The sequence below is a fragment of the Heptranchias perlo genome, chromosome X, assembly GCF_035084215.1.
Source record: "Heptranchias perlo isolate sHepPer1 chromosome X, sHepPer1.hap1, whole genome shotgun sequence".
Classification (NCBI taxonomy): Eukaryota; Metazoa; Chordata; class Chondrichthyes; order Hexanchiformes; family Hexanchidae; genus Heptranchias; species Heptranchias perlo.
The window spans coordinates 20979184-21035245 of NC_090370.1; the positions used below are offsets into that span (position 1 = coordinate 20979184).

The 56062-nt window shown below is 45.7% G+C and overlaps 1 protein-coding gene and 3 non-coding genes across 4 annotated transcripts; all 4 read left to right on the forward strand.

Annotated features, from left to right (window-relative positions):
- The first annotated feature begins 10700 nt into the window (after positions 1 to 10700).
- Positions 10701 to 11075, forward strand: LOC137307017 (histone H2B 1/2-like). Its single transcript, XM_067976362.1, has one exon. The coding sequence runs from the start codon at positions 10701 to 10703 to the stop codon at positions 11073 to 11075; it is 375 nt and encodes a 124-aa protein (XP_067832463.1).
- An 11466-nt stretch (positions 11076 to 22541) lies between these two features.
- On the forward strand, positions 22542 to 22636 carry trnai-uau (transfer RNA isoleucine (anticodon UAU)). The gene is made up of 2 exons: positions 22542 to 22579; positions 22601 to 22636. It is a non-coding gene; the product is annotated as a tRNA-Ile (tRNA).
- Positions 22637 to 33661: 11025 nt separating this feature from the next.
- Positions 33662 to 33756, forward strand: trnai-uau (transfer RNA isoleucine (anticodon UAU)). Its single transcript has 2 exons — positions 33662 to 33699; positions 33721 to 33756. It is a non-coding gene; the product is annotated as a tRNA-Ile (tRNA).
- A 14977-nt stretch (positions 33757 to 48733) lies between these two features.
- Positions 48734 to 48823, forward strand: trnar-ucg (transfer RNA arginine (anticodon UCG)). Its single transcript is given in 2 exon segments — positions 48734 to 48770; positions 48788 to 48823. It is a non-coding gene; the product is annotated as a tRNA-Arg (tRNA).
- Positions 48824 to 56062: the final 7239 nt, after the last annotated feature.

Here is a 56062-nt window from a genome sequence, read left to right on the forward strand (position 1 = left end):
CAACTTTCTGCTCCCATCTATAATGCTTACTGTGCCACCTAACTTAGTTTCGTCAGCACACTGGGATATAAGGTTCTCTGCATAAGAACAGAACAAATAGGAGCAGGAGTAGGGCCGACGGCCCCTCGAGCCTGTTCCGCCATTCAATCAGACCATGGCTGATCTTCGACCTCAACTCCACTTTCCCGCCCGATCACCATATACCTTGATTCCCCTAAAATCCAAAAGTCGATCGATCACAGACTTCAATATACTCAACGGCTGAGCGTCCAAAGTCCTCTGGGTGAGAGAATTCCGAAGATTCACAACCCTTTGAGTGAAGATTTTTTTCCTCATATTGGTCCTAAATGGCCGACCCCTTATCTTGAGACTATGACCTCTAGTTCTTGACTCTCCAGCCAGGGGAATCAGCCTCTCAGCAACTACACTGTCAAGCCGTCGAAGCTTTTTATACATTGCAATGTGATCACCTCTCTTTCTTCTAAACTCCAGCGAATGTAGGCCAATTTTACACAATATCTCCTCACAGTAAAATTGCAGCAAATCCTCCTTACTCTTATATTCCAACACCCTTGCAATGAAGACGAATATTTTATTTGCCTTCCTCACTCTCATTAGACCCTTGGTAACTCACTATTTCCAGTATGTTTTTCCTCTATTCCTTCTGTTGGGAAAATAAATCATTGTTGAAAACATTTCACTCCAATTATACCAGTTTCTGTTTGGGGAACAAAATGCAGCTGAACTGCAAACTTAGAGTTTCTGAAGAAAGCGGATTAATGTGAACGTTGAATTGCGATGGCCGGGAATCGAACCCGGATCAACTGCTGGAAGGCAACTATAATCACCACCATACCACCATCGCCGAAAAAAGTTATCAATAAAATGGTTCCCAACCATCAGATCCTGAACATCCACTGCAGGCTGTTGCATTTTTTTCTTCAGTTGAACTGGTTTCTGACGGATCCTTTCTCGCTCTGTCGCAGTTCCCGTTACCGTCCAGTAGATGACGCCAAGCCCCAATCAATGGAAATTACACAACAGCCAGTAATTCTTCACCTGATATCGGACTGAAGAGATAGTCGATCCCTGCAATACTTGACCAGCTGGAAATACACATTGCCGCAACTCACATCAGCCATTGTGTAACATTAAGTAATTTCATTAAATCATTCTGGAGACCTGAGTACGAACTGGGCACAAATGGCAACTTAATATTCAAGTCGAAAAGATCTTTAGAAAGGACCGAGAAGTAGGGAAAGGAGGAGGAACAGCAATATTGCTAATGGAAAATATTACAGTAGTTGAAAGATAGAATATCAGTGAGCGTGAGGGGGCAATGTAAACACTCCGAGAGAGACTGATCAAAAGTGGCCCCATTGTACTCCTCCAGAAGGTATAAGAAGGGCGAGTTGGGGAGGATTTCTTCATTCTTTGTGAAAGTGTTTGTGAGATTGTGGAAATGTCTGAATGAGGAAAATCCGGTGGAAAAACTCGGGCCAAGGCCAAGTCTCGCTCATCCTGGGCAGGACTGCAGTTCCATGTGGGCCGTGTTCACAGGTCCTGTGAAAGGGGAACAATGCTGAATGTGAAGGTGCCGGAGCTCCGGTCTATCTGGCTGCTGTGCTCGAGCACCTGACGGCTGAAATCCTCGGGCTGGTTGGTGATGCGGCCCGCGACAACAAGATGACGCGCATCATCCCCAGACACCTGCAACTGGCCGTCCGCAACGACGAGGAGCTCAACAAGCTGCTGTGAGATGTGACCATCGCTCAGGATGGAGCGCTGCCTAATATCCAGGCCTGTTTCTGTGTCGTAATTTCGAAGTAACTCGATGTAAAGGCTCTTTTCAGAGCCACCCACTGTATCTGTGAAAGGGCTGGTTACTGTCTGAAGGGAGACGCTGATATCATGCTACCAGTGCTGCTTTGAGCTGCTTTTTTCTCGTTGTGGACGAGATGAGGTATTAATGGGACTGGAGTCGGGGCACCGACCACATTCCGAGACTTTAAACCGTAACTTATGGACCCCAGTCCACACATCACCAGATTTGTTGTACTTATTTAAACTACTTGCCATGCTGGGCTCGTAAAGCATCACCAGAACTGCTCGACTAAACTTTCCACATCAGTGGGATTCAGCGCTTCGCTCCGTTTCTGTTCTATTTTGTTGGATTATTCAAAAAACTCATCAAACTCACTGGGGAATCACTGAAATGCAACTCTGTACAGAAACAAATGACAGTGAACGGCCTGGTCCCCAGGAGATCAGAAATATTATTCGCCTTTCGCCTTGTTGACCAGTAAACCGTGTTTCGAGTCCACCTACCCGCGTTGGTTCCACATGGGAATCAAATAGAGAGGGCGGGAGGGGAGGAGACAGAGTGACGGACAGAGCAGAGAGCGGCCTCTAATCTTCCAGCTCCACCTCCAGCTTTCTCCACTCGCCAATTTCAAACCGTTTATTGATAATAGAACCGAAACACAGCGGTCCGCACAAACCCTTGAAGACTCTGGCTTCATATTCAAGGATTCCCAGGAACCCGGAGCTTTCAAATAAGCCCCGTTACAATTAACAGACAGTAATATTCCTGACTAAATACAGTCCCTTCGACAACAAGTCAAACCGTCTCCTTCCATTTAAGTCCCACACCCGATTCTATCTCCCCACATATACCCTCCCAGACGGGTTCAGCGTTTTACAAACACCTTATTCCAGCTGATTTGGAGAATCTCATATGTTGGGGTTTGAGTTATGACGCGGAGTTTCTCCGCCAGTGTTACCGTCTCACAGAGACTCTCGCCCTGAATCTGTGAAAAGAAAATGACCATGAACTGGGAGTGGAGCCGAACACATCCCCAGTTACAGTGAGGCTCGGACACCCCATTCTCTCTGTTTTTTATCAGACAGTATTCCACCTTCATGTCCAGCACTTGAGAGAGACACACACTTTCAGTCTTACACTTCCGATCAGTGTGTTCATATCACCCTCAATAACTGTATCCAACCTTCAAATACAGCACCAGAGAGTGAGAGAGAAAGGGAGACAGATACGTTGAGAGAGCGAGCGGAGAGGCACAGTGCCACAGTATCAGTTCCAGACTGACCTGTAAAGTTGCGTTTTATCCAGAAAATCCCGTTGGAGAGACAGAAGATGCATTCTTATCTCTCATGGATATACCAGAGACGGACACACTATTAATCCCACACTCAAGGACAGTACAGAGAGTGACAAAACAATGTGGGCCGAATTTAACCCTCTCTTGCCTGTTGTACTATATTCGGTTTTGCAGATCAGGTCCGTTCGTTATTACTCTCAGTGACCGAGAGTTTCACTCTGATTACATTAATCTGGGACTGTTGCTGTCTGATATTAATCCTACACAGTCCCAGCAAATACACCGACTCCCGCTTTCCTCCCATGTTCCTCCAGGATTGGTTTGAGAAATCCTCCCTCCAGTTTCGGGTTCACGCGTTACTTTATCAGTAAAGGGACCAAGAATAAACAGAACCCATTGGCTCATTTCACAGCCGTCCACGTTATCTCTGATTGACCCTTTACCATAAAATGATACCGAGAGAAACAGCAGGGATGGAAACATCCAGTTGAATAGTGAGAGATTGTAAAGTCAGTCTGGATTCCAGCGTTCGGCACTGCTGGAATCCCATCTGTTTTCCATTCTGGTGCCTGTTCCTGCACTGCCTGTGGACCCCATTCCCTCTGACCTTTCCCCCACTTCCTTTGCTCAGACTCTGAAAAATTCCAATTGGGGAAAGTTTCCATCGATTTTGGTATTGCGAATTAAACCAGATATCTGCGCATGCGCGATTCAGCCCCGCCCCCAGCGCTGCTTGCTGGTGAGCAGAAGAGCGCATGCGCGCTCTCCTCCCCCAGCTCGGCCTGTCGGCGCCATTCCCTCAGTGAGCGGAAGAAGATGGTTAAAAACAGCCGGGAATGGAGAGATCACGGCCCCCGGGGGAAGGGAGCAAAGAGCAGCCTCGTTACAGCAGCTCATCGCTTCGGGACCGTGTCCGCAGATGGGCTCAGAGATCGGCATTGAGTCCGGGAAGTTCAGGGGGAGTCCGGGGGCTGTTTGTAAGAGGCGGAGTGGATCAGGATCTCGTCCCGGAACATGGAGTGAGCGGGGGAAGGAAGAGGTCATTCTCGGGCTGTGTGTGTCCAGGGTGTGTCCAGGGTGAGGGAGACAGAATGGGAAGAGCAGGTTGTTTGAAATCATTGCTGCTTTCTCTCCCCAAACCAGTGGTGAAATGTTCCTGGTTTAATTCCAGTCTCACCCTGTTTATTGTTGTTGGACAGTGAACAGTGGAAACAGAGCCGGACAGTAAGGATATGGGGAGTGATACAAAGAGCATCTATTGCAGGCACCAGGTGACAAGTGTGAACACGTTTTAAACAGCGGCTGTTATGTTTCGGTTGAACGGTTAGTTCCATGGTGGAGGGTATTAGAAACCTGACCTGGACAAAGGTCCCCGCCCCATCGGGTCGTGCCATTCAGAGATCAGTGCAGGGGTTGTGTTGTGTCTGGATGTCACCAAATTGTTGTCAAACAGCCCAACACACCTGGTGTGCAGCAGCTGAGTGCTGCAGTACTGCAGTGGAGTCAGACACTGACACTGTTTGTATGTTTGTATCGCTGGTTTTCATTTGTGGTTATTACAATGATTATTAATTGTAAACAATTTTACAACACCAAGTTATAGTCCAACAAATTTATTTTAAATTCCACAAGCTTTCGGAGGCTTCCTCCTTCGTCAGGTGAACGGTGTGGAAATGAAATTTTCGAATCCTTCGCATTTTAAAATCACAGAACAATGCCTGGTGATTGCTGCCTGTTGCCAAGGCAATCACAGTGAGCAGACAGAAAGGTGTCATCTAAAAGGCCACCGAATATACAAACCCCCCCAAAAAAAAGAGAGAGAGAGAGAGAAGGAACACAGTCAATGACCCGTTATATTAAAAACAGATAACATTTGTTCGCTGGTGGGGTGACGTGTGGTGTGAAATGAACCCAAGATCCCGGTTGAGGCCGTCCTCATGGGTGCGGAACTTGGCTATCAATTTCTGCTCAACGATTTTGCGTTGTCGTGTGTCTCGAAGGCCGCCTCGGCCAACGTTGTCTACCTCATACGTTCCAGGAAACGATGCCCCAGAGCATGGTACATTGGCGAGACCATGCAGACACTGCGACAACGAATGAACGGACACCGCGCAACAATCGCCAAACAGGAGTGTTCTCTCCCTGTCGGGGAACACTTTAGCAGTCATGGACATTCATCCACCGACCTTCGGGTAAACATACTCCGAGGCGGCCTTCCAGACACACGACAACGCAAAATCGTTGAGCAGAAATTGACAGCCAAGTTCCGCACCCATGAGGACGGCCTCAACCGGGGTCTTGGGTTCATGTCACACTACACGTAACCCCACCAGCGAACAAATGTTATCTGTTTTTAATATAACGGGTCATTGACTGTGTTCCTTCTCTCTCTCTCTCTTTTTTTGGGGGGTTTGTATATTCGGTGGCCTTTTCAGGTGACACCTTTCTGTCTGCTCACTGTGATTGCCTTGGCAACGGGCAGTAATCACCAGGCATTGTTCTGTGATTTTAAAATGCGAAGGTTTCGAAAATTTCATTTCCACACCGTTCACCTGACGAAGGAGGAAGCCTCCGAAAGCTTGTGGAATTTAAAATAAATTTGTTGGACTATAAGTTGGTGTTGTAAAATTGTTTACAATTGTCAACCCCAGTCCATCACCGGCATCTCCACATAATGATTATTAACGGAGAGATTCAATTGATCACTTTTGTATTTTCCACTTCACCTGTTCTTGAGTTACAAGAGATACTTTTTCTTCCTACAGTCAAATCCTTGAAGGACCCAGAATCAGTGTGATGTTTACTCCACCCGAGGCACAAGGAGCAGTCAGTGCAGCCAGCTCCTTCTCACACACAGTAAGTACATTATCACTCACAGAGCACAGAGACACAGACAGGTCATCAGTCCCACAATCTCAGACAGCAGAAATAGTCAGTCGCACACTGACCCCAATCCAACACTCAAACAGAGCAGGAGAGACAGACGTAATTTCCATTTCACAACGACTCAGTACTGCTGACCGGCAGATAAATAATTCCCAGTCCAAAATCACACCCAGTATCAGATTGAAAGGCACTGTGTCAATCTCACATTAGTTCAGCCTTAGCTACAAATTAAACACCAGATAGAACTGACACATGGTACTGATTGATCGGTACAGAATGAATCAGAATAGTGTGCTCCAAGATTCAAATTAAATACCAGCCCACAACTCTCACACATTATGAGTTTAAAGATGCAGTATTCATGCCACTATTGTGCACTGAGATACAAATGAGATACCAGTTCAGATGTTACCCATTTTTGACTCACATCTATGTCCAAAAACTTCATAGTGTCAGAATGAAATGTACAGTTTCAATTCATTCACTGCAGACTGAGGTACACATTAGATACCAGTCCAAAATTCTCATACAGTGTAAGACTGAAAGAGAGAGTATCAACCCCATTATTGCAGACTGAGCAACACATCACATACCAGTCCAAAAATCTCAGTGTCAGGTTGAAATATACAGTATCAATTCCAGAAGTGCAGATTGAGTTCCACATTATATACCAGTCCAAAATTCGCATAAAGTATCGTACTGGAAGATACAGTATCAATCCCATTAGTGCAGATTGAGGTACACATCAGTTACCTGTCCAAAAATCACATTGTGTCAAATGAAAGGCACAGTGTCAATTCCTTTATTGCAGACAGAGGTTCATAATAGATAACTGTCCAAAAATCTGGTACAGTATTATAGTGAAAGATATAGTGTCGATGTGATTAGTACAGAATGACCTACACGTTACATACCAGTATAAAAATCTCACACAGTATTAGACTGGAAGATACAGTATCAATCCCATTAGTGCGGACTGAGGTACACATTAGATACCAGTCCAAAAGCCACATTCAGTGTCAAATTGAAAGATACAGTATCAATTCCATTAGTGTAGACTGAACTACACCTTACAAACCAGTCTAAATATATTGCACAGTATCAGACTGAAAGGTACAGTATGAATTCCATTAGTGCAGACTGAGCTACACATTATATATCGTCCAAAAATCTCATACATTATCATACTGAAACATACAGTATGAATCCTTTTAGTGTAGACTAAGCTAAACATCACAAAGCTGTCCAAAAATCCCTCGCTGTGTCTGACTGAAAGTTAGAGTGTCAATTCCATTGGTACAGACAGAACCACACATCACATATCAGTCCAAAATCACATACAGTGTCAGACTGAAACATACAGTATCAATTCCATTAGTACAGACTGAGCGACACTGAACACACCAATCCAAAAATCTCATTCAGTGTCAGACTGAAATGTACAGTGTCAATTCCATTAGTACAGACTGAGCGACACCGAACACACCAATCAAAAAATCTCATACAGTGTCAGACTGAAACGTACAGTATCAATTCCATTAGTACAGACTGAGCGACACCGAACACACCAATCAAAAAATCTCATTCAGTGTCAGACTGAAAGATACAATATCAATTCCATTAGCCCAGACTGAGTGACACAATAAATACCAGTCCAATAATTTCACAGTAAAAGGTTGAAGTGAACATTATCTTCACAGAGATTAAGATACAATCATACAACAAAACTCACACATGTTGTTTGATTAAAACAAAATCCAAAAGCGTATCCATATTTACACATTAATGCCGGACAAAAGATTTGCATACATTAGTGAATTAAAGACACAGTTTCAAGCACCATACTGCAACCTGAAATAAGAATACAGAACGAATCCAGACTTGCACTTTGCCCAGAGACTGAGTTACAGAATGAATCCCACACTGAGATAGAATACCAGAGATTGACAGATACCGAATGAATCCCACACTCACACACATTCCCAGAGATTGACAGAAACAGAATGAATCCCACACTCACAGATAGCACCAGAGATTGACAGATACAGAATGAATCCCACACACACACATTCCCAGAGATTGACAGAAACAGAATGAATCCCACACTCACAGATAGCACCAGAGATTGACAGATACAGAATGAATCCCACACTCACACACAGTATCAGAGACTGACAGATACAGAATGAATCCCACACTCACAGACTGTACTGGAGACTGAATGATACAGAATTAATATCACACTCACATACAGTATCAGAGACTGACAGACAGAGAATTAATCTCACACTCTCATACAATCTGACATCTACTGGCCATAAGTGAGAACTGTAACATAGTGGAACAAATTCACATTATCTGTCGTTGTTACAGATTCAGGACAATGTGCAATGTGAGGAAATAGTTTCTCTCTGTAACTTCTACTCTCGTATTTTTTCATAATTTTTCAGTGAAAAATTGGACAATTGATTCATTATAAAGTTTTTGTTTTGCTCATTCGAAAGTTGCCCCATTGTATTTCACTCTGCATTGCACAATATTTCTGTCTGATTTCTCAGGACACGATTTATATTAATCCAAATAAACCAAACTGAAACACAAATAAAAACTGAGCGCAAATCTGGAAGTTTGAATGGCGACCGTCAAAAGTGAAAGGGACAAAATATAGAAAAAATTAAAACCGAAAATGCTGGAAAGGCTCAGCAGGTCCGCCAGCATCTGTGGAGAAGGGAAGCTCGGGTTAACGGTTCACGACTATGACCCTTCTCTCGATCAGAAAGGTTAATCAGACATAATTTAAATACGGAACGGGAATCAGCAGACGGAAAACCTTCAGAAAATCAATTAATTTCACTGAATCCGAGCAATTGAGTACCGTATCCACCATTCAGATCAGGGCAAGTAATAATACAAAGGAACAGAGTTAAATTCAACGTTATGGGGGAAATAAATGAATTTTAGAAGTATTTTTACATGAATTAGACCCGTTTGTGTTTTGGAAACACGATCATTCTGAACATCGTCAAATTCAGTTCCAGTCTTGGTGTTTCTGAATTCAGCGTGCTGGGATTCAAATCTGTTGGAATTAACTGCTTGGAAGGCAGCTATACTCACCATTATAGTGCCTTATTTCACCAGGAGGGAGAAGTCGAGTGTTTCTGTGGAGTTTCGGACTGAATTGCTCCCTTTGGGTTTCTGGCACTTTAATCATAAACAATAAATAGTTCCCAAACATCAGCCCCTGAACAGACACAAGAAGCTGGTGGAATTTCTCATTCATAGATATTAAATAAGAGGATGGCAAAAGCGAATAGGAAGAGGTTCGGAAGAAGTCACCAAAATAATTCGGGAAGCAAACAGGAACCAGGAAATCAAATTATCAAGGAATATAAAAAGAAATAGTAAATTATTCCACTGACCCAAAAATATCAAAAGGAAAATCAGAATATCTTGAGTACCACGAAGGGATGCACAAGATAAACTCACAGATAACGTCAGCGAAATGGCAGAAATATTGAATTGTGACTTTGTCTCAGTATTTACCAGGGAGATTAACAGGGTGAATATATTAGAGGAAGAGGTCAATAAAGATATCAAGGCATTTAAGTTAGAAAGGGTGGTTAAACTCCTGGTCCAGATCGATTGCATCTGTGCATATTAAATGAAGCAAGGGTAGAGATAGCAGAGGCACTGTTACATATATAGGAAAAAATCATCACAAAAAGGAACAGTGCCAGAGGACTGGATGACAGCTGATGTGATTCTTATATTTTAAATCAGGTGATAGAACTAGTCCAGGGAACGATAGACCAGTTAACTAAAGGTCGGTGGTAGGATTGATCATGGAATCTTTTACTCAATGATGCAACAGAAAAACATCTCGAAACCGAAAATATAATAAAACAGTTTGACAGAAGGTTTGACAGTTTAAATTACATTTCAACATAACTTATTTGCTTTTCAATTCTCTTCCTCGAGAAATAAACCCCAGTGCTTTGTTCGCTTTTTATGGCCTTATCAACTTGTGTTGCTACTTTTAATGATTTGTCAATCTGTACCCCTAAATCCCTTGCTCTTTTACCCCATTTAGACTCTTATTTTCCAAGCAGTATATGGCCTCCTTATTCCCCCTAGCCAAATGCACCATCTCACACCTTTCTATATGGAAATTCAATGGCCATTTACACCGCCTTTCGGCAAGCTTATTAATTCTTCTTGTATCGGCTATACCCCCTAAATTAATTACAAGGATTTAACACAGCATTACAACTAATGTTTGATCTAACAAAATATACTTGCAACTCGTCTCCATTCCCAGTTTTTCTAAATCCCACTCGTGCAATATAATGTGAAGAATTAGTTTCTGTTCTGTCCCTCTCTCATCTGCAAACTTCACTGTCCCGGGGTTTGGGGACATCTACTGGCCGGAAGCAAAACTGCAACAGTTCGGAACAAATTGCTGAAACCGGACAATGTTCATGTGAGCGTGTTTGTGATTGGTGGCAGTTATTAAATCAGATTGGATGTCTGACGAAACCAATCAGAGAGTTACAGTTAATAATTATTAAGACCTCACTCCGAATGACCCAATCACAATCATTGCCTTCACCCATCCTTCATTAGCATGGGGCTGCCTATTTAATCCGAGCTCGGAGGGAATTTGTGTCATTTCTCAGTCTGAAATTGAGTTTGAAAATGCCTGAGGACAAGAAAGCAGCTCCCAAGAAGGGCGCCAAGAAAACCTTGAGTAAAGCACCAGCCAAAGGCGGCAAGAAGCGGAGAAAGTCGAGGAAGGAGAGTTACTCCATCTACATCTACAAAGTGATGAAGCAGGTTCACCCCGACACCGGCATCTCCTCCAAGGCCATGAGCATCATGAACTCCTTTGTGACCGATATTTTCGAGCGCATCGCAGGTGAGGCTTCCCGCCTGGCCCATTACAACAAGCGGGCGACTATCAGCTCCCGGTCGATCCAGACCGCCGTGCGCCTGCTGCTGCCCGGGGAACTGGCCAAGCACGCCGTGTCAGAAGGGACAAAGGCGGTGACCAAATACACCAGCTCTAAGTAAAACTCGACAATGAACTGAAAAAAAACAACGGCTCTTTTCAGAGCCACCCACAACCTCTCTGAAAGAGCTCCATTTCCTGTATATTTACGAAGGATCATTTTATTGCAGCAATATTATTATTCCAATCGAAAAGTGACTCGAACTACCCCGTTCAAATCCCTGGCCCCGAAAATGAACACGAGTTTGTGATCCGCTCCTTCCAATTTGTTTTGATCTTGAAGCATTACTATTCTGGCCTCTCATCCCCTTTATGGCCCCCTCAGCAATTCCGTTCTTTGAATGCAGTTTCTGAAATGTTTATGGACTGACGTGAAAATCCCCAGATTAACAGTAACCCCACCCCTTGCAGTAACAGCGGAATCGGGGCAGAATGAGAGCTCTGTCCTGGTCCCTCTTTTCACAGAAGCACTCCCGGCTCTGAGAAGGGACCAATCTGTAACATTTCACTTTTCTAAAGACTAAAGTCAAATGTGTCCTTTCACGGAATGCTGTGAATGGGGCTTTCGTCCCGTCCGGTGCAGTTTGAAAGCGATGGTCGAATGAGCCATAATTTGAAGCAGATTTTAAAACAGAGCGAGCGATTAGTGACGGGGAGCGCTGAATCAGACAAGATACAAAGAACGGGTTTAAAATATTTTGCTCAGGGCGACATTGATCGAAATCCGATCCTTCACTGCACTGAAATTGGCGGGCTTTTTGAAATTCATAAAATTCCTGGTCTGACCGTTGAGGCCGGTAAATCCCGCCCTCTTCTAATTTCCAGCTATCTGGCTGGTTAATGAAATAGGCAAATGAGGTGCAATAAGGTACAACCAATCAGATGATCTTTCAGTCTTTGAGACGGGTCAACACAGAAGTCATTCTTCATTCTTTGTCATGATGTGGAGATGCCGGTGATGGACTGGGGTTGACAATTGTAAACAATTTTACAACACCAAGTTATAGTCCAGCAATTTTATTTTAAATTCACAAGCTTTCGGAGGCTTCCCCCTTCGTCAGGTGAACGATGTCACATCGTTCACCTGACGAAGGGGGAAGCCTCCGAAAGCTTGTGAATTTAAAATAAAATTGCTGGACTATAACTTGGTGTTGTAAAATTGTTTACAATTCATTCTTTGTGAAAGTGTTTGTGAGATTGTGGAAATGTCTGGAAGAGGAAAAACCGGCGGTAAAACTCGGGCCAAGGCCAAGTCTCGATCATCCGGGCCGGACTGCAGTTCCCCGTTGGCCGTGTTCACAGGCTCCTGCGAAAGGGGAACTACGCTGAACGTGCGGGAGCCGGAGCCCCGGTCTATCTGGCCGCTGTGCTCGAGTATCTGACGGCTGAAATCCTCGAGCTGGCCGGCAACGCGGCCCGGGACAACAAGAAGACCCGCATCATCCCCAGACACCTGCAACTCGCCATCCGCAACGACGAGGAGCTCAACAAGCTCCTGGGAGGGGTGACCCTCGCTCAGGGCGGGGTGCTGCCTAATATCCAGGCCGTGCTTCTGCCGAAGAAAACCAGCAATGTGAGCACCAAGAGCAAGTAAAGCGGCCAAGATTTAATCTGATATCCCAAAGGCTCTTTTCAGAGCCACCCACTGTATCTTTGAAATTGCTGGTTACTGACTGAAGAGAGTCAGGAATCAATTTAATAAGGACTTATTATTCCGATTCTCGAACTAACAATAACTTATTAATTACAAATGATCCAGATCGGTCTGTTGAAGTACTCGCTTCCGGACAGCAGATGTCGCCAACCTCCAATAGATTGATATTTGCAGTTTGTGTGGTGAATGAGACAAAATATCAAAATTGTCATTAAACTGGGCGGGTGGGACACAGAAATACCAGGGACATTTGATCATCGGCATCAAGAGGCATTCTGTTGTGTTCCACCCAATATTATTTACAGTCTCATCCTCCGACAACACTTGCTCGGTCTGTATTATTTTACCCAGATTTGTGCAACAGAAGCTGACTGATGTGTTGATTATTGTGTCAGCGATTGCTGAATCAAGAATGTGAGTGAAATTTGCCCGTGTTATTGGATGTGATTGAGGGATTGATTCTGTCCCTGTATCAGTTACGAGTGGTAGTGAATGTAACACTAATGTTTTACACTGCTTCTGATTCTAGCGCTGATAGAGAGCAAGACACACTGCCTTTCGATCGATTAGTGCGAGTTACATTGAAACAGCCTCTGCCACTATATCTGCAGGGGGACAATAGACTGAAACGTTATTTAATCCGAGTCTGGTTCCTTACATCCAGCATGGGTTTCAGGTCCCGTCCGATTGCACCTGTCCTTCAGTGCTGGACTCAAATGTCCAGTAAATTGTTGGAGTGAGGCTTGAACTTTGAAACCCCTGACTCCGACATTCGAGTGTTTCCAACCGAGCCAAGCTGACACGACATTGGAAATGAGAACTTGTATCTCTCGTGCTTTCCACGAGTCCCTCTCTGTACATATGTCCCTGTAAGATTGACACTGGGGGTGTATGTACCTCATGTGAAAGAGTGGGGTCGGAATCAGAACTTTCTGCAGCTGTTTGCCAGAACTTTCTCTGTCCGAATGAGGCACTGGTGGTGATGAGAGTCAGTCTGGTGGAATTCACCTCCCTCCAGTCCTGCTTGTGTGTGTGAAAATGAAACTGTCTCCGTTTCAAATTCCTCATGTTGGTCAGTCTGGAATTGGCACTCCTCTCTGGTGCTGAATCTTCGTCCAAAATGAACAGCTGCTGTTTCTGCCATAAAACGTAGATCGGCTCATGTTCCCATCTCTCCGCTGTTATGATGGGCCAACAGTCTGTCAGGCCTTGCGTCTGATATCCGCTCCCTCCCCTTTATGCATTTCCCATTTAATCAAATTTCTGTGAACTGCACGGCCCTGCGATTTCAACCCCAGAGATCACAGCTCTTTCCTTTGCTGATTTGGTGGCTCTGAAAAGAGCCTTTGTTGCACTTGGTGCTGAAGGCGGGTCGGGTTCAAGCGCGCTCCCCGCGGATGCGGCGGGCCAGCTGGATGTCTTTGGGCATGATGGTGACTCGCTTGGCGTGGATAGCGCACAGGTTGGTGTCCTCAAACAGCCCCACCAGGTAAGCCTCGCTGGCCTCCTGCAGGGCCATGACGGCCGAGCTCTGGAAGCGCAACATCAACAAGTTCCATCCCACCATCAAGCTCACCATGGACTACTCCTCAGAATCAGTTTCTTTCTTGGACACACGAATCTCCATCAAAGACGGGCACCTCAGCATCTCACTCTACCGCAAGCCCACAGACAATCTCACAATGCTCCACTTTTCCAGCTTCCACCCTAACCACGTCAAAGAGGCCATCCCCTATGGACAGGCCCTGCGAATACACAGGGTCTGCTCAGACGAGGAGGAACGCGATGGACACCGACAGACGCTGAAAGACGCCCGAGTAAGAACGGGATATGACGCTCGACTCATCGATCGACAGTTCCGACGGGCCACAGCAAAAAATCGCATAGACCTCCTCAGGAGACCAACACGGGACGCAACCAACAGAGTACCCTTTGTCGTCCAGTACTTCCCCGGAGCGGAGAAACTACGCCATGTTCTCCGCAGCCTTCAACATGTCATCAATGAGGACAAACACCTCGCTAAGGCCATCCCCACACCTCCACTACTCGCCTTTAAACAGCCACCCAACCTCAAACAGACCATCGTTCGCAGCAAATTACCCAGCTTTCAAGAGAACAGCGTCCACGACACCACACAACCCTGCCACGGTAACCTCTGCAAGACATGACAGATCATCGACACAGATACCACCATCACACGAGAGGACACCACCCACCAGGTGCACGGTTCATACTCCTGTGACTCGGCCAACGTTGTCTACCTCATACGTTGCAGGAAAGGATGCCCCAGAGCATGGTACATTGGCGAGACCATGCATATTGGTAGATAATGTTTCAATTCGATTAGTGCAGACTGAGCCAAACATTACATAGCAGTCGAACAATTTCATACCATATCAGACTCAAAGATACAACATCAATTCCATTAGCATGCACTGAGCTACATGTTACACACCAGTCCAAAAATCTCATGCAGTATCAGACTGATAGATTAGTGCAGGGTGAGCTACATTTTACATTCCAGTCCAAAAATCTCATACAATGTCAGACTGAGATACAGAATTAATTCCATTATTATAGACTGAGCTACACATTATATACCAGTCCAATAATTTCACCGTGAACGGATTGAAAGGTACATTATCATTCACACGAGAGTTCAGAGATGAAGATGTAATACTACTCTGAAACTCACACACATTGTTTGATTTAAGAAAATCCAAAAGTGTATCCATATTAACAAATTAAATACTCGACGAAGAACTGTATATACTTTGAAGTGGAAAAGATACAGTTTCAAATAAGATACTGTAAACTGAAATAAGAATCCAGACTGAATGCAGACTTGCACATTATCTCAGAGACTGAATTACTGAATGAATCCCTCACTGAGATAAAGTAGCAGAGAATGGCAGATACTGAATGTATCCCCCCCACACACAGACAGTGCCGGAGACTGACAGATACAGAATAAACCCCACACACATGTACAGTACCAGAGAATGACAGGCACAGAATAAATCCCAAATTCAGATACCGTACCAGAGACTGACAGATACAGAATAAATCCCACACTCGCATACCATATCAGAGACTGACAAATGCAGAATGAACCCCAATCTCTGGTACAGTATCAGAGACTGACAGATACAGAATAAACCTCACACTCATGTACAGTACCAGAGACAGACAGATACAGAATGAATCCCACATGCACACACAGTATCAGAGACTGACAGATACAGAATAAGCCCCACACTTGCATACTGAACCCAAGATTGACAGATCTGGAGTAAAACCCACACTCATATACTGGACTAGAGACTGACAGGCACAGAATGTATCCCACACTCACACACAGTACCAGAGACAGACAGGTACAGAATAATTCCCGCACTCCAATACATCACCAGAGACAGACAGGTACAGAATAAACCCCACATTCATGCACAGTAACAGAGACTGACAATTATAGAGTTAATTCCACACTTGTTAACAGTACCAGAGACAGACAGATACAGAATAAGCCCCACTCTCATACACAGTACCGGGGACTGACAGAATACAGAATAAACCCCACTGTCATATACAGTACCAGGGACTGACAGAATACAGAATAAACCCCACTCTCATACACAGTACCAGGGACTGACAGAATACAGAATAAACCCCACTGTCATACACAGTACCAGGGACTGACAGAATACAGAATAAACCCCACTCTCATACACAGTACCAGGGACTGACAGAATACAGAATAAACCCCACTGTCATACACAGTACCAGGGACTGACAGAATACAGAATAATGCCCACTGTCATACACAGTACCAGAGACTGACCTCTACTGGATGGAATCGGGAACTGTATACGAGCCGAACAAATTCACTTTTTCTGTCGTGGTTGCAGAAACAGGACAATGTGCAATGTGAGGAAAGTTTCTGTCTGTAACTTCTACTCTCGTATTTTTGCACATTTTGATAGTGGAAAATGAGTACAATTGATTCATAATAAAGTTTTGTTTCACTCATTGAATAGTTGTGAATTTGCCCCATTATATTTCACTGCACATTGCGCAGTATTTCTCTCTGATTTCTCAGGTCGATTTACATTGCTCCTCTACCCCGTTTCGGATCTTATTTTCCAAGCAGTATGTGGCCAACTTGTTCCCCTGGCAAAATGCACCAGCTCACACCTTTCGATATTGAAATTCAGTGGTCATTTGCACAGCCGTTCTGCAAACTTATTTTTTGCAGTCTTCCTCAGTATTGACTTTCCCCCCGAAATCAATTATAAGAATTTAACACAGCATTACATCTAATGTTTGGTCTAACAAAATGTACTTGCAGCTCGTCTCCATTCCCAGTTTAACTAAAACCCACTCGTGCAATATAATGTGAAGAATTAGTTTCTGTTCTGTCCCTCTCTCATCTGCAAACTTCAATGTCCCGGGGTTTGGGGACATCTACTGGTCGGAAGCAGAACTGCAACAGTTCGGAACAAATTGCTGAAACCGGACAATGTGCAGTGTGAGTGCGTTTGTGATTGGTGGCAGGTACTAAATCTGATTGGATATCTGAAGAAACCAATCAGTGAAAGGAACAGGTTTGTCTTTCGGGATGTCTCACTGCTGTTCAACAGGGCCTTGGTGAGACCACATCTGGAGTATTGTGTGCAGTTTTGGTCTCCTTATCTGAGGAAGGATGTCCTTGCCATGGAGGGAGTGCAATGAAGGTTTACCAGACTGATTCCTGGGATGGCAGAACTGACGTATGAGGAGAGATTGGGTCGACTCGGCCAGTATTCACGAGAGTTAAAAGAATGAGAGGTGATCTCTTCAAAACATATAAAATTCTAACAGGTCTAGACAGACTAGATGCAGGGAGGATGTTCCTGATGGCTGGGGAGTCCAGAACCAGGGGTCACAGTCTCAGGATACGGGGTATCCAATTTAGAACCGAGATGAGGAGAAAATTCTTCACTCAGAGAGTGGTGAACCTGTGGAATTCTCTACCACAGAAGGCAGTGGAGGCCAAGTCATTAGATGTATTCAAGAAAGAGATAGATATATTTCTTAATGCTGAAGGGACCAAGTGATATCAGAGCCAGACCTTTCAGGAGCGAGATTAGAAAACATTTCTCCACACAAAGGGTGGTAGAAGTTTGGAACTCTCTTCCGCAAACAGCAATTGATACCAGCTCAATTGCTAAATTTAAATCTGAGACAGATAGCTTTTTGGCAACCAAAGGTATTGAGGGATATGGGCCAAAGTCGGGTACATGGAGTTAGATCACAGATCAGCCATGATCTTGTCAAATGGCAGAGCAGGCAGGAGGGGCTGAATGGCCGACTCTTGTTCCTATGTTCTTATATGTGGTATAAGCCGGAACAGGGCACTGAATTAGACGATCAGCCATGATCATTTTGAATGGCGGAGCAGGCCCGAAGGTCGGAATGGCCGACTCTTACTCCGATTTTCCATGTTTCGATGTAAGGTGGCTTCACTCCCATCCGTCAAATCACAATCATTGCCTTCACCCATCCCTCATTAGCATAGGGCTGTGTGGCTGCCTATTTAATCCGAGCTCGGAGCGGATTTGTGTCATTTCTGTGTCAGAAATTCAATTTGAAAATGCCTGAGGACAAGAAAACAGCTCCCAAGAAGGGCGCCAAGAAATCCTTCAGTAAAGCACCAGCCAAAGGCGGCAAGAAGTCGCAACTGACACAGGAACAGAATAATTCCCTCGCTCACATCCAATAACAGACAAATGTAATTCACTGATAAAATAATACAGAGCGAACAAGTAATATTGAATATGAATGTAAAAGGTATGATCAGTAAGTTCGCTGATGATACAAAAATTGGTAGGGTGGTAAATAGCGAGGAGGATAGCCTCAGTCTGCAGGACGATATAGATGGGTTGGTCAGATGGGCGGAACAGTGGCAAATGGAATTTAACCCGGAAAAGTGCGAGGTGATGCACTTTGGAGGGACTAACAAGGCAAGGGAATACACAATGAATGGGAGGACCCTAGGCAAGACAGAGGGTCAGAGGGATCTTGGTGTGCAAGTTCACAGATCCCTGAAGGCGGCGGAACAGGTCGATAAGGTGGTAAACAAGGCATATGGGACACTTGCCTTTATTAGCCGAGGCATAGAATATAAGAGCAAGGAGGTTATGATGGAGCTGAAAAAACACTGGTTAGGCCACAGCTGGAGTACTGTGTGCAGTTCTGGTCGCCACACTACAGGAAGGATGTGATCGCTTTGGAGAGGGTGCAGAGGAGATTCACCAGGATGTTACCAGGGCTGGAGCGCTTCAGCTATGATGAGAGACTGGGAAGATTGAGTTTGTTTTCCTTGGAGCAGAGGAGGCTGAGGGGGGACATGATTGAGGTGTACAAAATTATGAGGGGCACAGATAGGATGTATACTAAGGAGCTTTTTCCCTTCGTTGAGGGTTCTATAACAAGGGGGCATAGATTCAACGTAAAAGGCGGGAGGTTTAGAGGGGATTTGAGAAAGAACTTTTTTACCCAGAGGGTGGTTGGAGTCTGGAACTCACTGCCTGAAAGGGTTGTGGAGGCAGGAACCCTCACAACATTCAAGAAGCATTTGGATGCGCACCTGAAATGCCATAGCATACAAGGCTACGGACCAAATGCTGGAATATGGGATTAGATTAGACAGGGCTTGATGGCCGGCGCGGACACCAAGTCCATTTTTATTGTACAAAACTTACGTGGGGCCGTAACAAAAGTTCAATACAATAACGACACGGATGGGATTCGGACCCATACCGACAGAGCACAATGGATTCGCCGACCATTTCTGAATCCAAGCAGCAGAAATAATGTCACTTTTACACTGTGTCCTGGCCGTGCACACAGATCGACAATGTGGAGTCAATTTCTGAACGCAAAGTAATTTCGGGATTTCGGTTCCATCAGACTCTTCGAAACGGTCGGGTGTCAAACAGTTCGGGCGCACGTCGGACAAATTTTCACCCAGCGAGTAAAATGACCGCGGAAGGACTCGAACCTGCAATCTTCTGATAACCATTTGAGCTAATATCGAAATCAGAAGCTTTATTCATTACGCCACGCGGCCGATGACAAAGGGTGGCACCAAATGATCTTAAACGCTCGACACTCTCTTCCTTTCACTTTGTTGACGTTGTTCATTTCTTGTTTTCTCTCTTGCAGCAAGTTGGCTCTACTCTTTCCGAATTATCAGGAAATGACAACTGAACTTCGACAGGAACTCCGAGAAACCTACAATCAGAATAAACAAATCTTTGATCAAAATGTTCAGCCTCCAAAGCGAATCTCTTTCGCACTCAGTCTGCAAAATAGAGAGAGGTGAAATAAAATAAAAGACAAATCGGTGAACTGAAAATGGACACGGAGAACAACACCGAGCGGAGAATGTGAACAGAATTTACTATCCAAGCCCGACGGTCCGAGTGACCTCATCCTGTCCTGTAAAACAGGAACAATCCCCAACCCCCAATTCTGTGGGTGAGATTATTATTTAATGATTTTCTTTTTTTATTTTAAATATAAACGCGGGGTCCCGCACCACGGGGTAAAAGGGTCAGATCCAGATCTCGTGCTCTGTGTTAGAGTTAATATTGAGGAAGGTATTCTATCCGTGCAAGAATACAATCGCGGGTTTCTTTCTATATATTCGACACATTCCCTTGCTGTGTGTTTAATCAGGGCGGGGAATGTTTTGCTGGTTTCGTGATATTCATTTTTCAGGAAATTAGTAAATTCGTCTCGAAACATGCGTTTTCCAGTTTCTCTTTCGCTAAATGGAGTTGAGGTGCAGATCAGCGATGAGCTGTTGTGATTCCGCCGCGCCGGTTTAATAGGAATTCGACTTTTCAGTGAAGTGAACCGTCTCAATCCGGTTTATTTCTTTATTTATAACATTGTTTATTTTGAGTGACAGATTTATCGAAAATTCTGTGAGCGTTCAGTTGTCAGTTTGCTGCTCAGTTGGAATCTGAAGAAGATAAAAATAAGGAAAGAAAAACATTACAAAGGTCAAAACTCGAACTGATACAATCACGTTGTCTCCGTCTTTAAAGGTGATTAATTCTCCCCGGAGAACTGTTCAATGTTTATCCCTTCAGCCACATCACTACAACACATTATCTGCTCATTATCACATCGCTGTGTTTGGGATCTTGCTGGGCGCAAATTGGGTGCCTCGTTTCCTGCATGTCAGCAGTGACTACACTTCAAAAAGTGCTTCATTGACTGTAAAGCGTTTAGGGACGAATGAGGTGGTGAAGGGCGCTATCTAAATGCAAACTTTCTTCCTGTGGCCCCATGTGCCAGATACCATATTGGAATCCTTTCGATTGGTGTATGCAGGAAATTTTGGGGGAAAATTGGATAAAGGCCTTATTTCGGCGCAGGTAGCGTGATGCGCTGTTTCACCGCGCCCAGTGACCCTTCCGCAGGCAGGACGCAAGATTCGACTGTCCCGAAGACGCACCTGCATTCAGCGTTCCATTCCGGGCCTTGCACGTGGGATCAATGCAATATGCGCTTTCCACCACCAGGGGAGCTGAATCTCCGAAAGGTGGGATATTTCTCAGAAATCTATCAAAGGTCGCTGGTCCCTGTTATTTGCTGAAAATTACAGTCTGCTGTCTGCACGGAGTCTGAACTGAGATGAGGCATCACACACGTAAAACACAGATGCAAGTTCCATCCTTCTGTTCACACGCTGATGAGTTATGTTAAAACATTGAATAAAGGTTGTACGCAACCAAATCCCACACCCTCCAATCTGCACGCCAGTCCTCATCAATTTGTCGATCTCAGTTGGTACCAAGCCTGGAGAGTGCATGCACCAAGCTTCTCTGCTGATGCTGAGAGACCTTGGTGCAAGAGGTGGGCAGAAGGAGGGACATCCTATCTTTGCAGAGGTTGGGGGTTGGGGGTGGGCAAGAGGCCGTCCAGACATATATCCAAAAGGCAGCGGGAGGCAGCGGGGGACGAAGTCATTGCCAGGCGCACAGTAGCATGGACTTCGATGCAGTGCAGGAGGAAGTTCAATGCTTTGACATTAGTGGTCAAGGTGAGTGAGGTCAACTCTCAAATGACGTCACCTACCAATTGCACCACGCACGACATCCCCATCACCCAGATACCAACAAACTCTTTCCATCAGTACTCAACTCTTCAAACCAGAGACTTCCTCTCACCCTCACACGTTACCACTGTTGCAAGCCGCCCACCAACAACTCACAGGTCACACACACTGGCAGCTATCAGCCATCACACAGACACACGTCACGCTTTCTTGCAGGTGAAAGTGGCGCATATCAGGAGGCAGCAAGTGGCAGCGGCATTTAGCCCGTCGAGCCTGTTCCACCATTCAATGAGATCATGGTGGAGCTGTGACCGAGCTCCATATATCCGTCTTAGCCTCATATCCCTCCATAACATTGGTTCACAGAAATCTATTAATACGAGATTGAACAATCACAAGTGAGTTAGCATCAATTACCGTCTGAAGAAGAATGTTCCAAACGTCTCATTCTTTCCTTGCAGAAGCCGAGGTGACGTGTGTGCAACACACCTGGAAAAAAGAAAATGTCTCATGATGTTATGAAGATTGAAGCTGAATATCAATTTATCCCATTTCACATATTGTCATTAATGCAGAATGAAAATGCTCTTGGGCGGTAATCAAACCCCAGCTTTCTGTGTGGCAGGCAAGAATTCGACCACGAAAACATCAATGCCCGAGCGGCAGTTGGCTGCATGTGTCCACTTGGAAACCTGCCTGAAAGAACATACAATCTTACAGACCGAAATTGAGGTTGTTTGATGAGAAACAGACAACCATCCAGCTCTAGTGGCGCAATCGGTTAGCGCGCGGTACTTATATAACAGTATCAAGCTCGAGCAATGCCGAGGTTGTGAATTCGAGCCTCACCTGGAGCAGGTGAGCCTTTTGCATCTGAATCGTTCCACCGGAGTTCAAGGTCCAGCTGGTCTGTTCCAAAAACATCTCCTTCTTCGTGTTCTCATGTGGGCACTTTGGTTCCTCTGGTCGGCCGTATTGCAATAGCAGGTGTGAGTTTCGTTGTTAACAGGCGGGAGAAGGAGCGATTGGCGACAGCATGAAATGGCAAAGGAGGCGCCACGAGATCTGAAAATCTAAAAAACCGAACACACAATTCTTCTTTTCGTGAAACAGACATTCTTCTGTTTGAAGTGCCGTGTGGGAATATGGGGATCGGGCGGGAAAATAGAGTCGAGGTCGAAGATCAGCCATGAATGGCGAAACAGGCTCGAGGGGCCGTCAGGCCAACTCCGGCTCCTATTTATTATGTTCTTATGTAACAGCTGACACGCTCCCGGTTGCTTGGCTGTTTGTTTTGCAATATCCCTCCCCGCCTATCCGCTTGATCCAGTTTGTTGCTCCCACTTTCAAATTCAACTTGTTTCACTTCCTGATCATGTGATAAAAATAGCGGAGTGCAGAAGGTTCATAACCCGCAGGAAGATCAGCGGTGGAAGGAATGAAAGCAGCGATTTTGCTTCGACAACAATGACGAAACATTCACTTTTCCTTCATTTTTCTCTCTTTGAGTAAACTTTGGTGAAAGTGAAGCGAACTTCGGTGACTGTAAAATCACCAGGGGTTCTTGCTGCACAAGATGAAATTGTCGACATCGGCATCTGAGAGGCTGAAATGGTTAACATTGTTCCCGAGTTTCGGTAAGAGGCGGCACGGATTGATTTGTCGCGCTGAATGTCTCTGCATTCTACCGCCCACGTGGATGATGCTGGAAGTGTCTGCAAGGAGTGGGTGGAGATTAAAAAGTATCTAATTTACTCGAGCAAAGAAATCAGATCAGCCCAACTAAACTCCGTGTTAACCTTCCAATTGACAAGCTGCAGATAAATGCACCAATACAAATATTTCTAGGTAACGATGGAAGAGACTCACTTTGATGCAGTTTTTTTTTATCCCCCATGATACCAAACAACTCAACTATCACTTTACCCACCAACCAGCACCTTTTTTTTTCTTTTCTTTTTTTGTGTTTTTAGCCCCCCCTTTTATAAGAAGGTGGGGTGTAGGGTGTGCTTAAGTCCTAAAAATCAAATAAACCAAAACCAGGCATCAAATTAAAATTTTATTTTCCTCGTCCAGGATGCACTCCAGCCCCTGAGGTGCCCACCGGTCGCGGAAAGCCTCAAGCGTACCGGCAGACACCGCGTGCTCCATCTCCAGGGCCACCCGGGCGCGGAGCATTCCCCGGAAGAGAGGCAGACAGGCCGAGCGACCGCCCCCACGGGCCGCACGCAACCTGGACCTGTGGATGGCCACCTTGGACAGGCCCAGGAGCAGGCCCACGAGGACGTCCACCGACCTGCCCGCCCCCCTCCTCACCGGACGGCCAAAGATCAGGAGCGTGGGACTGAAGTGCAGCCAGAACCTGAGGAGCAGCCCCTCCAAATAATCAAACAGGGGCTGCAGTCTCCCACACCCCGTGAACAAATGAAACACGGACTCCAAGTCAACATATTGACACACATCGTCTCTCCCGCAGTTGTTCCTCCGCTGGAGGAGAAGAACTTGCCAACTGTTTTAAATTTAACAGCCTGAACAAGGATTTGAATTCTGGACTCTCAAAATCACGAATTTGCTTATCTGATGCTTAACGGACTGAGCTATCCATGTTCACGATTTTGTAATACTCCATCATAAAGATTCATGGTAAGTCTCTAAATTATCGCTTGTGGGCGTCGAACTCGAGTGAGGGTCCGTTTGACAAAATTCTCAGTCATGTCTGAAGGAAAATCTTTGTTTGTTTTGAATCTGATGTGAGAAACATGGAGAGGTAACTCGTGAGTTTACAACTCTTCCTGTTTGTGCCAAATGTCTTGTCATTCGTTTGCACCAATTGAAAAAAGCACTTTACCCAGTTGCTCAAAATCTAAACTTGCCCCACACGGGAGCTGGAAAAGGTCTCTCGACCTGTCAGCGGATCAACAACTGAAAGCGTAATAATTCCACCCGTTACTCAGTGACACCGGGCAACACATTAACCTTCCGAATTTTCCGAAACGGCACTTCAAACAGAAGAATGTCTGTTTCACGAAAAGAAGAATTGTGTGTTCGGTTCTTTAGATTCAAGGACATGGTGGCGCCTCCTTTGCCATTTCATGCTGTCGCCAATCGCTCCCTCTCCCGCCTATGAACAAATAAACTCACAACTGCTATTGCAATACGGCCGACCAGAGGAACAGAAGTGCCCACATGAGAACACGAAGAAGGAGATGCTTCATGGAACAGACCAGCCGTGTCTTGAACTCGGGTGGAAGTGTTCAGAAGCAAAAGATAAAACTGCACCACGTGAGAGTTGAACTCACAACCTCGGCGTTGACTCGGGCCTAATACTGTTAAATAAGTCCCGCGCAGCTTACCGATTGCGCCACGAGAGCTGCATCCGATTATTTTTCACATCAAACACCATCATTTTCGGCCTGTGAGATTGTATATTCTTTCTGACAGGTTTCCAAGTGGAAACATGCAGCCAACTGCCGTTCAGCCATTGGTGTTTTCGTGGTCAAATTCTTGCCTGTCACACAGGAAGCTGAGGTTTGATTACCGCCCAATGAAGGAGCATTTTCATTCCGCATTCATGACATCGCGTGAATTGGGATAAATTCACAATCAGCTTCAATCTGCAAACAATCTTGGGACATTTTCTTTTCTCCACGTGTGTTGCGTTGAGGAAACCTCAGTATTTTGTCCTCTGGAGCTGAAACTTGCTTTGGAATTCAGTTAATCCTGCCTTCTGTATCGCTGAAAAAATGTGAGAAGCAAATGAGTGAATTTTCACAGGAAGTTGCGACACAGCCGTGCTGGATTGGGATTTAAACCCGGGACCTCTCACACAAACAATCAGTGAAACCTCCGTCAGCGATAATTATAGCCCAAGATCAAACAGCCGCCACGAACAAGACCGTGCAACCAGTGTACAATTCGCAGCCACCCATAGCCGATCAGCCAGCCTTTCAGATCCCTTCTGTTCATCCAATCTCGTTTTCAATTCCGATGTTCAGCAGTGTCATGTTGAGCAGTAACTTTTTCAAGTCACCAATATTGGGCTCTCTTTACCACATTCGTTTTGAATGAACGACTTCTATTATCAAGTACAACTTTGCAGAATTTACTGCTCTAAAGCGACATTGTCATCTGTCTCGGCATCCACAGGTTATACACTGAACCATGAGTAGAACAAAATTGCTCCGTTTTCACTGTGAGGGGGAAGAGAGATAAATGTGGAGACATTCGCTCCGAATTCAGCTGGGTTGCACTTTTGCTTTTCCCACCGTCTCAGTCTTTCTTTCTTTACCCTTCTCTGTTGGTTTTGCAGGTTCGATCAGCCTTGGCCGTTCAAGGAAGCCTGAGAAGTCCACCAGAGGAAAATACAAAGAGTCAAGAGACTGAGACAGGGAGAGATAGAGAGATTAAAGTATAGGAAAAAAGAGAGTACATGTCAACTTTTGCGAATTAACAGAATTTAAGATGGAGCTGGGAACAATTCCTTCATGTATTTTGAAATCCTGCAAGAGATCATTAGATTCCCAACTGAAAGTGCCCGCGTTGCGGAAAATCTTTCCGAGAGTTGGAAAGACGATTATTTCGCTTGAACCCAAACACTGAACAAGCCTCGGAAAAGGCGCTTAAATTATAAATCTAAAGCCTCAACCATTCAGCCATTTCTACACGGTTGTGCATCAGAATGCATACGGTTATCACAGGCGATCTGGCAGACTGCAAATTCTTTCAGACAGGTTTCCAAAGCGATATATGTAACCTGCTGCCGTTTAAACATTGAGGGTTAAGTGGGAGAAATCTCGCTTTCTTTGCAATTCAGTAGGTTTCGTTTCCAAGCCATTGAGGAAACTTTTTGCATTAAGCACCCATGAGATTGCCTGAATTGGGATCAATTCAAACCCAGATTCAATCCACACACCATTTTGAGATGTTGTCTGTGCTGCCCGGATGTTGCGTCGATGAACACTTTGCATTCTGCCCTTTGGTTCTCAAACATGCTCTGAATATTAGTCAATTCTGCCATCGGGAACGCTGACACGATGTGAGAAACCAATTGGTGATTTTTGTCCAAAATTGTGACACAGAGGGGGCTCGTCTGGCAGTTGAACCAAATGCTGGTCTCTTCATTTGAGACTCTCCCATTTAAATCTCCATCTCCGTGTTGAGTCTGAATAAATCCGTCAGCTTGTGATTCTTTGCCAGAGAGCGGGAGATGTTGAGAAATGTGCTGAAGATTTCCGTGGATACATTAACAGTGCACATTCTCACATACATTAGAAAATGGATATATATTTCACACAAACTTTCAACAATTTTTCTTTGATGATCACAGCCTGCTGGAGGGAGGAGCGGATTGGGACATCCGGGTTTGTTGGAAAGACTGTGCTTGTGCGGGGAGCAAAGGGCCAAATGGCGGAAGGGACCTTTTTGTTCCCCGAGTCCATCACAGCCTCAGACTGACGAAAGGAAGGGGAGGTTCGTGAAAAAATGGGCGAAGAGTAGTTAATGAGTAGATTTTGTTGGTAGGAGGGGTCAGTTCCCAAGGTCACTTTTCAAAGTTCTGTCACTTCCTTTGCTGTTTCCAAACCGTTTGTTTATTTAATGTTTAAATCAGCAGGGCCTAAAATAAACTTGTCTCTTCTCTCCGTTTAAATTGGATGACCCGCCGTGTGTTTTTGTATTGTATGTTTCAGTTTAAAGCTCGGTTTTACCATAAATCGATGGACGTCAAAACCTGCGGTGGATGGAGGACGGGTTGATTTTCTTGAAGGGGCAAATCTCACTGGGCAGGAAAAAGGACCTCCAGCCGAATGCACAGAAATAACTCCGTAAGTGAATAAAAATGACAATGTTCTAAGTGCAATTTAAACCCACATCCACAGAAGAAATCGTGAAATAAACACTGCGTTTTAGATCGCTCGACGAACTGAGCCAATACTGGAGACAGCCTTCCTGACTGAAATCTGTGTGTGGGAGTTAGTCCTTTATCGATCCCCTTCCATGCGACGAGGCCCGGCAGGCGGCTGGCAGACACGGCTCGGAATGGGACTCGCTTCACTCAGGCATCAGCGCCTGGTTTAGAAACGTTCTGGCTGCTGCTGTTACTCGGCCTCCCAAACTCTGGGTGCTCTGTGGAGGTCAGTCCTGATTTATCTCTTCTGGATCCGGCTCCAACTCTTCACTGTTGACGGGAGCGCGTCTGGTTCCAAGTGAGACAGAACCGTGTGCAAATCACGACCCGAGTACATCGACTCGGGGACTGGCGATTGGTTTTATATTGGGTTATTGTTTAAGGTATGGGCTGTTCAAAGTTTGTGTAATTGTAATTATCATGATTATTTCCAGCTCCTCCTGCTCACTGGTGATCGGTGCTTCACCCTGTGATTTACCCTCAGTCTCACCATAAACATCCTCTCGAGAGGGTGCATCTGGGCTGCTGATGGAAACGGTGAATCGGGTGCAGCAATCGACGCTTCGGAGTTACAAAGCTCACTGTCATATCCTGACTTCTTTAAATGATGGGAGACCTCACAATTAACAACAGCTGACATTTACAAAGCGCCTTTAACATAATAAAATGTCCCAGGAGGCCATAATTTGAGGAGCACAGTGATCTCGGAAGGTTGTGGGGCTGGGGGTGGTTTCATCAATAGGGGGAGGCGAGGCCACGTAGGGATATGAACACAAGAATGAGGATTTTAACATCGCGGCATTGGCGAACTGGGAGGCAATGTACGTGAGCGAGCACGGGGGTGATGGACAGTTTCAAAGCGAAGCAACGTGTGCAGGATTGGAGGGACAGTGCGACTCTGGATAATTGGCCTGGGGCAGTGAGAACATCTCTTGAGCATTAAGATATTCAACAGCAAAAGAGGCAGGGAGGTGGGATCTTTGTGTCTATTTATCCTGGCATCTGCAAAATCCATCGTCTCTCAATGACCAACATCTTTCTCGCTGTTTTTGCTTCGAACATCTAATTCCCCGGCATCTGGAGGACCAGAGGAAGCTGGAGGAAAATAACAGACAGAAGCAGAAGGAGGTGGCAGGTGAAACTGGCAGAAAATGTGAGTGTCACTTGCTTCAAATGAGGCATGACAGGCCGGCGTTACCTTGCACCTTTCCAAGGAGATGCGTTGATCAGGTAGGTTTGTTTTGGAAATGGAAACAGTTACACCAGCAGCTTGTGATAGTATTTCCCCTCACTGTCCATTCCATGTTCATCCCTCCCCGCACTTGGTGATTTCATTCTCTGAACAAGTCTTTCGTGTTCTTCCAGTAAATGCCATTTTGTACGATCAGCTTGTCTGTGGCGAAAGTGACGTCAATTTCACAGGGACAAGTCGGAAAAGCAGCGTTGGTCGGCTTGCTTGCAGGAAAATTGCAGCAGGTTCCCTGGTGGTCTGGTGGTTCGGATTCGGATACAGGTCGGGTTGGTTTTCTGGAAGGTGCAAATCCACTCCCGACTCCTGGGTGCAGGGGTCACATTCTCTCATTTCCAGATTAAAACCCAAGGAAATTTTCACTCATTCCGGACTTCTTTAAATGCTTCTGGAGGGCTGAGCGACTGGGATACAATCTTCCAGGTATTTCCTGCCCATGTGCTCGGTGTATGTGGAGCTTTGAACGGGCCGTGGTTGCTTGTTTCCCATGGAGGGGCAGTAATGCGATGTCAGAGGCTGCATTCACTGCTTTGCGCCGGCAGCGGGTGATTGGAGAGAGCGGGACCGGACAGACGGCCTCAATGTTACTGCTTGTCACGGCCTCACTCACTCCGGGGGCTGAGGAACAGAGTAAAACTGATGGCTTTGTTGCCTCGGCTGTCACTGTTTCCATTTCAAAATACACCTACCTGATCAACGCATCTCCTTGGAAAGCTGCAAGGTAACGCCGGCCTGTCTTGCCTCATTTGAAACAAGTCACACTCACATTTTCGGGCAGTTTCACCTTCCACCTCCTTCCGCTTCTGTCTGTTATTTTCCTCCAGCTTCCTCTGCTCCTCCAGATGCCGGGGAATTAGATGTTCGAAGCAAATACAGCGACTGAAAATAAAACCTTACCAGGAAAGCAGGGAGAGGGGAAGAAAGATATTGGTCATTGAGAAACGATGGATTTTGCAGATGCCAGAATAATTAGACACACAGATCTCATCTCCCTGCCTCTTTCAGCTACTGAATATCTTAATGCTCAAGAGATGTTCTCACTGCCCCAGGCCAATTATCCCGAGTCGCATTGTCCCTCCAAGCCTGCACACGTTGCTTCGCTTTGAAACTGTCCACCACCCCTGCGCTTGCTCACCCACATTGATTCCCGGTCCGCCAATGTTCGATTTTAAAATTCTCATCCTTGTGTTCAGGTCCCTCCGTGGCTTCGCCTCTCCCTATCGCTGTCACCTCCCACAGTCCGACAACCTTCCGAGATCACTGCGTTCCTCAAATTATGGCCTGCTGTGAACTCCTGATATTAATCGCTCCACAATTGGCGGTCTTGCCTTCAGCTGCCTGTGCTCAAACTCCGGAATAACCGACTTAAACCCCTTCGCCTCTCTCTCCTCCTTTATGACGCTCATCACAACCGACCTTTTTTCACTAAGTTTTAGTTCACCTGTCCGAATATCTCCTTTTGTGGATCTGTGTCAAATTTTATCTGATTACGCTCCTGTGAAGCGCCTTGGGACATTTTATTATGTTAAAGGCGCGATATAAATGTAAGTTGTTGTTAATTGTAAGGTCTCCCACCATTTAAAGAATTCAGGAAACGTCAGTAAGCTTGGTAACTCCGAAGCGTCTATTGCTGCACCCGATTCCCCGTTTCCATCACCAGCCCAGATGCACGCTCTCGAGAGGATGTATACAGTGAGACTGAGGTTATATCACAGGGTGAAACACCGAGCACCAGTGAGCAGGAGGAGCTGGAAATAATTATGATAATTACTATTACACAAACATTGAACAGCCCATACCTTAAACAATAACCCAATATAAAGCCATTCGCCAGTCCCCGAGTCGATGTACTCGGGTCGTGATTTGCACACGGTTCTGACTCACTTGGTACCAGACGCGCTCCCGTCAACAGTGAAGAGTTGGAGCCGGATCCAGAAGAGAGAAATCAGGACTGACCTCCATGGAGCACCCAGAGTTTGGGAGGCCGAGTAACAGCAGCAGCCAGAGCGGTTTTTAAACCAGCTGCTGATGCCGGAGTGAAGCGAGTCCCATTCGGAGCCGTGTCTGCCAGCCGCCTGCCGGGTCTCTTCACACTGAAGGGGTCCGATTCAGGACTCACTCCCACACACAGACTTCAGTCAGGAAGGCTGTCTCCAGTATTGGTTCTGGTGGTCGAGGGATCGAAAGCGCAATGTTCCATTCACGATTTCTTCTGTAGATGTGGGTTTAAATTGCACTTAGAATATTGTCATTTTTCTTCACTCACGGAGTTATTTCTGTGCATTCGGCTGGAGGTCGCTTTTTCCTTCCCAGTGAGATTTGCCCCTTCAAGAAAATCAACCCGTCCTCCTCCCACCGCAGGTTCTGACGTCCATCGGTTTATGGTAAAACTGAGCTTTAAACAAAAATATAAAATGCAAAAACACACGGCGGGTCATTCAATATAAGCGGAGAGAAGAGACAAATTTACTTCAGGCTCTAGTGATTTAAACATTAAATAAACAAACGGTTTGTAAATCGCAAAGGAAGTGGCAGAACTGGGAAAAGTGACCTTGATAACTGACCCTCCGACCTTAAAAATCTGCTCAGTAACAACTTCTTCGCCCATTTTTTCACGAACCTCCCCTTCCTTTCGTCAGTCTGAGGCTGTGATGGACTCGGACCGAACAGGTCCCCTCGGCAATTGGGCCCTTTGCTCCCCGCACAAGCACAGTCTTTCCAACAAACCCGGATGTGGCAATGCGCTCCTCCCTCCAGCAGCGTGTGATCTACAAATAAAAAGGGTTGAAAGTCGATGTGAAAGTCCATTATCTAATGTATGTGAGAATGTGCACTATTAATAAATCGAGGGAAATCTTCAGCTGTTTTCTCAACATCTCCCGCTCTCTCGCAAAGAATCACAAGCTGACGGATTTATTCAGACTCAGCCCGTGGATGGAGATTTAAATGGGAGAGTCTCCAATGACAGACGAGCATCAGGTTCAAATGCCAGGCGATCTCCCTCTGTGTCACTATTTTAGTCAAAAATCACCAATTGGTTTCTCGCATCGTTTCAGCGTTGCCGATGGCAGAATTGATTCATATTCTGAGCATGTTTGAGAACCAAAGGACAGAATGCAAAGGGTTTGTCGACACAACATACGGGCAGAACAGAAAATGTCTCAGGATGGTGTGTAGACTGAATCTGAATATTAATTGATCCCAATTCAGGCAATCTCATGGGGTCACAATGCAAAAAGTTTCTGTAATGGCCGGGAATCGAATCCAACTGACTTGCAAAAGAAGCGAGATTTCTCCCGCTTAAACACCAATGCCTCAACGGCAACAAAATACATATGTTCTTTGGAAACCTGTCTGAAAGAATTTACAGTCTGCCAGATCGCCTGTGATAACCGTACGCATTCTAACGTACACTCGTGCAGCAATGGTTGAATGGTTAAGCAGTCGGACTTGTAATCTAATGGGGTTTTCCTCGGGATTTTCGCATTCTCCTTGCATTGCAGCTGTTTGAGTTCAAATTAAATGATCACTTTTCCAACTCGAGGAGAGATACTCCGCAACATGGACACTTTGAATTGAAAGCCCGATGGTCTCTTGCAAGATTTCAAAATACATGAAGGAATTGTTCCCAGCTCCATCTTTAATTCTGCTAATTCGCAAAAGTTGACATTTACTCTCTTTTTTCCTATCCTTTAATCTCTCTATCTCTCCCTGTCTCAGTCTCTTGACTCTGTATTTTCCCCTGATGGACTTTTCAGGCTTCCTTGAAAGGCCAAGGCTGATCGAACCTGCAAAACCAACAGAGAAGGGGAAAGAAAGAAAGACTGAGACGGTAGAAGAAGCAAAAGTGCATCCCAGCTGATGAATTCGAAGCTAATGTCTCCACATTTATCTCTCTTCTCCCTCACAGTGAAAAATTAGCAATTTTATTATACTTATGGTTCAGTGTAAAACCTGCGGATGCCGAGACAGATGACAATGTAGCTTCAGAGCAGTAAATTCTGCAAAGTTTAACTTGATAATACAAGTCGTTCATTCGAAACGAATGTGGGAAAGAGAGCCGAATATTGGTGACTTGAAATTGTTGGTGCTCAACTTGACATTGCTGAACATCGGAACAGAAAATGAGTTTGGAGGAACAGAAGTGGCCTGAAAGGCTGGCTGGTCGGCTGTGGGTGTTTGCGAATTGTGCACTGGTTGCACGAACCTATTTGTGGTGGCTGGTATGTCAAGGGGTATAATCCTCGCTGCGGGCGGTTTTGCTGATACTTTATGCGAGAGGTCCCGGGTTCAAATCCCAATCGAGCGGTGTTCTGGCGCCACTTTTGTTGAAAATTCACTCATTTGCTTCTCACATCGTTTCAGCGATGCAGAAGGCAGGATTGACTTAATTCCAGAGCCTGTTTCAGCTCTCGAGGACAGAATGACGAGGTTTCGTCAACGCAACACACGTGGAGAAAAGAAAATGTCTCAAGATGTTGTGCAGATTGAAGCTGAATATGAATTTATCCCAATTCACACGATTTCATGAATACCGAATGAAAATGCCCCTGCATTGGGCGGCAATCGAACCCCAGCTTCCTGTGAGGCAGGCGAGAATTCGACCAATGAAACACCAATGGCCGAACGGCAGTTTGCTGCATGTGTTCACTTGGAAACAGACTGGAAGAACAGACAGTCTCACAGGCCGCAAATGAGGCTGTTTGCTGCGCGCATTACTTATATGGGGCTCCAGTAGCGCAATCGGTTAGCGCGCGGTACTTATATAACAGTATCCGGCTTGAGCAATGCCGAGGTTGTGAGTTCGAGCCTCACCTGGAGCAGTTTTACTTTTTGCTTCTGAACATTTCCACCCGAGTTCAAGATTCAGCTGGTGTGTTCCATGAAGCATCTCCTTCTTCGTGTTCTCCTGTGGGCACTGAGGGTTCCCTGGCCGGCCGTATGACAATAGCAGGTGTGAGTTTATTTGTGAATAGGCGGGAGAGGGGCGATTGGCGTCAAAATGAAATGGCAAAGGAGGCGGCACGAGATCTTTAAATTTAATGAACCGAACACACAATTCTTCTTTTCGTGAAACAGACATTCTTCTGTTTGAAATGTCGTGTCGGAAAATTCGGAAGGTTAATGTGTTGCCCGGTGTCACTGAGTAACGGGTGGAATTATTCCGCTTTCAGTTGTTGATCCTCTGACAGGTCGGGAGACCATTTCCTGCTCCCGTGTGGGACAAGTTCAGCTTTTGAGGCACTGGGTCAAGTGTTTTTTAACAAAGGCAATTAGTGCGAACGGATGACAGGACATTTGGCACAAACAAGGAGAATTGTGAACTCACGAGTTTCCTCTCCATGTTTCTCACATCAGGTTCAACACAAGCAAGGATTCTCCTCAAAACGTTGATGAGAATTTTGCAAAACGGACCCCATTTCGACGTCCTCAAGGGAAAATTCAGAGACCAACCATGAATCTGCATGATGAAAGCGTAAACATCGGGCGGCCTGGAAAGCTCAGTCGGTGGAACATCAGACTTTTTAGCAAAGTAGTGATCTGAGGTTCCAGGGTGCAAGTTCCTGCTCAGGCGATCAATTTTAGAACAGCTGGCAAGTTCTGCCTTTCCAGCGCAATAATAACTGTGGGAGAGTCGATCCCTGCGATGTTTTGTCAATATGTTGACCATTGTTGAGCATTCTCAGAAAAGGGCTTTGTTCTTCTCTGATCATTATTTTACCAGAAACATTTGGACAGTAGAATATCAGTTGGAAAGACCACTGATTGCCCGTTTACACCACCCGTCCCTTAGAGTCATAGAGAGTCATAGAGTCATACAGCACGGATAGAGGCCCTTCGGCCCATCGTGTCCGCGCCGGCCATCAGCCCTCTCTACTCTAATCCCATATTCCAGCATTTGGTCCGTAGCCTTGTATGTGCAGAGATTGCTTTGTGTCAAAACTGCTTCAAAGTGAGTCTCTTCCATAGTGACCTGGAAATGTTTGGATTGGTGCAGTTATCTGCAGCTTGTTAATTGGATGATGAACAGTGAGATTAGTTGGGCTGATCCGATTGCTTTGCTCGAATAAATTAGGAACAGAGGAATATTGGAACAGGAGAAGGCCATTCAGCCCCTCGTGCCTGCTCCACCATTTGATAAGATCATGGCTGATCTGTGAACTAATTCCTCAGACCTGCCTTTGGCCCATATGCCTTAATATCTTTGTTTGCCAAAAAGCGATCTCTCTCAGATTTAAATTTAGCAATTGAGCGAGCATCAATTGGCTTTTGCAGAAGAGAGTTCCAAACTTTTACCACCCTTTGTGTGTCGAAATGATTTCTAATCTCATTCCGCAAAGGTCTGGCTCTAATTTTTAGACTGTGCCCCTTACTCCGAGAATCCCCAACCAGCGGAAATAGTTTCTCTCCATCCACCCGATATGTACCCCTTAATATCTTATAAACTTCGATCAGATCACCCCTTGACCTTCTAAACTCGAGAGAATACAACACCAATTTGTGTAATCTCTCCTCGTAACTTAATCCTTGAAGTCCGGGTATCATTTTAGTAATCCTACCCTGCACACCCTCCAAGGCCAATATGTCCTTCCGAAGGTGCGGTGCCCTGAGCTGCTCACATTACTCCAGGTGCGGTCGAACCACGGCTTTGTGCAGCTGCAGAATAATTTCTGTCCGCTTGCACTCTCGTCCTCCAGATATAAAGGCCAGCATTCCATTAGCCTTCTTGATTATTTTCTGCACCTGTTCATGACACTTCAATGATCTGTGGACCTGAGCCCCGAAGTCCCTTTGGACATCCACTGTTTTTAACGTTTTACCATTTAGAAAGTAAGCTGTTCTATCCTTTTTTGATACAAAGTTGATGACCTCACATTTGCCGATATTGAATTCCATTTTTGCCACAGTTTTGTCCATTCATTTAATCTATCAATATCCCTTTTTAATTTTATGTTTTCATCTATACTGCTTACAATGCCACCACTCTTTGTGTCATCGGCAAACGTAGATATGAGACTTTCCATGCCTTCATTTAAGTCGTTAATAAATATTGTGAATTGTTGAAGACCGAAGACAGATCCCTGCGGGACTCCACTAGTCATATCCTGCCAATGTGAGTACCTCCCCATTATCCCTACTCTCTGTCGCCTTTCGCTCAGCCAACTGCCTAACCAAGTCCGTATTTTTCCCTCGATTCCATGGGCTTCTATCCAAACTACCAGTCTCTTATGTGGTACTTAATCAAATGCCTTCTGGAAGTCCATATAAATAACATCCATTGACACTCCCCATCTGGTACTGGGGATTTGTCACTCTTTCGTGCTATTATTATTTTCTTCATTTCTGTTATTTTACTTATATTAATTTTATTGATTCCCTGTCCCCGATTCAATATTAGTTTTCTTGGGATTTCCAGGATGCTATCCTCTTTTTCGACTGTAAATACTGACGCAAAGTAATTAATCAACACGTCCGCATTTTCCCATTGTCAATGATCTTATCCTCACTTTCAGTTTTGAAGGGGCCAACACTGCTCCTGACCACCGTCTTTTTCCGAATATAACGATAAAAGTTCTTCGTATTGGTTTTGATATCCCTTGCAAGTTTCTTTTCATACTCTCTTTTTGTAGCTCTTACTATCTGTTTTGTGACCATTTGTTGATCCATGTATCTTTCCCATTCGCCAGGATCTGTGCCATTTTTTGCTTTTTTGTGTGCCCTTTCCTTATGTCTTATACTGTCCCTTACCTCTTCAGTTGTCCATGGCTGGTTTGTTTTGGCAAGTAGAGTTGTTGCCCCTCAGGGGTATAAACTGATTCTGTATCACGTTAAATGCTGCTTCAAACATTTCCAACTGATCATCAGTCGTTTTACACATTAATAGATTTGCCCAGTTTACTGTGGACAGTCTCTGTCTCATCACATTGAAGTCGGCCTTACCCAAGTCCAGAATCTTCGCAGCTGATTCACTTTTTTTCCCTTTCAAATATTACAGTGAACTCGATCATGTTATGGTCGCTTTTGGATAGATGTTCACGCACAGTCAAGCTTTTAACTAAATCTGGTTCATTTCTCATTGCAAAATCGAGAATGGCTTGCCCCCTTGTTGCCTCTTGGACATGCTGCTGTCGAAAACTATCCCGGACGCACTCATTAAATTCACTAGCTTTCTGGTGCAGTAATTTTTCATCGGCCGCGTGGCCTAATGGATAAGACCTCTCACTTCGCTATTATTCGAGTTGTTATCAGAACATTGCAGGTTCGAGTCCTGCCGCGGTTGTTTTACTCGCTGGGTGAAAATTTGTCCGACGTGCGCCGCAACTGTTTTGCACCCGACCGTTTCGAACAGTCTGATGGAACCGAAATCCCTAAATTACTTTCCTTTCAGAAATTGACTCCACATTTTCAACATTGTCGATCTGGGGACACGGGCAGGACATAGTGTAAAAGTGACATTATTTCTACTGTTTGGATTCAGAAATGGTCGGCGAATCCATTGTGCTCTGTCCGTACAGGTTCGAATCCCATCCGTGTCGTTATTGTATTGAACTTTTGTTCCGGCCCCACGTAAGTTTTGGACAATGAAAATGGGCTTGAAAGCTATTAATACCAATCCGACACCGGTGTTTTAAATCTGTATCGCTGGATTGTTCATATTTTGTTGAAATGGAGATGGAAAACTTGTCTTACCAAGTCAGGCTTTCCAAAATGTAAATGCTCTGAAGCAAAATTGCCGTTTGTGTGAGAATAGATACACCAGGTAGACTAAAGCTAATACACATTTCCTAATGTAAAACACACACACATTAAACTATTGTGCAGTATTTGTAGGAGGTCACCCACAGGAGCAGGTCAGGGCCTGGTGTATCACAGACATTACTCACCAACATTTTGTGGGAAGAGATGAGAAATGTAATAGGACAAGACCAGATAGTCTGGAGAAAGTAAGAGTGTGGGAGTACAGCAGGATAAATAGAGCCAGACATAAGATGTGCTGACAGGGGATAAGGAAGAGAAGATCATGACTGATACCCATTGTTCGCCATTCAGAGAACGATGAACAAAAGATAGATGTTTTTGCGCAGACATGTTGAGGGAGAAGGCGCAACAAAGTGGCTTGGCAAATGTATCAATACTATAACATTAGGAAACAACTCAAAACATGTGGGCGCCGTGGCTCAGTGGTTAAAACACCTGTCTTGTAAACATGACCATTCTATGGGGTCAAATCCCAACAATGCCATTCCCTAATGTCAAATTCCAGCGGTGCCTCCGGCAAAGTGCTCCTTATTAACATCTGGGTACTTGTGCCAAACCTTAGGCGGAGTCCTCCGACAGATGAGTCGAACAACAGCCGACCTCAACGATCACTGGGTAGTTCCTAGCCCACGGGCAGAACAGATGAACCAGCGATGGCGATAAAGTAATATACAGGTAGAAGAGAGTGGCTGTGGGAGTTCTCAACTTTGACTCTGGACCCAATGAGGGAAGGGGGACGAAATAAAGCTCTGTTCGGAAATTAGAGGGCTGGGGGCGTCAGAGGAGACGGGGGAAGTCTGTGTCGGGGGGAGGATGGACCGAGAGTCTGTGTTGGAGGGGAACGTCTGTGTCTGAGGTGAGTAGTTTACTGAGGGAAAAGGATCAATATCCTTAGAAATGGAGAGAGGGGTCACAAAGAGACAGTGTGAGTAAGAAGGATTTACATCAGAGGAGATACAGTTGGGAGGTGGATGAGCAACAGTAACACAGGGCTCTTGCGGAGAATGGTTTCGTGGGGCACTTTGGTTTCTGTGGCCGGCCGTATTGCAATAGAAGGTGTGTGTTGAGTTGTTAACAGATTTCAAAATATATGAAGGAATTGTTCCCAGCTCCATCTGAAATTCTGCTGATACGCAAAAGTCGAAATTTACGCTCATTTTCCTGTACATTAATCTTTCTATCTCTCCCTGTCTCAGTCTCTTGACTCTTTGTATTTTCCCCTGATGGACTTTTCAGGCTTCCTGGAGCGGCCAAGGCTGATCGAACCTGCAAAACCAACAGAGAAGGGTAAAGAAAAAAAGACTGAGACGGTGGGAAAAGCAAAAGTACATCCCAGATGATGAATTCGTAGCTAATGTCTCCACATTTATCTCTCTTCTCCCTCACAGTGAAAAATTAGCAATTTTATTCGACTCATGTTTCAGTGTATAACTGCGGATGCCGAGACAGATGACAATGTAGCTTTAGAGCAGTAAATTCTGCAAAGTTTTACCTGATAGTACAAGTCGTTCATTCAAAACGAATGTGGTAAAGAGAGCCTAATATTGGTGACTTGAAATAGTTCGTGCTCAACTTGACACTGCTGAACATCGGAATAGAAAACGAGATTGGATGAACGGAAGTGGCCTGAAAGGCTGGCTGGTCGGCTGTGGGTGGTTGCGAATTGTATACTGGTTGCACGGCCCTATTCGTGGCGGCTGGTATGTGGAGGGGTACAATCCTCTCTGCGGGCGGTTTTGCTGAACATTTATGCGACGGTTCCCGGGTTCAAATCCCAATAGAGCTCTGTTCTGGCGCCACTTTTGGTGAAAATTCACTCATTTGCTTCTCACATCGTTTCAGCGATGCAGAAGGCAGGATTGATTTAATTCCAGAGCATGGTGCAGCTCGCGAGTGCAGAATAACGAGTTTTCGTCAACGCAACACACGTGGAGAAAAGAAAATGTTCAGATTGAAGCTGAATATGAATTTATCCCAATTCACGCGATGTCATGAATACCGAATGAAAATGCTCCTGCATTGGGCGGAAATCGAACCCCAGCTTCCTGTGAGGCAGGCGAAAATTCGACCAATGAAACACCAATGGCCGAATGGCAGTTTGTTGCATGTGTTCACTTGGAAACAGACTGGAAGAACAGAGAGTCTCACAGGCCGCAAATGAGGCTGTTTGTTGCGAACATGGTGACTACGCGGCTCCAGTAGCGCAATTGGTTAGCGCGTGGGACTTGTATAAACAGTATTGAGTTCAAGCACTGCTGAGGTTGTGAGTGCGAGCTTCACCTGGAGCAATTTTACTTTTTGCTTCTGAACATTTCCACCCGAGTTCAAGATTCAGCTGGTGTGTTCCATTTAGCATCTCCTTCTTCGTGTTCTCCTGTTGGCACTGAGGGTCCTCTGGCCGGATTACAATAGCAGGTGTGAGTTTATTTGTGAATGGGCGATTGGCGACAGAATGAAACGGCAAAGGAGGCGGCACGAGATCTTTAAATTTAATGAACCGAACACAATTCTTCTTTTCGTGAAACAGACATTCTTCTGTTTGAAGTGTCGTTTCGGAAAATTCGGAAGGTTAATGTGTTGCCCGGTGTCACTGAGTAACTGGTGGAATTATTCCGCTTTCAGTTGTTGATCCTGTGACAGGTCGGGAGACCTTTTCCTGCTCCTGTGTGGGACAAGGTCTGCCTTTCCAGCGGAATAATAACTGTGAGAGAGTCGATCCCTGCGATGTTTTGTCAACATGTTGACCATTGTTGAGCATTCTCAGAAAAGGGCTTTGTTCTTCTCTTATCACTATTTTTACCAGAAACATTTGGAGAGTAGAATATCAGTTGGAAAGACCACTGATTGCCCGTTTACACCACCCGTCCCTTGTCTGTACAGAGATTGCTTTGTGTCGAAACTGCTTCAAAGTAAGTCTCTTCCACAGTGACCTGGAAATGTTTGGATTGGTGCAGTTATCTGCAGCTTGTCAATTGGATGGTTTACACTGAGTTTAGTTGGGCTGATCTGATTTCTTAAATTCGGAACATAGGAATATAGGAACAGGAGTAGGGCCTGCTCCGCCATTTGATAAGATCATGGCTGACTTGTGATCTAACTCCATACACCTGCCTTTGGCACATATGCCTTAATACCTTTGGTTGCCAAAAAGCCCTCTCTTTCAGATTTAAATTTATCAATTGAGCGAGCATCAATTGACTATTGCAGAAGAGAGTTCCAAACTTCTACCACCCTTTGTGTGTAGAAATGATTTCTAATCTCATTCCTCAAAGGTCTGGCTCTAATTTTTAGACTGTGCCCCGACTCCGAGAATCCCCAACCAGCGGAAATAGTTTCTCTCTATCCACCCTATCTGTTCCCCTTAATATCTTTTAAACTTCGATCAGATCACGCCTGAACGTTCTAAACTCGAGAGAATACAACCCCAATTTGTGTAATCTCTCCTCGTGACTTAATCCTTGAAGTCCGGGCATCATTCTAGTAAGCCTACGCTGCACTCCCTCCAAGGCCAATATGTCCTTCCGAAGGTGCGCTGCCCAGAACTGCTCACAATACTCCAGGTGCGGTCCAACCACGGTTTTGTATAGCTGCAGCATAACTCCTGTCCCCTTGTACTCTAATCCTCTAGATATAAAGGCCAGCATTCCATTAGCCTTCTTGATTATTTTCTGTACCTGTTCATGAAACTTCAATGATCTATGTACCTGAACCCCTATACCCCTTTGGACATCCACTGTTTCTAACGTTTTACCATTTAGAAAGTACCCTGTTCTTTTCTAATTTTGATCCAAAGTGGATGACCTCACATTTGCCTATATTGAATTCTATTTGCCCCAGCTTTGTCCATTCATCTAATCTATCAATATCCCTTTGTAATGTTATGTTTTCATCTAAACTGCTTACAATGCCACCAATCTTTGTGATATGAGACTTTCCATGGCTTCATCTAAGTCATTAATAAATATTGTGAATAATGGAAGCCCCAAGACAGATCCCTGCGGGACTCCACAAGTAACATCCTGCCAATGTGAGTACCTACCCATTATCCCTACTCTCTGTCGCCTTTCGCTCACCCAACTTCCGAACCAAGTCCGTATTTTTCCCTCGATTCCATGGGCTTCGATCTAAGCTAACAGTCTCTTATGTGGGACTTTATCAAATGCCTTCTGGAAGTCCATATAAATATCATCCATTGACATTCCCCTGTCCACTCCTTTAGTCAGCTCTTCAAAAAATGCAATCAGCTTTGTCAGACACGACCTACATTTCACAAATCCATGCTGGCTCTCTGATTAACTGAAAATTCTCGAGGTGTTCAGTCACTCTATCCTTAAGTATAGAATCCAACATTTTCCCCACAACAGATGTTCGACCAACTGGTCGATTATTCCCTGGTTTCCCTCTCTCTCCTTTCTTAAAAAGCGCAGTGACATGTGCAATTTTCCAATCTCGAGGGTTAGTTCCTGAATCTCGAGAACTTTGAAAGATTATAGTTCGGGCATCTGCAATGTGCTCACCTCCTTCCTTTAAAACCCTGGGATGGAAACCATCTGGTCCTGGGGATTTGTCACTCTTTAGTGTTGTTATTTTCTTCATTACTGTTATTTTACTTATCTTAATTTTATTGAGTCCCTGTCCCCGATTCAATATTAGTTTTCTTGCGATTTCCAGGAAGCTATCCTCTTTTTCTCCTGCAAATACTGACGCAAAGTAATTATTCAACACGTCCACATTTTTCCATTGTCAATTATCATATCCCCACTTTCAGTTTTTAAGGGGCCAACACTGCTCCTGACCATCTACTTTCACCTAATATAACTATAAAAGTTTTTCGTATTGGTTTTGTTATCCATTGCGAGTTTCTTTTCATACTCTCTTTTTGTAGCTCTTACTATCTGTTCTGTGACCGTTTGTTGATCTTTGTATCTTTCCCATTCGCCAGGATCTGTGCCATTTTTTGCCTTTTTGTATGCCCTTTCATAATGTCTTATACTGTCCCTTACCTCTTCAGTTGTCCATGGCTGGTTTGTTTTGGCAAGTAGAGTTGATGCACCTCAGGGGTATAAACTGATTCTGTATCACGTTCAATGTTTCTTTCAACATTTCCCACTGATGATCAGTCGTTTTACCCATTAACAGATTTGCTCAGTTTACTGTGGACAGTCTCTGTCTCATCACATTGAAGTCGGCCTGACCCAAGTCTAGAATCTTAGCAGCTGATTCACTTTTTTCCCTTTCAAATATTACCTTGAACTCGTTCATGTTATGAACGCTTTTGGATAGATGTTCTCGCACAGTCAAGCTGTTAACTAAATCTGGTTCATTCCTCATTCGAAAATCTAGAATGGCTTGCCCCCTTGTTGCCTGTAGGACACACTGCTGCAGAAAACTATCCCGGACACACTCAATAAATTCACTACCTTTCTGACAGTTGCTGGTGTGATTTTCCCAATCTATGTGATGGTTAAAATCCACCATGGAAACCACTATGCCTTTGTTAAACGCTTGTCTAATCTCTGCATTTATACAATCTAGCACTTCAGAGCTGCTGCCAGGGGTCCTGTACACAACTCCCACTATAGTCTTGGATCCTTGCCTATTTCTCAATTAAACCCATAAGGTCTCTTTTGCCTGTCTACCCCTCGTTATACCCTCCTTGATCATTGAAGTGATTTCATCTCGAATCACTATGGCTTACTCCTCCACCTCCTCCATTTTCCCTATCTCTCATGTAGACCTTATAACCTGGTATATTTAGTTCCCAATCCTGACCATCCTGCAGCCATGTCTCAGTAATAGCTATCTTGTCATGCCCTCCAATTTGAATTTGTGCCTGTAGTTCATTTAATTAATTCCTCATACTCCGTGGGCCCACACCCTCGCCTGACCTTCAGCTTTGATGCTTGGTTAATCGCTTTAAACCTTCTAGTTTTCACTTTATCTGTCGTATCTAAAGTACGTTTTCTTTCTGCTGCTCCACGCCTTTCCCTTCCACTTGTTCTTGAACAAGTATTTGTACTATTTTTAATGTAAATTTCCCCTGGGTCCTCCCGTCTCTTATTTCTGTCAACTTTACTCTCTTCTGACTCCCCGCTCAGGTTCCCATCCTCCTGCCACTCCAGTTTAAACCCTCGCCAACAGCAGTAGCAACTCCCCCTGCGAGGCTATTAGTCCCGGATCTGTTGAGGTGCAACCCGTCCGGCTTGTACAGTTCCCACCTTCCCCAGAATCGGTCCCAATTCCTCAGGAATCTAAATCCCTCTCTCCTGAACCAACCCTCCAGCCACGCATTCACCTGATCTATTCTCCCATTCCTATAATCACTAACACGTGGCACTTGGAGTAATCCTGAGATTACTACCCTTGAGGTCCTGCTTTTTAACTCATTTCCTAACTCCTTATATTCTGCTTGCAGGACCTCATCCCTCTTTTTCACTATGTCGTTGGTACCGATATGGAGCACGACCTCTGGCTGTTCACCCTCCCCCTTCAGAATGTCCTGCAGCCGCTCAGTGACATCCATGACCCTGGCACCAGAGAGGTAACATACCATCCTGGAATCACGTTTGCGGACGCAGAAACGCCTGCCTGCTCCCCTAACTATAGAATCCCCGATCACTATTGTTCTCCTGACCTTTCTCCTCCCCCCTCTTTACAGCTGAGCCTCCCATGGTGCTTTGGACTTGGCTCTGTCTGCACTCCCCAGAGGAACCCTTTCCCTCACCATTACCCAGATCTGAATACTGGTTGAAGATTGAGATGCCCTCAGGGGAATTCTGCACTAACCCGGACCTCGAGCTCCACCAGCTGTCGACACTTCCTGCACATGTGCTTGTCCAGGACACGGGAAGAGTCCTGGAGTTCCCACATGGCACAGGTCGTGCATTCGACAGGTTTGAGCTGCCCTGCCATGCCTTAATTTATTAGATTAACGTGAACAAAGCAAAAACAAATTACGGTTATTTTTGGTTATATGACTCGAGTTAAGTAGTTTAAGCTTTAATTTTAATGAGCTTCCAGTAGTTTTACATTTCAAGCTTTTAATTCAACTTTACCCAATTTCCAAACTCAGAGAAAAAAATCGAAGACTCACCGGCCAATCACCTGTGACGTCACTCCTTGTTTTTTTTCACCGATTGCCTCTGTGCCGCTCGGAGTGCGGGTCGGCCTTCGAGTCTGGGCCTTGAGCAGTCTCCGAGTCCTGCGCTCTCTCCCAGGTCTGCTCCCGCCTGCAGTTCCGCTCGGAGTGCGGGTCGGCCTTCGAGTCTGGGCCTTGAGCAGTCTCCGAGTCCTGCGCTCTCTCCCAGGTCCGCTCCCGCCTGCAGCTCCGCTCTTGTTCATCCCACCCACTCCTTGCAGACACTTCCAGCATCATGGACGTGGGCGGTAGAATGCAGAGACATTCAGCGCTCCAAATCAATCCGTGCCGCCTCTCACCGAAACTCGGGAACAATGTTAACCATTTCAGCCTCTCAGATGCCGATGTTTCCAATTTCATCTTGTGCAGCCAGAACCCCTGGTGATTTTACAGTCACTGAAGTTCGCTTCATTTTCCCCAAAGTTTGGTCTGAGAGAGAACAACGAAAAATAAAGGAAAAGTGAGCGTTTCCTCATTGGTGGCGAAGCAAAATCGCTGCTTTCATTCCTTCCACCGCTGGTCTTCCTGCGGACGATGAACCTTCTGCACTCCGCTATTTTTATCTAAACAACCTGGGACTGGAAACCATTTGAATGTGAAAGTGGGAGCAACAAACTGGATCAAGCGGATAGGTGGGGCTGGATATTGCAAAACAAACAGCGAAGCCACGAGGAGCAGGTCAGCTGTAACATCAGAACACAAGAAATAGGAGCAGGAGTCGGCCTCACGGTCCTTCGAGCCTGCTCCGCCATTCAATAAGATCATGGCTGATCTTCGACCTCGACTCTATTTTCCCGCCCGATCCCCATATTCTTTACACGACATTTCAAACAGAAGAATGCCTGTTTCACGAAAAGAAGAATTGTGTGTTCGGTTCTTCAGATTTAAAGATCTCGTGCCGCCTCTTTTGCCATTTCATGCTGTCGCAAATCGCCTCTCTCTCCGGCGGATTAACAACTAAACTCACACCTGCTATTTCAATATGGCCGGCCAGAGGACCCAAAGTGCCCACATGAGAACAGTAAGAAGGAGAAGCTCAATGGAACAGACCAGCTGGACCTTGAACTCCGGTGGAAATGTTCAGAAGCAAAAGATCGAACTCAACACTTCGGCATTCCTCGAGCCTGATACCATTATATAATACCGCATGCTGACCGATTACGCTGCTAAGGCCGCATGGTATTAATACTCTCATTAAACACCCTCATTTTCGGCCTGGAAGGTTGTATGTTCTTTCAGACAGGTTTCCAAGTGGATACATGCAGCCAATTGCCGTTCGGCTGTTGGTGTTTTTGTGGTCCAATTCTTGCCTGCCACACGGGAAGCGGGCATTCGATTACCACCCAATGCAGCAGCATTTTCTGCATTCATGACATCGCGTGAATTGGGATAAATTCATATTTAGCTTCAATCTGCAAAACATCTTCAGACTTTTTCTTTTCTCCAGGTGTGTTGCGTTCACTTAACCTCGGCTTCTATACGCAAAGGGTGGGAGACGTTTGAAACGCACTTCTGCAGATGGTATTTGATGGTCGCTCACTTGTGAATGTTAAATCTGAGATTGATAGATTTCTGTGAACCAAGGGTATTAAGGGATATTGGGCTAAGCCGGGTATATGGAGTTAGGTCACAGGTCCATATCTAAATGCCACTGCCTCTTGCTGCCTCCTGATATGCGCCACCTTCACCTGCAAGAAAGCGGGACGTGTGTCTGGGTGATGTGCCTGTCATTGTTGAATAGCTGCCAGCGTGTGTCACCTATGAGTTGTGGGTGGGCGGCTTGCAACAGTGGTAATGTGTAAGAGTGAGAGGAAGCCTCTGGTTACAAGAGTTGAGTACTGATGGAAAGAGTTTGTTGGTATTTGGGGGATGGGGGTGTATTGCATGGTGCAGTTGGTCGGAGATGAAACTTGAGAATTGCCCTCACTCAGCTTGACTACTCATGTCAAAGCATTGAACTTCTTCCTGCACTGCATCCATGTTCATGATGTTGTGCGCCTGGCATTGAATTCGTCCCCCGCTGCCTCCAACTGCCTTTTGGATATCTGTCTGGAGGGCCTCTTGCCCTCACCCACCCCTGCGGATACATCATGCTCCTCCTTCTGTTCAACTCCTGCACCACCGACTCTGAGCATCAGCAGAGAACCTTGGTGCATGCACCCTCCAGGACTGGTACCAACTCAGATCGGCAGATTGGTGAGGTCTGGCGTGCAGATCGGAGGATGTGGGATTTGGTGGTGTATAACTTTTATTCAATGTTTGAACATAACTCATCAGTGTGCAAACATAGGGATGTACCTGCATCTTTGTTTTACGTGTACAACGTCTAATCTCTGTTCAGACTCCGTTTAGACAGTGGACTGTTATTTTAAGCAAATAACAGGTCCCAGCTGCCTTCAAGCGATTTCGAAGAAACATCCTCCCTTTAAGAGATTGAGCTCCCCCGGGCGGTGGAAAGTGTGAATTGCAAAGATCCCACGTGCAAGGCCCGGAATGGAACACTGATTTCAGGTGAGTCATCGGGCCAGCCGAATCTTGCGTCCTGCGTGCCCAAGGGTCATTGGGCGCGGAGTAACAGCGCATCACGCTACCTGCGCCCAAAAACGGCACTGATCCAATTCCCCCCTCCCCCCCCCCCCCGCCCCACCAACGTTTCCTGTGTGTGCCAGTCGACAGGATTCGGATATGGTACCTGGCACATGGGGCCACAGGAAGAACGAGTCCACTTAGATTGCCCTCTTCACACCTCGGACGTCCCAATGCGCTTTACAGACAACAAACCACTCGTTGAAGTGCAGTCACTGCTGACATGTAGGAAACGAGGCAGCCAATTTGCACACAGCAAGATCCCAAACACAGCGATGTGACAATGACCAGATAATGTGTTATAGTGATGTGACTGGAGGGATAAATATTGAACAGGGTAGCAGGGAGAACTAATTACCCTATCAGTTCGAGTTTGGACCTTTGTAATGTTTTTCTTTCCTTATTTTTATCTTCATCAGATTCCAACTGATCAGAAAACTGACAACTGAACTCTCAATGAATTTTCGATAAATCTGTCACTCAAAATAAACAATGTTAGAAATAAACCGGATTGAGACGGTTCACTTCAATTCAGTGAAACGTCGAATTCCGGTTAAACCGGCGCGGCGGAGTCACAGCAGCTCATCGCTGATCTGCACCTCAACTCTATTTAGCGAAACAGAAACTGGAAAATTCATGTTTCGAGACGAGTTCACTAATTTCCTGAAAAATGAATATCACTAAACCAGCAAAATATTCCCTGCCCTGATTAAAGACACAGTCGAACATATCGCAAGAAACCCGCGAATTTATTATTACACGGATAGAATACCGTGCTCAATATTAACATTAACACTGAGCGCTTTACCCCGTGGTGCGGGACCCCGTCCGCGTTTATATTTACCAAAAAAAAAGAAAACCATAAAATAATAATCTCACCCGGCGGAATTGGGGATTGTTCGTATTTTACAGGAAAGGATGAGGCCACTGGTCCCCTCAGGCTTGGATAGTATATTCTGTTCACATTCTCCGCTCGGTGTTGTTCTCCGTGTACATTTTCCGTTTCCCGATTTGACTTTGTTTTATTTCCCGTCTCTTTATTTTGCAGACTGAGTGCGAAAGCGATTGCTTTAAAGGCAAAACGTTTTGATCAAAGATTTGAACATTGTTTATTCTGATTGTAGGTTTCTCGGAGACCCAGCGGGAGTTCAGTTGTCAGTTTCCGGATCAGTCGGAAACAGTGGAGCCAACTTGCTGCAAGAGAGAAAACAATAAATGAACAACGTCAACAAAGCGAAAGGAAGAGAAAGAGACAAGCAGAGGATTAACCAGCCCTGCCCAGCGTTTAGGATCATTTGGTGAATCAATTCGTCATCGGCCGCGTGGCCTAATGGATAAGGCGTCTGACTTCGGTATTAACTCGAGTTGTTATCAGAAGATTGCAGGTTCGAGTCCTGCCGCGGTCGTTTTACTCGCTGGGTGAAAATTTGTCCGACGTGCGCCCGAAATGTTTTGCACCCGACCGTTTCGAACAGTCGGATGGAACAGAAATCCCTAAATTACTTTGCTTTCAGAAATTGACTCCACATTTTCAAAATTGTAGATCTGGGTGCACGATATGGGTCCGAATCCCATCCGTGTCGTTATTGTATTGAACTTTTGTTATGGCCCTCCATAAGTTTTGTGCAATCAAAATGGGCTTGAAAGCTATTAATACCAATCCGACACCGGTGTTTTAAGTCTGTATCCCTGGATTGTTTATATTTTGTTGAAATGGAGAGGGACAACTTGTCTTATAAACCATGATGTGGAGATGCCGGTGATGGACTGGGGTGGACAAATGTAAGGAATCTTACAACACCAGGTTATAGTCCAACAGTTCTATTTGAAAATAAAACTGTTGGACTATAACCTGGTGTTGTAAGATTCCTTACACTTGTCTTATCAAGTAAGACTTTCTAAAATTTAAATGCTCTGAAGTTGCATTGCCGTTTGTGTGAGAATAGATGCACCAAGTAGACTAGCGCTAATACACATTTCCTAATACAAAACACACACACATTAAACTATTGTGCAGTATTTGTCGGAGGTCACCCACAGGAGGAGGTCAGGGCCTGGTGTCTCACAGGCATTACTCACCAACATTTTGTGGGAAGAGATGAGAAATGCAATAGGATAAGACCAGATAGTCTGGAGAGTGTGTGGGAATACAACAGGATGAATAGAGCGAGATATAAGATGTACTGACAGGGGATAAGGAAGAGAAGATCATGACTGATACCCATGGTTTCCCTTGCAGAGACCGACGAACAAAAGATAGATGTTATTGCGCAGACGTATTGAGGGAGAAGGCGCAACAAAGTGGCTTGGCAAATGTATCAATAACATAACGTTCGGAAATAATTAAATTTATGTGGGTGCCGTGGCTTGGTGGTTAAAACACCTGTCTTATCAACCGAAGTATTTCTGAGTTCAAATCACAGCTAGTGCATTTCGCTCATGTTAAATCCCAGCGGTTCCTTTCGCAAAGTCCTCGTCACCAACATCTCGGGACTTGTGCCAAAAATTGGCCAGATTTGTCCGACAGACAAGTCAAGTAACAGCCTGACACAGCCATGTTCATCGAATCAGAGCTTTCAGCCAAAGTCCCCGACTCTTCCATCACCATCCCTGGGGAGCTCCTGTCCCTCCGGCTGCACAGACCAACCAGCGATGGCAGCACAGTCATAAATATCTCGAAACGAGTGTCCCTGGGAGTCCTCAACATTAACTCAGGACCACATCATGGCGTCAGGTCAAACATGGGGAAGGGAGAGAATGACAGCCAATGGGAGGCGGGGGGGGAGAGAGAGAGAGAGAGACAGACAATCTGTGTGTGTGTGAGAGGGGAGGGTCTGGGAGGCTCGGGTTGTGGGGGGGGAGAGTGTGTGTTGGAGGTAATGAGCGGGTGGGAGAGCATGGACCGCCTGTGTCTGAGGTAACCGACGTAACGATGGATGGGTGTGCGCAGATGGCTGACAGACTGGGCGAGAGTATTGAATGGGGGAATCAGACCTCGCCTCCTCAGGCCGCCCACCTCGCTGGGGAGGGTGAGGCTGACCAGCCTTCTGATGGGGTCTTTATGTGCAGGAACCTCAATCTGCAAACGGAACAATATTAATGAGACCCTTCTAGATTAACAGAGTTGTTTTTCAAAGAATTCCAGATGGTCAGCTTGTTTTAACATCACTCGTCGAACCACGAGACCCCTTCATCAAGGTTGTTTTTCAAGGTTGGCCAGTTTGTGTGACCGCGCTCGTCACGATCCCGGCCCACGCGCTGTCTTTGGGTTATTGTTCGGCTCCTTTGGGTCTTTGCGCCTCTTTGGTCACGTGGCTGCCTTGCCTCACACTGGGGGTGGGTGAGACGGGTCAGTCACCAATCAAAGTTTAAGAAAAAACGTCAATATTTCCCTCCTGCCAATATTCTCCCCTGGGTCCCCACTCAGAGAGCCGGGGGACAGCTCCCTCAGACGGCTGGACTAATGCACCGTCCAGCGCTGATCCCCAGAGATTAGGAAAATCCCAGGCTCGAGCTCGGGCCTGCTGCTGAGGTTCGACTTCTTGCCTTTGACCTCGGCTGGACATGGGCTCAGTGCCCTCGGGCTTGGTAGCGGGGCGGGGGTTTGCGGGGACAACATGTGAGGAGGAGAGGGTGCCAGGCAGCTCTTTAATCTGAGGAGTGGGTGACGAGGAAATTGACTAGAATGGTGCCAGGGATGAGGGACTCCAGTTCCGGGGAAAGACTGAAGAAGCTCGGGTTGTTCCCCCGAGAGCAGTGAAGGTTAATTACATGGAATCACTTTGAGAGTACAGAACAGGGACAGGCCATTCGGCCCATCAAGGCCATGCCGGTGTTTAAGCTCCACACGAGCCTCCTCCCTCCCAACTTCATCTCACCCTATTCTTCTATTCCTTTCTCCCTCATGTCTTTATCTGCTGTTCGCCCCAACCACTCCTTGTGGGAGTGAGTTCCACATTCTCACCACTCTCTGGGTGAAGAAGTTTCTCCTGAATTCCCTTCATGTCTTAAATGTCTTCATATCTTCTTCGATCTCTCCTTCCAATGTCCTGCCCACCTTGCTGGTCTCTGTGATCAATAGAAACATCGAAAATAGGAGCAAGAGTAGGCCATTCGGCCCTTCGGGCCTGCTCCACCATTCAAAATTATCATGGCTGATCGTCCAACTCAGTACCCTGTTCCCGCTTTATCCCCATATCCCTTGATCCCTTTAGCATTGAGAAATATATCTATCTCCTTCTTGAATACATCTAATGGCTTGGCCTCAACTGCCTTCTGTGCGAGAGAAATCCACAGGTTCACCACCCTCTGAGTGGACAAATTTCTCCTCGTCTCTGTTCTAAATGGCATACCCCGTATCGGAAGACTGTGACCCCTGGTTCTGGACTCCCCAGCCATCGGGAACATCCTCCCTGCATCCAGTCTGTCTGGTCCTGTTAGAATTCTATATGTTTCGATGAGATCACCTCTCATTCTTCTAAACTCTATTGAATATAGGCCTAATCGACCCAATCTCTCCTCACACGTCAGTCCTGCCATCCCATGAATCAGTCTGGTAAACCTTCGTTGCACTCCCTCCGTGGCAAGGACATCCTTCCTCAGATAAGGAGATCAAAACTGCACACAATACTCCAGATGTGGTCTCACCAAGGCACTGTATAACTGCAGTAAGACATCCCAATCTTCTCACATTCCCCTTTCCCATCCTTTCCTTTATTGTCGATGTACTCAGCGTACGCCTTTTTCTTTAGTTTTAATTTTATTCATTATTCGCGGGTGACTCACCTCCTGACTCCACAAAGCCTTTCCACCATCTACAAGGCACAAGTCAGGAGTGTGATGGAATACTCTCCACTTGCCTGGATGAGTGCAGCTCCAACAACACTCAAGAAGCTCGACACGGTGAAGGTTCCCATCTCTCTCTCTCTCTCCTCCCCTGAAGGTGCTGACTCTGACTAGGTTCAGTTCTACACTCACTGGTTCCCCTCCCTCTACTCCCCTGAAGGTGCTGACTCTGACTGGGTTCAGTTCTACACTCACTGGTTCCCCTATCTCTCCTCCCCTGACGGTGCTGACTCTGACTGGATTCAGTTCTACACTCACTGGTTCCCCTCCCTCTCCTCCCCTGAAAGTCCTGAATCTGACTGGGTTTAGTTCTGCACTCATTGTTTCACTTCCCTCTCTCACCTCTCCCCCTCCCCCACCACGAATGACCGGGCTCTGACTGGGTTCAGTTCTGCACTCATTGGTTCCTCTCCCTCTCTCACCCCTCTCCCCCCAAGCACGATGGTCAAGGCTCTGACTGGGTTCAGTTCCACACTCAGTGGTTCCCCTCCCTCTCCTCTCCTGAAGATGCTGACACTGGCTGGGTGTTTATGCTCTCCCCCTCATTTCGACATTCCGTCCCTCCCGATTGCTGCCGGTAAGCTGTCCATCTGTGGTATCTCCCACTTTTGGCGACGAACTCTCTCTGACCAGTCACCATTTCTCCTTCATTTAAAGACGGTCCCTAATCTGTCACTATTTCTCCTTCATTTACAGACACTCCCTGACCCGTCACCATTTCTCCTTCATTGAAAGACTCTCCCTGACCTGTCACCATTTCTCCTTCATTTAAAGGCTCTCCCTGACCAGTCACCATTTCTCCTTCATTTACAGTCACGACCTGACCCGTCAACATTTCTCCTTCATTTACAGACACACCCTAACCAGTTCTCTCCTCTCTCCGCATCTCCCACCATATGTCCGTTCACTTGTGAACAAGGACCTTGCCATCCACAACCTTATTGCGGGTGGCTGCATCTGGAAACATAGGAACAGGAGTGAACCATTCCGCCACAGCTTGGTATCATAACCCTTAATACGCTGGCCAAACAAAAATCTATCAATCTCAATTTTCAAATTTTCAATTGACCCCCAGCCTCAACAGCATTTTGGAGTGAGGAGAGTTCCAGATTTCCACTACCCTTTGTGTGAAGAATTGCTTCTGACATCACCCCTCAACGGCCCAGCTCTAATTTTATGGTGATTCCCCCTTGTTCTAGACTCTCCCAACAGAGGAAACGGTTTCTCTGTATCGACCCTATCAAGTCCTTTAATCATCTGAAACACCTCAATTCGATCACCCCTTAATCTTGTATAATCAAGTAAAGACAAGCCTAGTCTCTGCATCGATCCTCATAAATTATATAAGTGATCACTGTAAGTACAGGATAGAAATTCAGAACAGACAGTTTCAGTTTGTGTGGAACATTATTTTCTCCATAGTCCCAAGAAGATGCAAATCCCCCGTCCCACACTCTCCCTCTTTATACCTATTAAGCTGTGAATCCCCCGTCCCACACTCTAACTCCTTGTTCCCATTCAGCTGTAAGTCCCGCGTCTCGCACTCTCCGTCCTTGTCCCCATTCAGCTGTAAATCCCCGTACCACAACAATCTACCTCCTTGTTCCTATTAAGCTGTAAATCCCCAGTCCCACACTCTCCCTCCTCGTTCCGATTAAGCTGTAAACCTCCCGTCCCACACTCTCCCTCTTTGTTCCTATTAAGCTGTAAATCCCCCGTCTCGCACTCTCCCTCCTTGTTCCTATTAAGCTGTAAATCCTCCGTCCCACACTCTCCCTCCTTTTTCCTATTAAGCTGTAAATCCCCCGTCCCACACTCTCCCTCCTTGCTCCTATTAATCTGTAAATCCCCCGTCCCACACACTCTCCTTCCTTGTTCCCATTCAGCTGTAATTCCCCGTCTCGCACTCTCCCTCATTGTCCCCATTCAGCTGTAAATCCCCGTACCACACACTCTCCCTCCTCGTTCCGATTAAGCTGCAAATCCCCCGTCCCACACTCTCCCTCCTCGTTCCTATTCAGCTGTAAATCCCCCGTCCCACACACTCTTTCCTTGTTCCTGTTCAGCTGTAAATCCCCCGTCCCACACTCTCCCTCCTTGTTCCTATTAATCTGTAAATCCCCCCCACACACACTCTATCTCCTTGACACGTCCTCACTGTTTGAAATCCAAATTCATTGCAGGCTCTAATTTTCTCCCTTTCTCTCCTGAAGGTGCAGCGTGATGGTGGGGTTCGGCCCCAGTCACTGTCTGCCCTCCAGTACCCGGCCAAGTGGTAATTCTGCAGTTGAGAGCCGAAACAGCGACCTGCCGGTATTTCGACCATCGGTAGCCGCCGTCTCTGGCTGATTCTCTCCGGCAAATCTGAGGCCAACGGTGGCAGATCAACAATAACCTGCATTCACACTGAGCGGAGTCTCAGCAACACCGAGTGCTGCTCAGGCCCTGAATCAGAGCCGGGGGACCCGGCGGACTGGCGGGCGGGGGCCCCGGACATGTGTTAAACCGATCACCCAGCGCCTCCCACCTCCAACCCGCCGCTTCCCGATTTCTTCTCCCGTTTCCACCGAGTCCGACTCGAGACAAGAGACAGGGCAGAGGCGCTCCCAGTATGCGGGGCGGGCCTGGGGAGCTTGCGCCGTCTGAGCGGAAATGCAGCGCCTTGGAGAGATAGAGGGGTTTCTGGGGCGCGGGGAATGTGGGGCCGGTGGCCGCCATTAGTCGCCGGGCGTCGTTCAGTGTTTTATTGCCCGCGTCGCGCACAGAACCGTTTCTCGAAATGCAGACTGAGGAGTTCAGAGCCGGTTTGCTGAACAGATACTGACCGTACAATGTCGAACACTGTTTTTCAAAGTATTTTTCTCGTGACCCAGTGAAAGAAAAACACTTCCCCCAGGGACCCAAAACAATAATATCTTCTGACTGCAGTTTTCATCAAATCCCAATAGAGGACAATCCATGCTCGCTCTTCACTTCACTTCACTTCAAGTAATAACTAAAATTAGACATCGACGTCACTTGAAAAATATTTTAAATACAGTATTAATAAAGTAAAAAAAGATCAGGTTGAGTTTCACTTTCTTAATGTGAAGGGTTGGACTCTCGCTTGTTCATGATCTCGTTCCAATCTGGATCACACGATGAAAGCTCCACACGCATATCAGGAGCGCTGTTGAGTCGGTTTCTTTCTCTTGTTTTTAACCTTGTCAAAGTCGAAAATCCAAGTTCGCACATATAGGTTGTTGTGAAGGGCAGCAAAAACAGAACACTAATCTGACTTAACAGAGGATATTCTTTGAAAATACTGATCCAAAAAGATGAGAAACTGAATCACTTGTGGCGTGTTTTCAGTGTGCAATCACAGGTGAGTCGCACCAGCTCTTTTTCTTGCTCAGGCATCAAGTTTCGCTTCATTATTGATTCAGGGTTTTCGAAAACAAAATGACCTTTCACCCAACACTTTGCCTTCAAATTTTCAAACCTCTCTGCAGGGAAGTAGCGACTAAAATGATCAGACAGAGCAGCGAGATGGAACTGTATGACACATTTCATTTCATTCCCTTTTTCTTCATTGATACTGTTCTCCTCAGTGTGTTGTAACAATGTTGGGAACATGGAATAGCTCGGGCGATTACTTTTCACTCCGGCTTGCCACAGTTCTACTGATTTTTGAAAGATTGTATCTGTTCACAATGTCGAAACAAATGATTGCCTCTTCCTTGTAATTTCAAATTCAGATCGTTTAAAATTGAGAACCTGTCAGCCAGGTATGACAACTTTATTAACCAACTGTCATCGGA

Excerpts from the sequence above, each read along its gene's own strand:
- LOC137307017 (XM_067976362.1), top strand. The coding sequence starts at position 10,701 with ATGCCTGAGGACAAGAAAGCAGCTCCCAAGAAGGGCGCCAAGAAAACC.